Below are 55,518 nucleotides of genomic sequence, written 5' to 3'. Positions count from 1 at the left end.
TCTTCATTGGATAATATTTTTTTTTCATAAATGCTTCAACTTGCAATGAAAAGGATTATTGGTCTTTAACTTCATTGGCTAAATTTTTTTCATATATGTTAATTTTTCATCATTTTTTGTCCCCATTTTTTTAATGTTTTGGTTACATAAAAATTACCATAACATGTGGCACAAAATACCTATTTATGTACTTATTATTCTATTTTCCCCCCTCAAGTTGGGGATAAAAAAGACACAGAAACCCAGCTTGGACAAAGCACAATGTGGAAGAAAAAAATCATTCCTAACCATAAGGGAGTGATTAATTATGACCAAAACTCTCTGATTATAGGAGAAATTTGGCTAAAAAACTAGGATGATAGAAGAAAAGGAAACTCAATTCACGCCAATGCATTGAGAGATAATAGGAAAAAAAATGGAGAAGAAAAAAGATTTTCGACAAAACTAACCTTTAATACTTTTGATATTAATATCTCCCACAATATAAATAAGAATCACAAACCATTTGTTCTTTGATAAACTAAACTCAAATAATTTTTAATTTGTTACTTAATTTGAAATAAAAGTTTTGTTCTTAAATTTGTTATGACCTCTTTATTTTCTTTATTTAGTTTCTTAATGGTTGTCAACTCTAATGCGACTATCTCCTTACATATATTGATGAAATTGACATGAAATTTTCTCCTTATAAAACTAAACTTCAATACAAATCTATTTTTTTATATATAATTCTCCATATAAAGTCTCATTTTTATGGCATAAAACGCCTTAAAAGTTGAAGTTTTCTATTATTGTTGCTTGAACCATTCTTGTAGTCTGACTTTTGCAGCTTCAAATATCGAATTATCTTTGTACAAAACTTATATTACCAAAATTATTTTCGCATAAAAAAATAGACTCGAAGATATTTTCGTCAGTGTATAATTTTCAATACGAAATATTCAGTATAGAGGTGAGAACACCAATAAAACAATAGTTTATAGGACAGGAAGAAAGAAAAGACAAAATACAAACCTAAAGCTACTAGAGATGATATATTAAAAATTGATCACATTATCTTTGTAGGTTGATTGAGTCAACTCATACAACCTACTCTGAAATCATGTTGAATTTCTAGAAAAGGAAAATACTTTATTAACTTGGTGTAATTAGAGTACACGAGTATTTATTTTTAATATAGGAAACAAGTAGAATTCAATTATAATTAAACTACGAATAAATTAATTTTAATTACTTAAATAAATTTGAATGATAAAAGTATAAACTGAATGCACTTAGTGCATTTAGGTCATATTTAGATTACTTATAAACAGATAATAAATGTGTCCACTTCTGCAAAATCAGAAATTGGACGCGTAGTAGTTCATTGAATGTGGTTTTTTGTCTTGGCTAACGTCCGATAGGACAAAATCTCTCGGTGTATATCCCTCTTCGTCTCCGTGGTGCTGGTTCGGGTTTAGGGTTTTCAGCCGCTTCGGGAAGTTTCCGATCTAGGATTCAGGCACGATTCCGAACGGAAAATCGATTATTTTCGTCCAATTTTTACTTGGTCTGGAATTTATTCCCCAAGAGTCGATCGGGAAGACCTCAGAAATTTTACTGAAATCTCTGCTTATGGAATATCACTGAAGCATTTATGCATCAAAGGATCCGATTCTTGCCGCAGATGGGCCTGGGGGACATTCGCAGGGATTGCCTCAACGTGGGTCCTCACGTCAGCGACGACGATGAGGAGGACGAGGAGGATATAATTGAAAACTCTCTTGGCAGAACCCATCTGGGAGAAGAAGACGATATTATCGAAAGCTCCCTGGAAAGACCCCTGGATGGGGGCCTCCTGCCGCACATTGCTGACAACGGGGAAATGCTGGAGAATATGGTTGGAAGGCCCCATCGCCAAATGGTGGTCGTGGAGGATGGGGAAATGATTGAGAACACTCAGGGGAGGGACTTATTGTCGTACGGTGGAGATGAAGAAGCTTTAGAGCCCAGGGAAGGCATGGAGTTCGATTCGGAGGAGGCTGCTAAGATATTTTATAACTCTTACGCTAGGCGGATCGGATTTAGCATTCGTGTTAGTATTTATTGCCGGTCTAAGCGAGACGGTACTATTATTTCTCGCAGATTCGTGTGTTCCAAAGAGGGGTTCCGGCGAAAGAGAAATGCGAACAATGAGAGTAAGATGAAGCGGCCCCGTGCAATCACAAGGGAAGGTTGTAAGGCAATGATTTTGGTGAAGAAGCAGACAACGGGAAAATGGGTTCTAGCGAAATTTGAGAGGGACCACAATCATCCATTAGCGCCTCCTGGAAAGGTCCATTGCCTTCGATCTCATAAGGTGAGTTTCTTTCCTCTGTTTACCTCTGATATATTCTTCTATCTTGAAAGAAATGGATTTTCTTTGTAAAATCATTTCTGTGGCATCAAGAAATAGTACTCTAGGTTCAACACCTACTTGACTGTGGATGTTTTCTTCTTGTTGGGGCTCATTTTGATTTGGTTTATGCTAGCGGTGTTTTATATTTGTTTATCTACTCTCTTAAAGAGTTGAGCAAGTGTTGTGCCCTCTAGTTCCTGTTGCTTTATGAGTGAGAGTAGAGCTTTAAAATGTCGAAAAAAGTAGTTCTGAACTGCAATTATCTGAAAGATTAGAGAAATAAATTAGAAATAGAGGAAGTGCATTGATAGTTTAGCGAGCTTGCTTAACCCTTTGGAGCTCGAGGGTCGTTCTCTCGACTGCTACAAGGTGGAACCTGTAAGCATAAATTAAATCGTTTATAATTGTTTTCCACGAAGTTAACCTTCAGAGTTCGGAGGTATGTGAGTTGGTCAAAGGTTATTCTCTTACCTCAATCTGGGTGAAGGTTTGGTTCTTTGGTCATCTTATGAAAGTGGTTCACAATGTGGTTAACTTTTCACATCTTTCAGAAAGTGGCCTGGCTCAGGTTTTGTTGTGTTTAAGAAATATAAGTTGGGTATTTCATTTAGGTTCAGTTGTGCTTGGGATCAGCCTTGGAGATTTCTAACATAAAGGCAAGTTTTGGGCCACTTCTACCCGAGCCCTCCCTGAAATAAGGTTCTATTAGCTTTTTCTAACTCTGAGGAATGCCAGTAGAGCAGCTGAAGTTCCTCAATTGGTTTGAAACTTGGATGCAATTTTAGCAGCATCATCTTGACCTATTACCTTTGTTTGGGTGTTTTCTTGAAAGGTGAGACAATTAGCTAGTAGGCTTCACTCTCTCTCTCTCCAAAACATAATGTACAGGCATGAAAACACATGCTTAATTTGCTAAGGTTGATCAAATTGTAGTACCACTTGAAAAATCGGTCCATCTCATGAATCCACGTGAGGCATGAAAACACATGCTTAATTTGCTAAGGTTGATCAAATTGTAGTACCACTTGAAAAATCGGTCCATCTCATGAATCCACGTGGATAATATTCATAGATCCAAATGACCATCAAATGTAGGGGCCTCAACTCTTATGTGTTTCTAAATGTTGTCTTTGATTCCTTCATGATGCTGGGGGTAGGATGCATGATTCTTAGAAGGAGGGAATATGTGAGGATGAACACGAGGAAATTCCTCCTCTTCGATATCATAACCCCTGGGTGACTTAGCTTCTACAGGGCTTTCCCCTTTGGCTGACTGAATTTCTAGGGTAGTGAGCCTATCATTAATGGTGCCAAATTGTTCCAAAATTTGTTTGAGGGTATCATCTTTGGTGTCCATAACGGAGGATGATGCATTTCACGCATGATGCGACCACTACGTAAATGCAAGTACTATTGAGTTCCGCAAGTAACCCTAAACAAACTTTATGCTTGTTAAAGTGTCTTGCTTATGGTTTGTTTTGTGACTTAGTCATAATTCAAATTAACAAAGATGCAAGACAAGAGTGCACAGACTAATAAGGTAAAGGAAAGAATGAAACTAGAGTAGTGACGTAAGATCGCACTGATTGGCCAAGCTTCAAAATTAACAATGAGAATTGAAAGCACACAGGTAAAATAGGCACACAAAATAAACATGGTTCATTTTTTTTACTTTTTGCATGAATTTCGAGGTCTAGTTAATTGTGGCACAACAAATTACCGGCACAAAAATAAATAATAGTGCAATTTAAGACAAACTAAGTAATACCAAAAGGGGGTAGAATGATGTAACTTGGTAGGCTGGTTGGGGTGCACCGAAGTGACGTATGCAATGTAGATGGTGAGCTGAGGTTGGAGCTGGAATAGAAGCGGGAGCTAGAGCAAACAAACTGATGATGCATGTGTGAACAAACTGATTTTTTTATTAAACCCCTTTTTTCTTTCGCACGTGCAACTTATGTCTGACCTGCAAAAGGTGCACATGTTAGAGCTCCCGATTAATCAAAATGGTTTTGATTAATCGAAGCTCGACGAGAGGTGCAATCGGGGCGCGGGGATCTACTAGCCAACGGCACCGGGTGGCGGCGGTGGTGGCTCAAATGCCTTGATCTGTAGGGATGAAGCTTAGGAGGAAGATTTGCAATGGCTTGGGAGTCGGGAGGGGCATGGGTCTTCGCTAGCAACAGGGAGCGGTGACAACAATGATAGAGGGTGGTGATGGCGGTGATGGTTGTGACGGTGAGGTCGCCGACAATGAGGAAAGAAACGCGATAGAGCTTTTTTTTTTTTTTTTTTTTTTTTGACTTTGGCATTGTAGTCTCAAGGCTCCTACGAAGTGCAATCAGGGAACAAACGGTTGAAGCTTTGGGGGGTGGCGACAGGCGGCGATGTTCCAAAATGATTTCAGCTCTGGGATGTCTTCAATGATGGGTCTTCAGATAGGAACATTTGCTCTGATACCAACCTGATGCGGGACGTGCGTGATTTGATGATTTCAACGGCGAAATTAAGGAAGAAAAGAGGAGAAACAAAGAAAAGAAGAAGAAAGAGAAGATTAGAGAGGAAGAGAGAGATCAGGAAGGAAGAGTAATAGAGGGAATCATTTTATTCATCATCAATCTATGTCAACTGATTCAATTACAATCAATTAATAAAGGAAAAACTGAAATTCAAAATTCAAAAAGAGATAAATCATTAATTGATAAATCTCGTAAAATCAGGAAAAAAACAAAAAACAAACTAAAATAAATGAATTACAAAATATGGAATCACCCAACCACAATGTGGTGGGTCCTGGTAGGGTCCGAAGCCTCCGAGTGTAAACTCAAGTGACTGGGTGTCTCCACCACCCTCCCTCCCACATGAGGGCAGGGAGGGTGGAGTTTCCCTCTCCCATCAGCTATCCTTGCGGTGAGCCCCCTGCCTTCCCTCTGTTTCCTCCATCCTCCATGCAAAGGGCTAGAAGTTTGTCTTCACAAGTTACAGGATTGCTGATGCTAAAACTCTACCTATTTTTCAGTCGAAGAAATAAAACTGGCATAATATTGTCATTCAAAAGGAATAGAGAATCTACAACTGATGCATTCACCTTTTTGTGGACTAGTATGATTTGATCTAGTTTCATTTATAAACTGTTTGCTTGATCATGATTCTCTTTGATTCCATTTGACCTAGCTCCATTTAAGGTGTCTGTATGCTTCTTGATGCTCATATACACTCTCTTCCCCTCCTCCCTATATTGATTGATTTTGGTGCTTGCAACTCATTGCGTGCAGGGTGATAAGGATAAAACCATCCGGGAACTAACGCTGGAGCTGGATCGTGTGAATCATCGATGTGCTAGTTATCGCGCACATCTCCTAATGGTATTGAAAGATATCGAAGAACAACTGTCGAAGAAGGTTGATGACATTAGGCAGAGTATCAGAGCGATTGAATCCGGAGATCAATCAATGTTGCACTTCAAATAACCAGTCATTTGCAGGCCTGGGTGGCAATTGATTACATCCAGCAGAAGCCAGTTTCAATTTCCTAATGCAATTTAGATGTTCTGGTGTATGTGGATTCATCTTGTTCTGGGTTCCCTGGCGAGGGATGTTGTTGTTTGTATATGGGTTTTTTTTAAGGACAGAAATACATGATCGCGAGTGTACAAAAAATGGAAATTTCTGGGGTTGGAAGGAATTAGTTTAGCCCCGTTGTAATGGATTGCACAGTAATTGTTCATAGCAACGTTGAATTGTAGAAGCATCTTGCTAGTGTTTGGTGGATTTGCAGATCTCCCATCCGTTTTTATTCACATTCTTGCTTGATTCGATTGTGGAATGTACCAATCTGACTAGTAAACAGGTAATGGGTCTATATCATTTAGGTCTTTACTGCTGTTTCCAGATAAAAAAATATTTTTAATAGACTTTTATGTCATTTTCTAGTAAGGCATTATTTCCAACCATAAGTACTAACAGGGCCTTAAGTGTTCTCACTGGAGCAATCCCACGAGAGCTATTTCTCTTACCTTCACTGAAGAATTCCAGTTCCTGGAAATACCCACAAGACAACAGTAAAGAGCTCAGACACGACAACCAAACAAAATTCTCTATCTAAAAACATTTAAAATAAAAAAGAATATTTTAGTTTTCCATTAAGCTGCTCGGACCAATTTTGGGAATATATAAAAATCTAGTAAATTACAATTAGAGCTAACAATCAATAACTTGTAAGCAGACTTATCCATCTCATTAGTTTTTCCAATCACACGTTCTCTCTCTTAGTTCCTGCAATTGCAGACATCGACCATTTTTTGTACTCCAACAGGTCATCTTATTTCCTCCTATACCACCCACCACCCATGGTGCAGCTCTTCCCTGCTGCAACTGGTTCTTGGGGCTTGGCCCTGAGAGACATCATTTAAAAATCCCTTAACTGTTTGTTTTCACTGAGATCTGATCCCAGACACTTCTCTTTGTATCTGAATATAGGAAACCCAGAGCTTATCTCCTCCTCACATGTCTCTCTGATATGGATCCGGTGACTGTGCTGCCGAATTTCAGGTTCAACACATCTCATTTTGATCAAAATGCTGCTAGCATCCTTCCATAGACACAACTTGTAGAAGTAAACCTTTTACCTGAGATTTCACGAATATGATGGCAAAAGAAGAATAGAACTTGCAAGAGTATTAACAATAAGCTAGATAGAGCGACACAGATGGGAGTGAAAAATTGGACTTCTCTTTATAGGAAATTGATCAACTGGCAAAAAACTAACAGAAAAGACAGTATAGAACTGGTGAACAAAGCGGATAGAGTACAGTCTGATGATCTTTTGCTGAGTCGAGCTAAAAACTAGCAGAAAACAATGTTTAACAAATGAATATGTTTGTTAGACCTCTTTAGAAGCTTGGGTGATGAGGAAGGGAGTAGTGCAACCCAGACGGAGACAAAAAATACCTGGGTCATACTTAAAACACAGAAAGAACATCAGAACTGTGACAGCATCGACGGTGTCTTAATGTTTGTACATGGTCTCTACCTCCCTTGCCTCAAAGTCATGTAGAGGGAATTTGCACCGTTTTTGCAACTGGATGTAGCGATCCATGTCAAAGTTCTGTTTCTTAATCAGCTTCCTCTGTCTTGATAAGAACAGCCGCTGCATGAAATCTTGATATGAAGGATCCCTTGATGTAAAGAGGAAGTAAGCATATCCAAGGAGCAAGCCAGTAGAAGTGGTGAAAAAAGCGATTGGCTCCATAACATCCCATGAAAATTCCCAAAAGGTGAGCCGGAAGAATAGACCCACTTGGACGACAAAGGCGCCCAATCCGGTCCATAAGATCCGCCTAACCTGCTTGTGAGCTAGCATATCAATCTCTTCTTTTCTTTCTTTTAACCTTTTCATTTCTTCTACCCTTGGGTCATTCTCAGGTGCTAATGCCAGGGGGATTACTCTTCTCACCAGATCCACAACCTGATTAAAAATTCCAAATAAATTCAATCAGTGACACAATGCTTCAAATAATCCAAATTTAGTTATTGTAAACAATACAGGCCAAGCACAAACTGATACAATAATTAGTCTGCTGGAAATAAAAGTTAAAGATGTAAACAAAGGTGCAGTAGAGTGCCCTGCTTCATCATTTATGGAAGAAGGCATCCTTACTGCTTTTACATCTTGTCTTACATGGAATAACCTGATAAGATTTTTTGCTCTAAAAAAAAAAAAAAAGAAAAAAAAAAGAAAACTGGTAAGCTAGAAGAATCTCCATGTAAAACCTTTAGGGCCAACAGGCACATTGGAGTTTAAAAACATAACCAACAGCTTTGGATTGCCACAAAAGGTAGATTCAAATTGTCGAATAAAAACGGCCAGCTTATAAAAAACTGGTTCTTTGTATCAGATGTTGTACAAAGAGATCCTAATGGGCTAACTTTAAGTAAAGAGATGGCAGCTCATTAGAGGAATCAAGGAAATCAAAAGAGTCTGCCGGACTAGGTGAACTTAATCTGATGGCTTTGTTGATCCAAAAGAAGAAATAAATAATGGTGAAAGACCAAACAAAGAATACCGTGATCCATTCAAAAACTTGTTGTTCTATCACATCACACAAGATCCACCAGGCTTAAAACTCAAAAGAACTGAAAAGCAAGCAGAAAAATGGCGGGGCCATATTATCCTTCATTCTCTCATCCACTACAAGAGAAAACCACCCAATCCCGTTCAGAGGTCAACACTTGAACCCATGTTCTTGCTCGAATCCCTTTAATGAAAATGCCACAAGATAACAGGAAGGAAACGGAGGCCAAACCACCAAAGAATTTGAACCCATGTTCTTGCTCGAATCCCTTCGATGAAAATGCTAAAAGATAGCAGGAAAAAAACAAGAAAATAAGGATATGAGAAGCTGGTTTTCTCCGCCAGCGACTGAAACAGGGAACAAACGACAAAACCAAAAGAACATACGTAAAGATCAAAATGCCTCGAGCACAACAGCAAATTAGTCAATTAAACTAAAACGGATTCAAAGCAAAGCAACAGAACAACGAGTAAAAAAGAATCCATTTTTCTTCTGGAATCATCCAGGGATCCCCTTCTCCGACACAACAGCACAAGACATAATTGGTGGAGACAGGAAGGAAGAAAAGGCAGAAAGAAAAGAATCGTCGCCGGAAACCGAGACAGACATCTGTCCATGAATGAACGAAATTAAGAACAAACATGACCAATAAACAGAACAAGAAAGAATTGACGGAACTCGAATCGACTTAACAACGACAGGCCCCAAAATCATCTCCTGAGGTCGGAAACAATAGGACAAGGCACCGATCTGTTTCTCAGCGAATTAAAAAAAGGGCACAAAATTTCCCTTCGAGAACCCAACCGCCAATGTAAAAATTTGATACAACCCAATATACCTAACCAGAAAAAGGAACAAGAAAAACATCTAAAAAATGAAAGAAATCACATACTGAAAGGAAATAACTTACCTTATCCGGATGCAGATAAACCTTATCTCTGAAGAGAAGCACCACACCAGCCTCATCAAGGACCTTGGCAAATACCTCAGCTTCTGCAGCCGACTTCGCCACCCCCATATTCTCACATGTCTTGATGAGCTCGGGATAGCCAATCACCTCCTGGCCTTCCAGCTCCAGCCTCTTCTTTAACGCCCCCACATTCGCGAGACGCAACAGCTTCTTCGCCTCCGCGATGGAAAACTCTTCTTTCCCAGCACCCTCGTTGCCTACCCGATTCTGCTCCGGCTCTTCCTCTTTGGTAGCCAACCCAGAACAGAACGCACGCGTCGGATGGAGATACTTCTCCGTCGACCTAAAGCAAGACGAAGACGACGACCCATAACGCACAGATGACGTCAATGCACGGAAGAAAAACCGCGAGGATCTCCACATGATGGTTACAGATGTGCGAAAAGAATGGTTGCTAGAAAACCATTAAAGCAAAGAAGGGAATGAATGAAGGTTTGTGTTTCTGAACTCGAAGAAGGAGACGGAGAATTTCTTTTTTTCTTTTTCTTTTTTCTTTTTTCTTTTTTCTTTTTGTTTGTTTGTTTGTTCTGGTTCGAGGGAGGCTGGGGGGGAAGGGCGGACTGAGGCCTTCGGATTTGAAGGAACGAGAGACGCGGGGGGCAAAGAACCAGAACGGCCATTCAACGCGGATGCCGAAACGACCGTCGGGGTTTTAACGGTGACGGAGAGAGGAAACCGTGGAGAGCCGGCAACTACCTCTACATATAATTTTAATCTAAATACATAATTGAGTAATATTTTAAATTATAATAAACTTATAATTTTAAATAATTTTCATTAATTTATTATATTTCTATTTTAAAATAATTTTTCATTTTTACCGATAATATTTTTTTTCAAAAAAAAGAGGGGGGCTTTAGTATACGAGGGATAAGGGTATGGGAAGAGGTCATATCTAATAGTAATGTAGGGTTGGGGTGTCGTTCCGTCCAATCTTATATGCGGTAATTTTTTACACCTAACAGACCAGTCGTTGAGTTGTATTGGCTAGGCGTTTGACTCAAAACTTCGAAGTTAAACAAACTTCTCCAAGAGTAGTACTAGGATGGAAGTCCTATTAGCTAGACATTTGACTCCTATTAGCTAGAAGTTAAGCGGTACGCCACGTCCCGCGTTCGAATCCCGTGAGAGGCGGTCAAGAATGGGGGGGTGGGTGTCAGAGTGATTCCGTCTACTCTTGTAGGTGGTAGTTTTTCGTACCTAACAAATTGATCTTTTGGGTGTATTAGTTAGCCACTGTCAAGGAATCCAAATTTAGAGGCAAAAGGAGAAGGAATCCCCCAGTCCCTCATGAAGATGCCAACAATTGAACCTAGAGTTGTCGATTAGGGTAACAAAATATTCTTAGCTACTCCAATTCTCCTAATACATCAACAATTGATTAATTTGTAACACAACCCACAATACAAAAGTTAGTAAGACATTAGACATTTGGTTCTTATGTGATTTTGATTGGGATTTTCAATTTTGATCTTTTAACATGAGTTGGTGTCTACAATAATATTATAGTACGTTGCAGCCAGGTTGAGAGCACTTAAACCAATTCATCAAAAGTGGTTGTTGAGTCCTCAATCCATTCCCACCATCACAACCACCATCAATTAGTTATTACTCAGTTTATTTCTACAAGAGAGCTAACAACTTGTTTGTTGAGGTACATTGCTACCTACAACCTACTTTTCTCTTCAGCCTTAAGAACTTTTGTCCCGATTTTCTTTTAAAAAGAAAAAGAGAAAATTTTGGTTGGTCCACTTGTCGCCGCGGAATAAGAGAAAACTCAGTCTTATCGCCACGTCGCAATGACGGACACGTGGCGGGCGCCGCCCGCATCTTTTCCACTCGATTACGCGGAGACTCGTCGTCGCGCGACACGTCCGCGATTCTCGCACGTAACGCCTAATCTCCGTTACGACTTCCGTTAACCGTAACCGTTGCAAGCTATTCCAGGAACCGAACCGGACTGGACCGGCGGGAACTCGAGATCGGCCTCCAAGGAAGAAGACGACTCTGAGAAATAGCTTTTACGGCCAGCGAATCAATGAACGTAAACAAAAAAACCGCAACGAAACGAAAAATTTCAGTGGGTTTTGAGGGAAGAATTGGTGGATCAAAACCAAGATGACGGAACTTTTAGAAACAGGATCTAGGCTTCAAATTTCCGCGGACACTGGAGGGTTAATGTTACACCGACAGAGCAACTCTTCATCATGCGTCAGAGTCACCACCATACGTGTTCCGAAATCTTCAAATGGCCCTCCCTCCGTCCGTCATAAGGAAAGGGTGAGCGACAAGGACAGATGATGAATTGACGAAACGAATAAATAAATAAATGGGATATAGATATGGGTAACGTATTCCAAGAGGGCATAAATTCTTGTTCGAGAGGACAATAATAATAGAGTTTTTTTATTATGGTAAAAGAAAAAAAATTGTGACTTGATTAGCGTTATCCAATCAATGATATGCGCTCGGGACATGAGCGACAGAATGGAGCGTGGCCACGATGGATTCGCATCACTAGAGACAGTGAAGGCCAAGGGAGTCACGTTTTCCTGGAATTTTTAAATTTTATTTAATTTCATTGTGAAGTAAAAGAGATAGTCTTTTTAGGCAGGTGGTCCGAACGAGATAGTTGGCCAAACTGGTTTTTCCATGTAGAATTTTCAACGACCTTAGCCACTTTTGTCCTTGAGATTGTGTTGGGAACACTCTAGAGAAAAGAAAATAAAAAGAAGAGAAAGTGAAAGAGAAAGAACAGGGAAAAAACAGGGGTTTCTTTTCTTTTGTTTTTGTTTTGATGCCTATAGAAATTGAGAAACAAAATGAAGAGAAATATGGTTTAAATAAAAAATAAAAAAGAATAAAATTAATAATATTTTAAATTTTTGTTTCTATTTCTTTTCTTCTCCCCAAATTTTATTATTTTGTAAAAAAAATATTAACTAAAAAAGAAAGTAATTTTTTTATTTTCTTTCTCTCAATGATTCTGTGTTACCAGAAAATACATTTCTCTTACTTCTTTTCTTTTCTGTGGGTTCCAAACTAGATAAGACACTTTCTGATTGCCTTAAAAACTCATGCCCTAAAAAAAAATGGATTTTGCACTTCGGGGGCACCGAATTAGCAGATCTCCCAGTCCCAGGTGTAATTTAGTTTGTGGAAAACGCCAATTCCCTTTATTTTCTCCTTTACATGATTACTGGTCTGAGAATGCCGTTATTGAGGAAAGCAATGGAATGCGCAATTGCTTCCGATTGTACAACTACACTAAAGAATGAACCACCATAATGTTGTATAAGCGACTGAGATGTAATGTTTGCATGAAAGCAAAGGTTACCGTTTATGCCGATTATCAATTCCTATGTCTTGCTTTTGAGAGGGTCTTCATCATGCCCTTGGAGATTTTCCAGAACCAAAACCAGTTCATTAAAGCCAGCACTGGGGGCACAGTAAGTATGCTGTAGAAGCCTATGGGGAAAATCATTTTCACCTGCAGCAAGAAAAATATGCACTTGAGAGTAAACAGAACAAAAAAAAGTGAGTGGTCATTCCATGAAGCAATCTCACTGGCTTGATAAGAGCGCCAAAATGGTCATGCTGCTTGAGATAGTGGAAGAATGTCAGAAGCAAGGCACCTTTTAAATCATAAATTCATTTATTATATGAATCGACAATGGAACCTGAAATATATATATCGCTCAATAAAAAGTTTACAAGAAAAAACACTTCATTCTATGTGGCCAAAATAAATACGGACAGAAGTTCCAAATACCTGGTCAATATGGAAGTACATGTGGCCAAAAAAGTAGATGAAAAGTATGACTCTTGCAACCTAGAACCATCAGTCAATTTTGCGAGGAGTTACATACCAGACAGCAGATTAAAGAAGTTGTCAAGAGAAGCTGGTGCACAAATGTATAACTTTCAATTCAAGATTTTAAGATACAAATAGAAACACAATAAATATGGTTACCATAACAAGAGAAAAGAATAAGACATGCATGTGCTATGCATTACTAAGTCAGATTGCTGTCCCAAAAGTGTATCTACTTGTAGCTTAAGGTCCCACATCCACTTGCTTGATCCCGTTTTGGTAATTACTTTATGAGTAAACACTTCCATTTACTCAGTTTGATATAAAATTCTTGCAAATAAGGTGTTTTAAAGGGTAAAAAGCTTTGACAATTAAAATTCTTTCTTGTCAAATTGCAAATCTCCCATTAACATTGCACATACAATACACATAATCCTGACCATCATCATCAAATCCTTGTCTTAAGTACAGAAACCATATATTTCAGCAAATTCCTAATACCAGTATAGGAAGAGAGCATGGAAAGAGTAATTTCATACCAGCCATCCTAGGAACAAAACGATGCCATTGGCAACATATATTGTAGAACTTTTCAGTCCAGCAGTATCTAGATACCTGCATATTGATATTTCTGCTAAAAAATTAGCACTGAAAAAATGATTACTGCAAAATAAATGAACATTGAAGATGTTAAACAACTGACCATCTAAGATTCACAAAGGGAGTTGTGACCTCTGAAAATAGAACTATTAATATGTAAAACTGTCCTTGGCCACTTATGAGTGCGAGGAAGATTGCATACATGGAGAGTGCGTGATGTAGAATCTACACAGAGAAAGTATACCAGAATACCTCACAAAGTTATTGTTTGTGTAATTTTCAAAATCAAGAAACACTCAATTTTCTGATTTTATTAAGAAAAAAACAAAAAATCTCTTCATCAAGTCCAAAGTATTGAATATCACTGCTTACCTCTTACAAGTATTAGGTTTGAATAAATAAGAGCTAAGCTACATAGACTTGATTCAGTTGGTTTACCAACTCTTTTGCAGATGTTTCTCCTTTTTCCCCAATGATTAACTCAATGCAACAGAGATGCATCTCTTTACCAATTAAAATATAATCGAGGCCTACAATACTCACATACTCCTTTCCACCCAAAGCTGGAAAATGCCACAAGATCATTCCCAAGTCTGTCAGAAAATAACCTATTGAAACCTGTATGAGGTATACAAATTTGGTCAGAAATCTATTTATAGCGTCAGTATTATATAGAAATATATTCAAGTAAGCAAATATTCTTACTCCATGTTTCTGAAATAATGGTTCCAAAATATTAGCCGTTCAAAGAGATGATAATTCAAATATATCTCTGATTTCAGCTACCTTTTCGAATACGTGGAATAATCAAGTTCAATGTTGTCAAAGATATGTACAGACTATGGATAATTTGGCCATAAATTATATAAAAAAATAGATTTATAAATGTTAGGAAAAAATAATATTTTTGCATATATGAGATCTATAAAGAGTGGTTTATTCCTAAGAATTCTGCCTATGACTAGTTAAGAAAGTCCAAGCTGAATGGCAATTAGATAGGTCGTAGAATGTCAAGTGTTTGAAAGTTACTTCATTTAGAAAGTCTATGGATCAGCTTTAATAAGACACTCGGTTCAAGAAGGATATTGCAAATAAGGTGCTGAAGGTTTAATAACTTAGCTCTGCTTATTGTTGTTTAAGAAAAAGATCTGCCTCTACGGATACCTCCAACTAAGGACATTGAAGACCACATCCATTTGGTTCTAAGAGAAGTTTCCCAAAAAAAGCCACTAGGTATGCGCATGAAGAGCTTTGCAGGCTACCAAATGCGTACCTGGGGAAAGGTTCATACTTGAGAGCAAGTCCACAGTGCCCAAGGTTGTTGACTCCAAAAAAGGACTGAACATGGAGTATGTGACACAAATTCATGCCATCGGTAAAATAACAAATATCCTGTTCTTCATCTAAATGATATGCTGGACCAGCTTATGCATGCAAAAGTTTTCTTTATCCTTTTGTTTCTTGAAGTACTTTGCTTAAAGGAGGAGAACAGTTCATCATGCAGCAGGAGATGATCTTCCAGACACGAAGCTCCAAGAAGATCAGGTTTTAAAAAGTCAAAGATAGAGCTAGATCTTTAGCAAGTTTATGATTAATTTTCTTTGTGATGTAGCTTTCATATTGTTCAAGTCAAACTTCGCTCTTTAGCAGGGTACCATGTCTGAAAAAAAACAGAGGTAAATGTAGCTCACTCTAAATATGTGTGTGTGTGTGTGTGTGTGTTTTGGCAGCATTCTCGGTCTTGTTTAGTTATTGAAGTTCTAAAATAAGAATCCCTTTATGTCCTCCTAGCCATATGAGTACTACCAGACAGATTTTGCAGTTCCCCTTGGCTTGAAAAAGGGTCATCCTAAGTCAGGATATTCACAGCTTGACTTTAGCCCTAAACATAAGGATAAATGAAGAGAAGGCTCACCCTTCTGCTCCATCTTGCATTCAAATCCCTCCTGTTTAAAACCTCACAAGTTTTCAAGCCCTACGCATTGCCTAAATAGCATTTATTCTTTTTATTTTCGGACTGGATAAGGATCAACTATGAGTAGTGTCATCCCTTGCTCCATCCTGCATTCAAATCCCTCTCTTGTTTAAAACATCAAAGGTTTTCTGAGCCTCAGCATCCCGTAAGCTAACATTTCTTGTTACCATTTTCGGACGGCAAAGCTTCTTATTCAATCTGATTTTCCTTAACTTTGCAACTACCACAGCCTCAGAACAGCTTCACACTCTGAAATGTTACAGTAGAATCACGACAATTAAGTACTGTATCACTTAATTTGCATTAATATTGTTGAAGATAAGATTCAACAAATATTTTACCACACTTAGTTCCAACACTTTCTTCCTGATTTTTAGGGTTTTCAGTAATAAATTTCGCTAAAAATGTTCAGTGAACCTACCTCCAAAGAGAAGCAAAGAAGCACGAAATAACATAAAATCACTTACCGACAAGACAGAATTAGATAGAATTGAATTGCTATTTATCATGAGCTCATGGTCTGAATAACTCTGAAAAAGATCAGATAACCAGACAAGGTAAAATGAGGCACCAGCAGCAAATAGCGCATGGACTGTAGAAAAGCCCCTGCATGGCAGACAACGATCATGGATATACCTTTCCAAGCTTGCAAGCTAAATTTAAAAAATTTATACTTTTTGCTAAGAACCCCAGTGATTAACTTACCGGTTGTTCCACTCAACTTTTACTTCCTTGCTTAGATGTAGCATTTGAACTGTGAACTGATCAGAGCACTAACTACATATACCTTGACCAAGAAATGAAAAGGATAACTTTAATAATTGATAAGGACGTAACCTGAGAATATATGTGCACCTCACCACATGTAAATGGACTTACAAATTTGCACATTAAAATGCCGGCAACCACTGCTGAGGCATACACGACTGGTTCATTTTGATTGAACATGCCAGCCAATGAATTCATTCCAGCCAGAAAATGGGAAACCTAACTGCTCATTGAAATCATAGAGGAGATATAAACTTCACCAAGAGGTAGTACGCCTCATGTTCGTAGAATGAAGATGAATTGTTCATAGAATAAAGATTTTGTGTTCGATTTTGTATCCTCTAATAGCAGTAGTTGGAAATGAAGTCTCAAAGAACCTTTCCGCGGCTTATTTCAAAGGAAGTAAATCTAAGTTTATAGCATTACTAGTTTCTTTAATACAATTTCATCTTTTTGCGGCCTTTGTCTCTTAAGGGAATTAGACTTGGTAGTTACGTCACTGGGATGTGCTTTAACAAAATCAATAAATAATGATTTCTTTTTTTATTTAAATGCCGTTTATTTCAATATTTAAGCTCAATAAGAAGAAAAAAAAAGACGACCGAGTTCAGGAGAAAATTCGCGAAAAGAAATAACGAAATCAAGTTTTTGCTGGTCTCCACACGTAAATCGACAAACTGCAATCGAATTTAAGTAATAAGAAAGTCTAACTCTCTTTAAAGTTTTAATTCAAGTTTAAATCGTCTCGACACGTACAGATACGAAATCAAATTTTAAATCGAGCTTTAAAGCCAAGGCCCAAAGATAAACGTCAAAAGCAGTCGATTCACGAAGGAGGATTATATTTTTAGACGCCAAGGTTCAAGCAAAGAAGAAGCATCGGCACTTACCTCAAATCAGAACCGGCCAGAACAAACTTAAAAATCAGCAGGCGGACGAGACACCAGTTCGCTGATTCAAATAACGAACAGCTAAAAACATAATTCACCGTCCATTCCACGCAAACTTCCAATAGATAAACACGGAAGTACGAAAAAGAAGCTAACAAAGTCAAGGAACAGAACTAAAGTATAATTCCACTAACATTCCAGCGAAACAGAAAAGAAGAAAGTCCAACGCATACAAACAGCGTAAATCTACCAGAGCCTTAAAAAACGAACGAATCTTCCACACAAATCCACTAAACAAAAATGTTTAAAATGAAAACGTCAAATTTAAAACCGAAACACAAATACTAAAAAACGAAGTAAGCTACAGAGATAGATAACAACTTACACTAGAAAGTTCCACGCGATGTCCAAGAAGAACGCGCCTTCGCCTGTAAAATAGAATCAGAAATCAGAGAGAGCGATTGGCGGAGGATCGGTGCTTGTGCTTCTCAGTTCTCAGAACCTTTTCGAGTTCAAAGAAGAAAGCGAGCGAGAGGAATTCGGAGAACGGAGGTTCGGGATTAGTTTCGCGGCAGATGAGTCGCTCTTCAATATGCACAAATAAAGTAACCCGAAGTTCCGACTGCAAGAACCTCCCGCCAGACCAACTCCGGCCTACGGGTACTAGTTTCGGTGGCCCGTTAAATTTCCATCGTGCAGTCTATTGAAACGGAAGAGACCAGAGCGGGCCCCGCTGTTAGTTAGATTAGATTGAACTTGCGGTGGAGATTAAATGTGACTACGAAAAAGCGGATAAATTGGGGCCACATGTTAAGGACCGTTGAACCTGAGCCGTTTGATGAGGACGGGTGCAGTTATGGTGAGCATACTAGCATTCAATGACTGCGGCCCATAAATATCAAAGAGTGATTGGGGGGCCCACGAGTTTCCCAAAATAGTAGTAAACAAGAGTACTTTTTCTAACGGTAAGCGGATTTGATTCAATTTTTGTTTATTATTTATTGAGAAATTTTTTGCTTGAAAAAGGAATTTCACTGATAATAATTAACCAATTTTGGATGGAATTATTTCACTGAGAATTATTTTTACATAGAAATAAATTTTTGAGAATAAATTTAAATTTATTTTTTAAAATTATTTCACAAGAAAATATTTTCATCTAGAATCGATTCTTATTTAAATATATATTTTGAATTATTATAACAAAATAAAAATTAATTCTCGAAGACTATTTTGCCGATAATAGTCTTTACGGGGAAATAATTTTTTTGAAAATAGTTTTTATAGTGAAATAATTTCGCCGAGAATTATGTTTACCATGAAATAATTTTGGCAAGAAGTATTTTTTTATTTTTGTGTGAAAAAATTAAAATAATTATTGGAGAAATAATTCCACCAAGAATAATTTTCACGTCAAAATAATATCACTAAAAATAGTTTTAATAATGAAACAATTTTGTTGAAAGAGTTTTTTTATTATTTATATTTTGTATAAATTTCTTGTTTTCCTTTTAAAAATATTAATAAAAATAAAATACCCAAATTGGACAAAAATGAAATTTTATATTTATATGGTTGAATGTACAAAATATGTAAATATATATATATACAGAAATGTAAAAATAATATCAAAATTCCAAAAAAAAGTGCAAAAATACAAAAAAATGTTATGATGAAAGACCACGAGAAGAGGTATAACTGCCTGGTGCCATGAGAAGTTAATAAAGGGGGGGTTAGTGCACATGACTCATGACATGATCTTCATGTGCATTACGCAGTTTATGTCATGATGTCGTTAGGGGGCGCCGAAATTCATGTCATGTACATGAATATATATGAATCAAGAGTTCATGTCTCAAGAGTAGCGAGCGAAAAGTGTTTTTCGCCCGATTTTGAGAATCATCTACTTGATTCTCTCGCGCGGGCTCTCTCTGGCTCGACCGTCTCGCTCTTTTTTTTTTGCATTTCGCTCGTTTCGTTCCCGCAGCCCTCTGTAGTCTCTCGCTCTCTCATCTCCGCCGTCCCTCTCCGGTCTCCCTCTCTACTGCCTCCATCTCTCACTGCAAACGTTCTTTCGGCGTCCTTCTCTTTCTCGGACTCGTTCTCCCTCTGAACCTCCCGCTCGCTTCTCTCTCTCTCTTATCTCTCTGTCTCTTCTCCCTCTCTTCTCCCTTTCGACATTTCACTCCCTTCTCCCTCACGTTATCATTTTTTCCCCCAAAAGACCTTCCAATTTCTTGCGATTTCCCCTGTTTTAGTTTCGTTTTTCTTCGATTTTGACATTTGGACTTCTCGGCCTCCCTCTCTTCTCCCTCTCTGCGTTCTGTCGGAGCGCCGCCTCTATTGGCGTTGCCCGTCGCCGTCACTGTTGTCCGCTGGCTCGCCCCTGACGAAGACGACGACCCTGAGGAAGACGACGATAGTTTAAAACTATCGTCATTAATTTATAAATTTTATTTATAAAATAATTATTTTTATTTATTAAATACATTTATTTTATAATTACTATATTAAAAATAGTGATTTAATAGTCATAATTAAAATATTTTTAAAATAAATATTTGATAAATTATCTTGGCATAATTATCCAATTGCTATAGTTAATTAAACCAATGGTTTTAAATTTTGTGATAATATATTATTAATTAATAATACATAAAATATATTATATACAAATATATAGTGTGTTAAATTTATGATTAGATCAATTTTTTCTCTTAAATTATTCATTTTTAGGTTAAAGTATATCATATGTTATTAATAACTCCACGTATTACTTTCATTTTTTTTATTTATAATGTTATTAATAACTCCACGTTATTTATTTATTTTTTGTAATTAATCATGTTCGTATTTCATTGGCTCATATAATTACCATATTAATGCATAATAATATATCTAATTCAATTAATAAATATATTAATATATTTAATTATACATTAAATAATTTATTCGTGTATTAATAATAGTTGTTTTACCTAATTTGGAGTTTAAAGATTATATTGTAATTAAGTGTATTGTAAATGTTTAAAGATTATCTTGTTTTTTATGTTTTTCTCATGTTGGGGCACTAACACTGGAAACTGTTTTCCAGTGCACATGAAGTTGTCAACACTAACACCAAATACGAAGATGATCTTCATGTACATGACTGACATGAACTTGATCTTCAAAAATCCATTTGGGTCACTAACCCCGATCATCTTGAGTCATCTGGCTCCCTCATTTGTGCAAGTTTTTGATTTGTCTTCTCCATTTGGGTTACATTGGTGGCTCCAAAACTCCAAGACCCATCCCTTTCTCATAACTAACTAGTACACCCATCACATGATCAATTGTTCATATGTTCATGTTAAAGTTGTATATAGTAATTAATAGTTTGTTTAAAATTTTAATTATAAAATAATTAATATGAAATATTAATGATTACACGTTCGTCAAGACAGAGCTAGAGAGAAACTAGTAAATATAATTAGTAGAAGCTAGTCTTAATGATGATCCTGTTTTCTTTAACTTCATCTCTAAGGGTATGTTTGGAACCTCTAGAAAATAAAAGAAAATAAAAAAATAAGAATTTGATTATTATTATTTAAAAAAACAGTTAATAAAAATAAGATAATAATCAAATTCTTATTTTCAATAACTATTTTTGGGAATAATTATGATCAAATTTTTATTTTTATTTTATTTTTCATGGGATTCCAAAGATACCCTCTGTTTGTCCAAAATTTTCGCACTAAATATTTGAACATCAATACTAAACGTGAATATACGATAGAATGATCTAAATACCCTTCTCTGATTTTGAGAGTATACCTTAAAGCACGGAGGGAGGAGATTGACAATGGCGACTTGGCGTGGGAGACGAAGACATTCCGGCAAACATAAAAAGGACATAGAAATAGGCTCTGAGTTTTGGAATTTCAGGACAGACGGAGACTGCTCATGCCCTCCGACGCAGAGAGCAGGTGGGAGGGACTCTTTGGACACTTGTAAGTCGTAACGATTCGTTGTCGATGTAGATTGATGACGGAGAGAGAGAGAGAGAGAGAACGGAGAAACAGCCAAAGTTTGGAACTGCTGCGGCTGGAAAAAACTTGCCTTTAAACGTCGCAAAACGCGGATTTGAGGGAGCACGTGTACTGTTTGATGTTCCTTGAAGCAGAGAAGAAAAGGAGAACTGTTCAGAGGCAATGACTGTTGTGTTCCCAGTTCACAAACCGGGTCCTGGGGCATGGAGAATGAGTTGCAAAACTCCGATCTTCCGAGTTGCCATGAGAGTACGTGTACTGTTTGATGAAATGCCTCAATGGCATTCCAGCCAGCGGAGAACGGAGGAACAGTTTCAAAATTCGAGAGTTCAAGCTGCGGTATTGACTCTCTGGACCCCGGAGACCCGAGAACGAGTGACCGAGCTCCGACCTTCCGAGTTCCCATAAGATTATTAAATAAGAGGAATGAAAAAAAGCCGGTGTAGTTAAAAAAGTGGGAGAAGGGACCACCCTTCACGTGGAGAAGAGTTGCAGAGCCGGACATGGCAAAAGACGTTCAACTTTCCACGCGATTTGAAACGGTTGTCGTGCCATGATTCTGCGTGCGATGGCGAAGTCGGAGAAGCAATCACTGGGTAAAAGCCATTGCAGGGGCTCGTAGGCCGTAGGGGGGAGGAGGGCGGCAAAGCCGAGAAGGGACTGAGGGAGATCGAGATTTGATCCGAGAACCGGGGCATTGATACGAAGATGGGATCGAGAACCGGGGAAGCAGAGGCAGGACTCTCCGACACTGGAAAAGGTTCGAAAGCAAAATGTCAAACGCTACGTTGCATTTTTATTCTTGGGAAGTGGGTTTGACAGGGGACTGCGCTTAGTCCTCAGCCTTGGCCTGCTTCTGCAGCTGCTGCACGTGAGGATGGATTGATGGAAGTAGAGAGACACAGTTGAAAAGATTAATGAAAGAAATCTGCTTCGTTCTTTTCTTTTCACTTCTCCATGCAAGAACAGAGCAAACATCTCAAAGCTAGAGTTGTTCCTGAGGAGTGGTTTAAACTGGATTTATTTCTCATAAAATTATTCAATTCAATTAGAGGCATTGATAAATAAGGCATTTGGGTTTTCAAATGCTCACTCAAGTTCAGCCAACTATATTTATCAAAATTTTAATTAATAATAATAATAATTTTAAATTTTAATTTAATTTATTATATTTTCAGCAATAGTATGATCTTCATTTGATCATTGAAAAATAGTAAAAATAAAAAAATCCCAATAATACTTAGTTTGAAAGACAAAAGTGAATTGGGAAGAACAGCTTTTTGTTTTCATGTAATCTTCTTCTTTGGAACCATATGGGTGGGACTGAGAGAAGATTGAGGTGTTTGCCTACATAAAGGTTCATTGCCTTTTGTCCTTGAACAATTTGTAGAAAATCTATTGAACAAGGCTCCAAGAATAGAGGTCACTTATTCATCAATCATGGAAATGAAGGCATGGATCTCAATGTCACAACCCTTATGTCTCCTAGTGTTTTAGTGTTTTTTCATGCACAAGGATGCAATTATGCTTGTGACCCATCAAATCTTCTATAGTATTGGGACAATGCTTTTAATTTATTAAAAAAAAGTAGAAAAAGTTGTTTTCTTACCCATTAAGAGATCATTTGTGCCCATTTTACCTATAACAAATTTTCCCATTAGAAAATTTTCCTATCGGGAAAATATTCTCTATAACTGGGCTTTTATCGCTCAGGATCAAATTTAAGAGTAATTTAAGAAATAAGTGAATTCTAAACGGTTTTTTTTGTATGGAATATCGATATCTTCTTCATTTGAATGACTTAATTATTAATACTAGACAAGTAGCTTTCTTTTACCTTAGTAGAAGATAATTTTAATTCACTGATCATTTTATTTGGTTTTAATTTTTTTTAAGTTCTAAAAAATGTTCAAATGTGAATATTAAATTTTTTATCATAAGATCTCATATCATATGTGCTCTCATGGATTTTATTTTCCAATGGCATTGTTGCAATTTCCCAAATCAGAATGCATGGAAATTTCAACCCTAAAAAATCCGTGTCGGAACCTGAATAGAGCGAGTCCAACGAGTTAGCACGCTGGACTCGGACTCGATGCTCTTTCAGGTACGGGTCACATGGTTAGGTCAACCCTAAGTATCCCTGTCAGAACATGGAGAGATGAAGTCCAACGGATTAACTCATTTGACTCGGTTTTTACGGTGAGTTGGACGAGTTTTTGTTCTTTTTACTGAATCTAACCTTGATAAAGCTGAAATGGCGGAGATGGTGGGGGAAGAAGGAGGGAAGTGGGAGGGTAAAATTGCACTTTCATTTATATATTTCTTTTTTTATTTTTTTCCTTGGAACCTCGAGAGAGACGATAATAAAATGGAGGCGGAGAGCCGAAAAGCAAAGGCCAAAATTTTCCTCTCTTCCCGACACTGCTCCCTCGAGCGTTCCAATTCTGCTCTTCCCTTGTCGAATCGCGTCAAACGCTCGACGACGAAGACGTCGAAACGTTACAGAAAATCGCTCGCTCGCTCGCTCCTGTTTCTGTGATTCTCTCTCTGGGAAACCTTTTCGCTTCTCGAACTCGAAAGGGGGGAACAGATTTGAAAAGGAAGAAAACAAAGGCTACGCAGCAGCCCCTACAGCTGCGCTGCCTGGGGGTTCGTGTTCTGGGCAGGGGAGAAGTGAGTGGTTGGGGTTGTTTGGTTTGTGGGGTGGAGGGTGGGGGGCGGGGGATGGGGGGCGAAGATAGAAAAGGGTATCGGACGGGTTCGTCCATGTCTTAGTCTTTTCGCCGTTATCTGCTTGGAAGAAGCCCCTTCAAATCCGATGCGAAACACCATTCCTAAAACATCCAACACCGCCCACACCCACCGTCTGTTCTTCTTCTTCTCCTTCTCTTACTTTTCTCAGCGGTCACATGGCAGCTTGTCTCCTGACTAACGCTTCTGGTAATAATAGTAATAGTAGTAATAACTTTGTGAGAGCGGCTCAGGAAGGGAAGATGGCTAGGAAGCGACCGGCGTCTGAGCTCGATTTTGGGTCGAATGGCGGCGGAGAGAGGTTTTCGCGGAGTCGGGCTGCCATAGGGGGCGACCCTTTTGCGGGAATTGGTCAGTCCTCGTCTTCGGCTGGGGCCGCCCCGTTTTTCAGTGCTGGCTCTGGGGGTCATGACCTGGGTTTTGCTTTCGAGGTCGACTCACGCGTGGTGGCGACGGGTCACCCGCAGGCTGCTGCTCAGCCTCCGGAACCGCCTGCTGTTTGCGGCTTCTCCGGGCTGCCGTTATTTCCTGCCGAGAGAGAGCGGACGCAAGGTGCCCCCGTGGTCGCCACCGCCGCTGTCGATGACTCCTCGGCGACTGCGTGGATCGACGGTATCATACGAGACCTTAACAGCAGCGCCTCCGACGTCTCCATCCCGCAGCTGGTGCAGAACGTGCGAGAGATCAACCATCCGTGCAACGCGACACTGGCTTCCGTTTTAGAGTACAGGCTTCGGTTCTTGACTTCGCCGGAGCCCGTCCCGCAACATCTCGCTGGGGACTGGAGGAGGGAACTGCAACAAATTGTTGGCCATAGCGGCGGCCTGTTTTCGCAGCATCTGCAGCGCCACCACTCCCATCCCGCCTCTTCAGCTTCACCAGGACTGAAGCTCTATCTCGACTCCGGCGTCGAGAATCCTTTCTCAAGTACTCTCTCCGACCGACTCTTGAACTGGCAGCAATCCTCCCATGAAGAGAACCGTCCTCGTCTTCCTCCTTCCACCAATCGTCCTACCCCCACTAACCCTAATTCTACTGCCTCTACTTCGATATCCACTACAGCTACTATTAAACAACATTCATCAGCACAGCAACAGCAGCAGCAACAACAACAACGGCAGGCCTTTTCTCATCAGCAAAAGCAGGCGAAAGAGAAGAGAGAGGAGCTAGCGAAGCAGAAGAGAGACGAGGAGGGTCTCCATCTTTTATCTCTGCTATTACACTGCGCCGAGGCCGTCTCCACTGATAACTTAGAAGAAGCGAATAAGCTTCTGCTAGAAATCGCAGAGCTATCGACGCCGTTCGGGACGTCGGCGCAGCGGGTAGCGGCCTATTTCTCTGAAGCCATGTCAGCCCGACTGGTGAGCTCCTGCCTTGGCATCTACTCCCCTCTCCCTTTTAGTCCCCACCACGCGCAGAAGCTTGTTTCTGCCTTCCAGGTCTTCAATGGCATCAGCCCTTTCATCAAGTTCTCCCACTTCACGGCCAACCAGGCGATTCAGGAGGCTTTCGAGAGGGAAGAAAGAGTCCACATCATCGATCTAGACATCATGCAAGGGCTGCAGTGGCCAGGACTGTTTCACATTCTGGCGTCCAGACCGGGCGGCCCTCCGGCGGTGACGCTGACGGGAGTGGGGACTTCGGTGGAGGCGCTGGAGGCGACGGGAAAGCGGCTGACAGACTTCGCCGAGACCTTGGGGTTGCCCTTCGAGTTCCATGGAGTGGCGGAGAAGGTCGGGAATTTGGATCCCGAGAGGCTCCACGTGGGGAAGAGGGAGGCCGTCGCTGTTCACTGGCTCCACCATTCGTTGTACGACGTCACCGGCTCTGATGCCAACACCCTCTGGCTCTTGCAGCGGTGAGTCATCACGCGAACCAGTTTCCCTCTGTACCCCACTAATTCTTTTAATTTCTATCCTGAGCGAGATCAGTAAAAGCACTGTTGATCGGTATCAGATCAATTTTGACTCCTGCATGGCCGGAAAAATCCGATTTTCGATGATTTTACACCTCATTTTTCATTACGTTTACTGTTAGGAGATCTGATATTCTGTTCATTGTTCCACGCCAATGAACCTATAAACTCGAACTGATCGTTTGGAGTTCAGGATTTTCAAAACTCGTATTGCATTAATTGCCGCCCCCTTGGATCACTTGCTGTGTATGCCGTTCAAGAGCTAGGGTTTTCTGTGATTAGAATTTAAGAACATGGGTTTGAATCTTCGTTCGTGAAGAATGCATGGAAACAGTGTAAGTTTTAATGGGTTGTGACTGATTAAAGGGATCCATCGATGCAGGCTATCGCCGAAGGTTGTGACTATGGTGGAGCAGGATCTGAGCCACGCGGGATCGTTTCTGGCTCGGTTCGTGGAGGCTATCCATTACTATTGTGCGCTGTTCGACTCGCTGGGCGCCAGCTACTCGGAGGACAGCCATGAGCGTCACGTAGTGGAGCAACAACTCCTCTCGAGGGAGATCAAGAACTTGCTGGCGGTGGGCGGCCCGGCCAGAAGCGGCGAGGTCAAGTTCGAGAACTGGCGCGAGAAGCTGGAGCAGTCCGGCTTCCGCAGCATTTCCCTCGCCGGCAACGCCGCCACTCAAGCCACGCTCCTCCTAGGCATGTTCCCCTCCGACGGTTACACCCTCGTCGAGGAGAAGGGCACCCTCAAGCTCGGCTGGAAGGATCTCTGCCTCCTCACTGCTTCCGCCTGGAGGCCCCTTTCCAGGTAGCCTCACTCGTCTCCACCATGAACAAGACCTGATAGTCTTCTTCGTCATTATCATCTTCTTCGTCTCCCCTCATTAATTCCATAAATGTATACATCTTCTGCTGCAAGGGGACAGGGAAAAACCAGTGGTATGTAAATGTGGGTAGGTGGAGCAATTAATTGCAAATGAAATGAAATGGGTTTCTTGAGTACTCTCTTATCCTCTCCACCTTCCCTCTTCTGAATCTCATCAGCTTTTCTGTATGAAGTTGAAAGCTTTTTCTACCCTGCCCGGGAAGAAGTTCATCAGAGCTTGTCTTTTTGGTTGTCTTGACAATCCGGGCATTTCTGGGCGATGGATTTGTTGTGGTAAAAGTGAAGAATAAACGAAAGCAGGCCAGACTCCAACGAAAATGGAAGGATCAGTCGAGGCCTGTCTTTCTCTGGTAAAGAATTAGTTAGCGATGGCAATGGAACAGATTAAATCGGGATCCATACCGTCTTAACTAAATTTGCATAATTGGTCTCTTAGTGATTACTGATTAATGACCAATACAGAAGAGTATAGCCTAAAAGAGGCTTCCATGATTAACGGGTCATTCAACGGTTTCGGGTTAGTCCCACATAGGCAACGGATTAAAAAAGATACAGAAAGTAAAGACTATAAATAAGTAGTCCGAACGAATTAGAAACATACTTACCTGGACGGGGTCTATTGATGATCACGAAGGCCAATGGCCTAAGGCTGTTGCCTCCATTGCACGTTGGATGAGAACAATATTACCATCTCCCCATGTGGGAGAGTGGACGTCAAAATTTGTGACAGTTGGGGTACGCGTTCGCGCGGCCCCTATCAAATTAATTACTAATAATTTCAATGCGAGTTTAAAAAGGATTATTAAAATATGTAATTAAAATTAATTACAAATTAACCCAAAATTATTCAAAACAAATTTATCCTTATATTTTATTGATAAATTATAATCCTCCAATTAATTTAAACATTAAATATATAAAATTTCTTTTCCTGAAAAAATAGAATTTTTTAACCAAATTTATCATATGATCCAACTAATTAAAGGGCTATAAGTTACCTATTTGACTCTAATAAATGTAATAATGGAATTTTTTCTTATTTATTGATAAAATACATTTCTTCATATAATTGCCGAGTAAAATAAATGCAAAAAAATCATTTTAGTAGAAATAGAAGTCATGGTTTTAAGTTAAAAAATCTTTTTTTTTATTTCTCAATGCTATTTAAGTTATTTATTATTTATTCAAAGTTAATAATTTTTTATAAGGTTAATTAAGTCATTTCGAATTTTAATCTATAATAAACCTCTCAAACTTCTTTTCCTAATCACATTAAAAAATTTAAATCTATAATTTTTTTTTGGGTTCAATTTGAATGGAGGCCCGACACAACCCTTAAAAGTCCAAATGGACGGCCATTGTCTTCGGTTTTGCAAAATGAGGAATCGGTTATTAAAGACTTAGTCCCACATAGACAATGAGGAAGATGAGACTTGGAGTGAAGGCGCTATAAAATACAAGACTGGAAGATGGGAAAGCATACTTACCTGGACGGGGTGTATCGGTGAACAAGAAGGCCGATGGCCTAGGGTAGCTGCCTCCATTGCACTTGGGAGGAGAGTTGCCTTACCATCTCCCCAAGTGGGAGAGTGGACGTCAAAATTTGTGCAAGCTGGGGTACGCGTTCGCGCGGCCCCTACCAACACCTTCAAATTTTAATCTAACATCTGAACAGTTCAATGCGACTTTCCTTAATTCGGATGACAACCCACATTGTTGTTTGTGTTGACGTAGAGAATGGACCATAAGGAGGCTAAATTTGAAGGACTTATGTATTCTATTAGCATGGCTACGGACCTATGGGGCCGTTACTCCAGTTGGGGCTGAACCCTCCAGGGCTCGGTGGTGTCTCCTGCACCAACTGCGGAGCCCTCAGAGCTAGCCGGTTGCTTTGCATGTGCACGTCCGTCTGGTGCCTCGGGCTGTCGTTGTGCGCCTCGCCCCCGTCCCCCACGTACTGTTGTATCACCAGCACCGACACCGTCGCCGCGAAATCTGACGACGATAGCAAGTCTCCGATGGCCCCCAGCTCCGGGCACTCGCTCCAGTCTGTGAGCCCCGCCGTGAGAGGGGATATCATCCTCTGCCCCCTTCCCACGATGTAAAGGTCGTTGATGCTGTCGAGTTCTCTAATGGCCCCCACGGTTTCCTCCCCGTTGTTCACCACCTTCTCCATGTACAGGATCGACTCGTCGCTCGCGTTCTTGAGCCTGAAATCGTTGATGAAATCGTCGTCGAGCTGTCGCTCCCTCTCCATGTCTGTGACCACGGTGAGGATCTTGGTCTCGTCGGCATGGATCATGGGTTCGACGACGTTGTCTCCGGGGATGAATCTGATGATGGTGAGGCTGATTCCCTGGTGTTCTACCATCCGACCTGCGTAGGAGAGGGCCTCTCTGTCGTCGGGGCCGCCGAAGTAGAGCATCACCACGTGGTGAGACACGTGGCTGGCGGCTGCGCGGTTTGTGCCGCCGAGGCCGCGGTCGACGAGGACGGCGACGGAGCAGGGGGCGTTGGCAAGGACGTTCTGGTTCACGCTGCGGAAAGCTGGGTTCACAGCCTCCATGCCGCCGTCGACCGTTTGCTCCTTGTGGAAAGGGAGGATGATGAGAGCCACTCGCTTGTCCTCCGCCAGGTTGCATATGTCTTCGTGCATGCTCGAGTAGGGAGAGATGGCCGTGAGGGGCAGCACCGACACCCCGCTTGCGCTCTGCTCGTAGTGCTCGAAAGCGTTGATGATGTGATCGGAGTGTGCCTGGGCACGGTTTACCGCCGGGAGGTTGGAGCGACGGGTGTTGTGGACGATGAGCATGGCGGAGGCGCGGCCGGTGAGCTCGACCAGGTGGAGGGCGTGGACGAAGATCGGGGACCTCTTCGTGGGGTGGGTGGCTTCCAGCAGGTTGATGATAGTGGGTATATTTCGGGGGCCATGGATGCAGGCCAGTAGCCGGAGCTCCCCGTCCGGCTTCGACCGCTGGATCGTCCGGCGCTTGTAGGGGACCAGTCGCCTCGCCGGCTTATATAGCGCCGTGACTGATGGCGTTATCAGCGTCGTCAACAGTACAGACATCAAGACCATCACAGCAAACGACTCGTCGTCCAACACCTGAACCATGGAAATCGATCAGGACCGCATGAAAACAATGAATTTGCACAAAACAGAAACAAATAGCGAATACCTTTTGATCTCTCCCAACATTGAGGACGATTATCTCAATGAGGCCCTTGGTATTCATCAGGATTCCCAGGGATAAGCCCTCCCGAGCAGACATTTTGTAGAAGGAAGCCAGAATCATGGTGCCCAGCACCTTGCCGCCGCTTGCCAAGAGAATGACCAGCACCAGAAGCCCCCACCCGTCGGTAATGCCATGAATGCTGCCGACGTTGGTTCGAAGCCCACTGATGGCAAAGAACAATGGCAGTAACAGACCCGAGACGAAGTCCTCCAGCTTCTCGACGAGGATTGCGCCGAGGGGGCCGTTCGGGATGACCAGACCGAAGACGAACGCTCCGAAGATGGAGTGGATCCCGATGGCGTCGGTGACGAGGCCGCTCACCATCACCCCGGTGAGAATGACGCAGAGGTAGAGTTCGCTGACGGTCTCCCCGTCGGGGGTGCGGCGGACTAGCCACATGACGCCGGGGCGGACTACGAAGAGGCAAAATAGGACGAAACCGCTACCGCTGAGGATGACCCAGAGGGACGATACGGTGCTGCTGTTCTCGGCCATGGCTATGGCCAAGGCTAGGAGAATCCAGGCGCACATGTCGTTGATTAGAGCGGCGGACATTGCGAGGCGGCCGATGTCGGTGTTGAGGAGCTTGAGATCGGCGAGGATGCGGGCGAGGACGGGGAAGGCAGTGACTGAGAGGGCCACGCAGAGGAAGAGCAGGAACGTCCCCTGGTCGACCATTTTCCCTTTGGTCATGAAGCTCTTAAGAACGAAGGAGGTGACGATGCTGATTATGAAGGGGAGAGCCATCCCTGAAACCGCCAGCACCACCGATTTCTTCCCCGTTCGCTTGATCACCGTTATGTCCATTTCTAGTCCTATCAGAAAAAGGAAGTAGATCAAGCCTACGTTCGCCATTGTCTCCAGCACCATGATGCTTCGTAGAGGGAAAAGAGCTTCTTCGTATGGCTTGTACCTGCCGAGCACTGACGGACCCAGAAGTATACCACCCTACACGTACCAATCCACACCAGAGTTAAATTTTATACGTTTCTCATGGTATCATTTCCATTTCGAACAAAAGAACAAGAAGAAGAAAAGGAGGGGAGGAGTAAAATTACGATTATCTCGGCGACGACTTTAGGCTGACGGAGAGGCCGGAGGAGGAAGACCAGAGTGCGGGTGGTGAGAATGACGAGCGTTACTTGCAAGATAAAGAGCGGGAGTGAGTAATCCAAAGGGTTGTCCCCCTGCCAGATCCCGTTCGTGGTGATCATCGTCGGTGAATAGCAGACGATGTTCGCTTCCACAACCGACGTATTCCCCGGCATAGTGCCCATCTTCTCTTCTATCCCTAAAAAAAACTCCCGTCTGAATTTGATACACACGAAGAACAAGAAAAAGAAGACAGAAAATCCAGTTTACATGGACTCGCATAAACCTAATAAAGAAAGAGGTGATCCAAGGGGAGGAAGAAAGAAGAAATGCAGCTGAGATTCAATTCGAAATCGTTCTGCTTCTTTTTTTTCTTTTATGTACAGATTAGGCCGGTTGACGGGGTTAATGTCTGATCTTAATGGTGAACCGAGTAAACCGTCATTCTCAGTAGTTAATCAGGATAAAAATAGGCTGCTTTCCTCACTTACCCATTTTATCTCCCTGCAAGAATGGAAACTCTTCTGCGTGTATTCTCTCTTCCACCACTTAATGGACGTCTGCAGAACCGGACAAGGCTCGACATGCTCAGAACTAACGAAAAAGGAGAAAACCAGATTTCTTAGCTTCACGACCTCGTATCTGGTATTACAAATACAGTATAACTAATGGAAAATTTGATCGTTGCAGTTTTGGATTATAATGCCTTCTTGTGGTTTCTTCTTCGCAAACAGTATGAATTTGTGGATGAACATGTGATATTAAAATTTACAAAGGAATTAAAGGAAGCGAAGAATGTAAAATTCTTGAGAGCGTCGGAGGAATATTTGCATGTAAATAGACACTTCACTCCTAAATTCTTGATAAGGATCCTGCAAGGAATCCAGACTCGGTCTGATCTGAATCCAATAGTTCCCTCACCTGACGGTCTTTCACAGGCTTTCCCGTTTCAGTTGCAGGAAGAGGGTCAAAGTCAAAGATAACTGGTCAGAGAGAAAGTTACCTCACCCGCGGCGTCGGCTTTGTCAACATTGCTTTCAGCTTTGTTCTCGTTTTGGAATTTTCGTGCAAACGTGGGCTTCTACGTGTGACCATTTTCCAACTTCTCTGCTTTTCAACTGCTAAAGGTGGCGCCCGGGGTCTCTCTGCGTCATTTTTCTGTCGAGGAAGAAGAGCTCTGTCGAAGATGTTGAAGAAACTATTGAGGAAGCCTAAGAAAACCCCTTCAACTATATCTTCCTTGGAGAAGCTCAACGAGGTCGGAGAGTCCCTAGTCACTTTTCTCTCGTTATATTCAGTTGCTAGAAGCCTGGATTTTTTTATTTTTTTTTCTTTTTTGTCTTGACGAATGACAAATATGAGAGCTTTTATTATTGAAAAATTCATCAAAGGATTTCAATGGTAGAATACAGTTTGCTTCTCTGAAGGTCGAACTTTTCAATTTCTTGATGTTCAACTGATATGTCTTATGTTTTTGCGATTTGTCTGGCTATCATTATTTTCAGCTCTTTTACAAGATGGGGCTAGTGGGATTTTTTTTTTTTTTTCTGGAACGTGTTTGAGTTATTGATTTAGTCATTTTTATCTAGGAGAACGGAAGGAAGCTTTTGGTGTTTCTTTATTATTGTGCTATGAAGTATTTGGGGAAGATTAGACCTGCCATATTGTGCTTATTTTTACTTCAGTAGAATTCACGAAGTTGATTAACAGAATGTTGTATTGGAGATCTTAGCATGGAGCTATGACTGTTCTGATAACGGGGCCTGTATTGGTCTGACATAAGGGCTCTTGTGCAGTATAGAGTTGTGTGAACTGAGTTTTTTAGAAATTTTCTTGTGGCAAACAGACTCTGGAATTGCTGGAGAAGAAAGAATTTTTTTATCGAAAGAAGATTACTTCAGAAACTGAGAAGGCCAAGGACTTCACGAAATTGAAGAATAAAAAGGGTAAGTGATTTCTCCATTACATTTCTGCTTGGCATGTTTGTTTCTATCCTGTTACTTTAGTTCCTGATTTCGTTAGTGTTTGCTCTGCATCAGGCAAAATGTTTACCTATTGAACCATGATAATGCATCATATAGAAGTAGAATCCCAGTTTGGATTACCAATTATTTATCATCAGGACTGTAACTTGGCTCAATTTCTTAAACCTTGTATGCTTTTTGTTTGCAGCTGCCATTCAGTGTTTGAAGAGAAAAAAACTATATGAAGCGCAAGTGGAGCAGCTGGGAAACTTTCAGCTGCGAGTCCATGATCAGGTTTCAGTTGTGCTAATCAAGGATTTCTTAGTTTGCTTACATATCTTTAGTTGGAAATTCTATGATATTGTAGTATTGGGGATTCAGTTTTATCAAAAGGTCTTTATTACCTATTCCACTCACGTCTTCGTATTGTCTATGTTTAGATGATTACACTTGAGGGAGCAAAAGCAACAAAGGAAACAGTAGATGCACTGAGGGTGGGAGCATCTACTATGAATTCCATTCAACTTTGTTTGTAAGCCATTTACCACTCAAAACTCTCTCTTATTATTTCTGCTCTAATGACAAAAAATAGATCAATGTTTTAATTTTTAAAATCAATAATCATGATTGAGTTTAGATTTATAATCTTAGTCAATCCACTGATGTCCTAATTTCTTTCTGTGAATTGTATACAATATTTCTTGTTGATATTTACAAAAACTAGTTTCTTTGTTGCTTTCCTGAATCCCTTTAGGCATCCTACACTTTTACTGATTATAGAGTACTCAAAAGCCAATGGAACTTCAACTTGTGTCCTGTGGCCTGTGGAGTCACTGGACCCTGAAACCTGAGTTTGGAACTTGAAATCCATAAAATTCCCTAATGATCTCTTAAAAACAATGAAAAAGACAAAAATCAGATTGGTGACTTGCCCTCAAGAAATTTTTTGATCTTGGTAGTCAAGATCTTGTTACCTAGCTATGGTCAAATCAAACCTAGTCTGCTGCAGTAACTTTTTATGTAAACTTATCAAATGGCTTCGTTTTCAATTTAAATAAAAGTGTGAACTCAATCCTTGCACATGGAGCAGATAAGAACTGCATTTTTTATTGTTTTAGATTCCAGTTAAAGAGAGAGCAGGATTACATTTTCTATATCAAAATTGCAGCTCAGGAAACTGATGCTCCCAGTGACTTCTTTGCAGGGACGTGGATAAAATTGATAAAACCATGGAAGAAGTAACTAAATATGAAGAACACATTAAGCAGATACAGGAGAACCTTGCTGCTCCAACAGGCAATGCACGTGATATTGATGAGGTGTGTTATCAGTTTCCGCATCATCATTCTGCATATGAGCAAAAGATCGATGATTATGTTTGATTGATTTGAGTTGAGGAATTGCTTTAACAAAGAGAAATGAGTGACAATCCTTTGGAAGTCACATAGTCACCAAAGAGGTGAAAATCTTTCATGCAACTAGTGACAACTGGGTATTTTGAGTCTTGAAAAGAGCTCTCAGACAGCAGAGGATATTAAGTTTTCAACTTAATCAGAAAACAGGTCAAAATTGCTAAGAGCAATGTGTACTATATACCTCAAAGATAGTACCACTTCATTATCTTTGGTGGCTATGTGATTTCCACAGGAATGTCACACATTTCTTTTTATTAAAGCATTGAGCACTATACACTATACCTCAAAGATAGTACCACTGCATTATCTTTGATGCTATGTGACTTCCACAGGATTGTCACACATTTGTCTTTATTAAAGCATTGTGCTCTATACACTTTACCTCAAAGATAGTAGCACTTCATTATCTTCTCATCATCCATCAGATAGGCAGTCAGCTTGAGAGTTAATTTTCATTTGGGTTGACCTACGTGGACAAGTAGTTCAATTTGCTTCTTACCATTTCAAAGAAACAAAATCATGAAACATAAACTTATTTGCTATGGTGTAATATATAAACTCCTTCTTATTTGGGTTTGGAGCAGGATGAACTAGAAGCTGAACTTGAAGAACTCGAGGAAGCTGAACTTGAAGAACTTGAGGAAGTTGAACCGGAAGAACAGCCAGTACACCCCACAATGACTGTTCCAGCAACTGTATCTCACATAAAAACAAGAGACAAATCAGTAGCAAGTGCTAGTATGGATGAACTAGCTACACTTCAGGCTGAAATGGCACTTTAACTAAATGGCTGAATGCGTTCTGTATATATATATATATATCCCTTGCCCATCCTTACCCATCCTTAACCTTTTCTCTTTCAGTCACCTGTTTGAGAACAAACAACAACATCTAAAGGAACTGACAGGGGACATGGGACTAGGTTTCCACTTGTTGTACAGCTACAAAGGATGGGTTGGCTATTTTGTACAATCGTTTCTATTTGCCTCATTAGAGAGACTTACTAGCATTTCTACATCCACAATTAAATAACTGATTTTACCTTTGATTTCAAGCTATCCTAATTTGCAGAGTTATTAAGCTTGTCGGAGTTGTTAGAACACCACCAGAGTTTCTGGGTCGTGCCTGATTTTACCAGTTACAGGAAAGGTCTCTAAATTGTAGAACAACTGAAATTGGGGACTCTTATTTGATAACAAGAATTCTCATAACTGCCCGCTCTAAGCTTGGGTAGTCAACTCGCCCATTTAAGGTTGGCAAAGGGAGTTCCATGCACCCGATTCAAGCCGGATTCTTTGGAGCCCAAGTCAGTTTCATTGGTAGCGAGCTATGTGAGTTCAGGATCGCATATCAAACGCATATGCCCTTTCTCTTTAGTAACTAGGAAGAGAAGACAGAGGGAGAGAAGAGGCACACTATAACTTCCTCTTGAGGAAGCAGAGCTCTTGTAGTAATTAGCTGTGCTGGTTATGATAAATTGGTAGTAGAGGCTTTAATTTTAAAGAAAACTGAATGAGTTAATAAGTAAATTACTTGACTAAATATCACTCAATCACATATGACCTCAATATATTTCATGTTTCAGTTTTTTTTGGTCTTTTTTCAACATAATCTTGTTTTTGCTGGAGTTCCTTGAACGCAAGTTTCATTTCATATACTCTGAAGTTATATCTGGGTGCAGACCCTCTAAAAAGGGCGTGCAAAAGATATTACTAATGCCCTCAAGAGTTCCGTATAGACATGATTGATTCCATTAATGTTAATTCAACCACATGAATATGCACACAGATTACACATACATTTTTTATACCCAATACTCAGCATAAAAAGAGTTTTGGCAATCCTATGGAGCTCCAGCTGTTGGCGGTGGAATATCACTAACAGGAGGTATACAATCTACTTTGTAACGCATGCTCTGCAAAACAGGGAGTACATAAATTAGGTTTCAAGAATCACATTTATGCAAGAGGTATATGCTTATATAGCATGTACTTGTGAAATTCCTATTTATGTAGCCTGCCTTTGAGATCTAGAATAAAGCTCATTATCAACTCTTCAACACCATTCTAAAACAAAAACATGTGGTGTATTTTTAAAATTATAATTATAAACCTGACTTAGTCGCAGTCTCAGCCCAAGGTGACGAGATCCGGTTAAACCTGGATCAACTGGAAATCAAAGATGATATCATCTGATGTCATAAATACTTGAAAAAAAAGCTTATCAAGGGATAGCGTGGGGAAGAGGCCAGGGTGGGTGTAATATAAATCAGATTTTGCTTGGGGGATATGGCTGCACACTCCTTGTATCAGCCAATATGTATCAGATTTCAGGGTGTCTAATATGTATCATGCCCCACCTTTCTACAACACAGGAGAAATCCCCCATCCTTGCAATGAAAAGAAGGGTGTATAAAGAGAGGAAGGGGAGGGGGGCCACCGCCCCTCTCCTCTGTGTTATGTTGTGTAGGTTAATTAACACCCTACACTCTGTGTTAAGTTGCAGGTCTATGATATATTGACTGTTGTGCCATTAAGGATAGTTTGGGGATTTCACACTTATAATCCGATTGCCCTAATTTTTCCTTTATATTTGGGGGCGTTGTTGTTAGGGTTTGATCATCACCGAGAAGGAGCTGGAGTTGCAGCCCGAGAGATGTTAGAGAAAAACACCTGTAAGTGTGTGCGATTTCTCTTGTAAATTATTTCATCTTTATAGTGGATTACAGTAGCGACGGAAGACAGGACGTAGTCTCACCTTGAAGCAAACCTGTATAAATCTTGTTGCATTTTCGTGTTTGTTTTTCCTTTCTTCCGTGATTATTATTATTGTTTTCGTTAGTTTGACATTAGGGCATCTAATTCCTAACACTTGGGCATCCGAAGGCTCCTTTGTCGGCGGTGCCAACAGAGAGGGGACAGTGGCAGTCAACCCCCACCCTTCTTTCTGTATACCACAAGGAAATGACCCAGTTGACTAGGCCAGGTCAGCTGGTTAATTTCCCAAAAAAAAAAAAAAAAACAGCCTGATCAGCTGGGTTTTGACCCATTTCCAAGTTTCTAAAGCATTTGACCCGGTAGAGAGAGACTGGATCCGATTGACCCCAGATCAACCAGCAACAAAAGTCCAACTTACACTACTGAGAGAGAGAGAGAGAGAGAGAGAGAGAGGTTTCAGTCATACAGCAATGAGAACTGTTGACAAAAGCATTAAGGAAAGAAAAATTATCTAATTAAATTATTAACATACCTTTCTGAAGAATGTTGAATAGGTATTGTCCCAAATGAGCTTGTAGCATCCCGTCATACAAGCACAGAAGTTTCCCTGCTAAGAGCCAATAGATCACAAAGTTACTTATGACGACTCTTCAATAACTCTCCCATTATAAACGAGATGGTCCAATAGCTGAACCATCATGAAATCTTCAACTCTACCTGGCTGGATTCATATCGCCGGTAGGGTAGAATCAGCTGCAGATTAAAATTAACAAGATGAACTTAATGTTATATCTATTATATGAAATCACAAATTAGAAAAAAAAAACTAGCTCGACTGAAATGCAAAATCAATAGGAACTTGGCTCCCGTATTGCAAATTTTGGTCAAATACTCTTATCTAATGACTTACAGTAATTTCACCAGAAGGATCCATATACTCCATCCGGAAACCAATATCCTATCCATAACAGATGGCTTTTATCAGCAAAATATGACCTGTATATCTTACACACACATACAGTAGTCTGAGATAAAGCAATGCACAAAGTACACATACTTATCAATCTTTTTACAGATGAGGTCCTCATCAAACTTTCCACAAAGAATTTTTCACTGTAATTAATTAGTCAAATATATGCACTTCCAGTTGCCTGAGATAGAGGAATGCAAAAAATCATGCAAGCTTAACAATCTTTACACAGATGAGGTGCTAATTGAACTTTCCACAATTTTTTTATGGTCATCAATTAGTCTAATGCCTGATATTCAGATTACACGTACCAATTAGCTATTTAAAATTGACCAAGACACAGAGAAAGAAACTTTTTGTCATTCACACATGAAGATTTCATAACTCAACCAGTTGCTTAGAATGCATGTTTTCTGAAAAGAAAACAAAAAAGACCCAATTTGGATTAGTCACATTTAAAGTTCTTCAATTCTCCAAATTGAAAGACAACATGAAGACGGAGATTAACTTACAAATAATGGATTAACAAAGTACAGTAGTACTAAATTCATGGTTCAAGCTCTATATCGTATATTAACAACTGACTGCAACCTTAAGAGACATAGCTTTGGTCATCAATATAAAAAGCTATTGAATGTCGGTATTAAGAAGACATGTCAGAACACATGGTAGAAAGGTACAAGAAAACTACCAAAGTCATTTTCCCTTGTACTAAAGAGAAATCCCAAGCAATATATGAATTCACAGATTCCACTGTCAAAAACACCTGAAAAACAAGGGGATTCAGAGAATGTCTCAAAGAATCAAGAAAGAAAGTCTTCTAGTAGTGAAAAATTCAAAAATGAGGCTAAAGAATATAGAAACAAGAAAACTTGGTTACTGAGAATCAGACACAGTTTTTCACTTTACTCTACCACTTTGAGCCTAAGTGTCAACAGAAATTTCCAAAAATTTGCTAGAACACATACCTCAAAAGTATTCCCAGCAGGAATTACTGCTTCTTTGTAATCATCCTTTTTACTGTAAAAGAAAAAATAGCAATAAGGAAAAAAGAATACAAAAAACAAAACAAAAACTGAAGTATGACACTCATCTCTTTGAAAATAAAACCATTGTCTATGGTCTCAGACAACTCACAGATATTGGAGGAAATTTCAAGAAAATGTTAGTTTTAAACCAGTACATAGGAGACTTGCCTCAATTCTGCAGCACCAGCATCTTCAGCTGAAATAAAGAAGGGTGAGTTTGCAAACACCTCACTGTAGAACACAAATTAGCTTATCAGCCATGTGTTGCTCAAACAGCAATCAGTAGTAGATTATAATGTGTCAGAGAGTATCCTTTCATTATTGTACCAGTAGCATGTGATTCCAGCCATGACGGTTACAGTTACCATACATGAAACAATTAATCGAACAAAAATTGGCACATGCTAAATGAGTTTTCACAGATTAGGTGAATTTTATTGTTTGAGAAATAATTCAAACGACTAAAATGTAAAGTTAATGGCTAGAGTTTTAAGAATGAGTTGGCTCGTAAAGTTCACTAACCAACCCTGCACGACAAAATGATAAAAGACAGTTTCAGTTCCACTGACCAATTGAACATCTTCTGTTTGGAAAGTGATCTTTTTGTTTAATATCAGAGATCACTGAAAAGAGCAGGAAAAGATTGGATTTAAAATGATCATTGCAGAACAAAACAAGTTTTTTTTCTTGAATAAAACAAAAAGAGTTAAAAGCAGCATACAAAAATAAATGTATCAGGCATTGAGCTTAAGAAAGAAGAGATAAAAGTGTATGCAGATAGAAGCAGATGAAATAAACATAACCAATACCCTATGAATTTGAGAAATCTTTCGAACTCAGCTGTATACACATCGACTGCTCTTTCCAGAACGGGTAAAGTTTGCTTCTCCCTGCTCAATAAAAACATGTTAACAAGTAAGGTCTGAGCCCATGACCAAGAAGCTGAGGCCCAAGACAAAATGTAAAACTGCACAATGCAAAACCATATGACAATGCATTGAACTAATCAATCAAGATATCTCACAGCTTTTTTCTCTCAAAACGCCCCCAAGAAAGATGAAAAAGGAGCCGAATTGAAAGGACCATGCTTGTAAGGCTATATAATGATGGGCCATAGCGTTGTCGCTGTTCTTCCATGGGCCTAAAGTAAGATAACATCATCATGACAAGTTACAACATGTTAGATACAAAAGTACAGCTAGTGATAACTCACACATACCCTTGGTCATCATTTATTTGTTTTATGAAGTCCAGTAAAACCTGAAATAAGGATGGAAAGTCATGAGTATAATTAACTGGAAAGAACGATATTTCAAAGAGAACTTGTATATAAAAAAGTAGCATAACAAAGTATAACAAAGTGACGCTTATCCAAGTTTTGATGACATTTGAGCCAAATTCCTTAATACACCTATAGATACTGGCTCTAGCTGGTGCTCGCAGTAACTTAAAATAACGTTTTGGGAATAAAAAATTGTTGGTTATCCAAATCAGAGGTTTTTCTCCTAAAACTTAAGCAACAAACAACTATTAAAGGAAATTTATTAAAACAAATCATTAGATTCAAACACTCAATGCCATTTATCGTATCTCTCATCCACCTTAAAAAAAAGCAGCAGTCTCTAAATTTGATAATAAACAACAATTTAAAAAAACTCTTTTAAACTGGACTGAAATTCCTACCACCTTGCCTTGTATTCCTCTAAGCACACACATACATATATGAGAAACATTAATGCCTGTTTATCAGTCAAACCACCCAAAAGAATCCCACTATCAATTGGGGAGGCCTAAAATGTCGCAAATTGAATCAATCTTCTCCATTCATTGAGATTTTAAATATCAACATAAAATTGGACATTTTACCAGAAAAAATTGGGTAATAAGATGAAAGGATGGTCAAATTGATGAAATTGTTCAATCAAGGCATTTTAACTACAGGCGATTCCTAATAGGTCTCAACGTTATCCAACACTTTAATTAAATGAGACAACAAAAACTGTTTGGCTCCTTACTAGAGCCCTCCATCAAGGAGAAGCACGCAAATTGTATACAAGCCACTAAAGGTGTGAACTCATAAAAACAACAAAATCCCATTCTCTCCAAACTTGATCTTTTCCTATGCACTGATAGTTGGATCTATCCCAATGATGCTGCTCAAGTTTTGGGTAAAGATCATATCAGATCATTGGTCTATCCTTCTTGACTCCAAATCAAGCAATTGGGGTCATAAGCCTTTCAGATTTGAAAATTGTTGGCTCGAAGATAAATCATGTAATAGTCTCATGGAGTCATGGTGAAAAGAAATGAAGATTGGGGCCCAACTGGAGGAGTGGTTGCAAAGAAGGTTTTGTGAAAATGAAGTTAAAGCAGTGGGCAAAGCTAAATCAAGCCTCCCTCCTTCCCAAAATGGAAGCATTGCAGTTGCAAATTGACACCCTTGACCACTTGGAGGAAGGTAGAACTCTTTCATTTTCCAAATATTGTGAGCGTATTGCTGTTTCAAATTCTTTGAAAAATCTCATTAATCTTGATCGAATGAAATGGAAGCAACGAGCCCGGTTTTGTTGGCTAAAAAAGGACACACGTTTCTTCCAATCAGTAGCTTCAGCTCGAAGGCGGTCAAACAGATTAACTCTATCCAAATTAATGAGAGTTAACTTCTAATAGACAGTCTATTACAAATGAAATTTTGAGTTTCTTTTCAGCTTTACACACTAACGAATATCATAACTGTCCCTTTCTTCACTCTTCCTTTGAAAAGATTCAATCTTGCTCAAATAGAATGGTTGGAAAGACCTTTTTTCTCGTAAAGAACTCGATGCAGTGATGCAAATGCCTTAGGATAAGGCTCCGAGGCCAGATGGGTTTAATGGAGAATTTTTCAGAGCGTCATGATGCTTTATGGTGGAAGATATTATTCAAATGATGATGATTTTCATACTCATGGCATCACTCATAGAAATCTGGGTTCCACTTTTATTGCCTTATTACCAAAGAAGAATTCTATGGAAAGGTTTCTGACCTAATACCTATCAGTTTAATTTCGGAAGTTTACAAGATGATTTTCTGTGTCCTTGCAGCCAAGCTTAGAGCTGTTGTGCCCCAAATAATCTGCAAGGAGCAAAGTTCTTTTATATAAAAGGGAGTTATCTTTTATGCGGCAATGAGTGCCCATGAAGCTATTGATTGTTTTAGAAAGGATTCCAAGCCTAGAACAATGCTAAAAATTGATTTTGGAAAGAAATTGATAGAGTTGGTTGGGGATATCTTGATTGGGTATTATATCAAATTGGTTTTGGAGCAAAATGGCGAAATTGGATGTGAAGTTGCTTATCTGCAACAACCTTCTCAATCCTCATAAATGGTTCCACATGCGGTTTCTTTAAAAGCTCAAGAGGCATATGCCAGGGTAATCCTCTATCTCCATCTCTCTTTGATTGGATCTCCCCTATTTTTTATGATGATCAGCTTGGATACACCTATTATCTAATTTGCAGACGATATAGTTATTTGGAGAACTTTCAATCATATTCTTCGTATTAAAGCTTTACTTCATATTTATGAGATTATGTCTGGTCAGAAAATTAATTGGCAGAAATCTACTCTATTTATATTCAATATGGAAGACCATGAATTAAATTTTCTGGCCTCTTGGTTGGATTGTAGTCCTGCTTCTCTGCCCAGCACATATCTTGATTTGCCTCTATTTCATAGAAGAATTGATAAAGGTTTATAGGAACCAGTTATTGAAAAACTTCAATCCCATATATCATCATGGAAAGGAAGACTTTTCTCTAAGGCAGGTAGACTGGTTTTACTTAAATCTTGTTTAGGTATTCCAAATTATCTTCTCCCATTCATGCATTGTCCCATTAGTGTTGCAAAAAAAAAATTGAACAGAAGATGAGGAATTTTCTTTGGAAAGGTGTTTCTAACCATTTCAAACACCATTTTGTTAGCTGGAATGATGTTTGCAAAGCGAAAAACTGTTGGGGGATTGGTATTTGAAAGATTACTAGTATGAATAAGGCTCTTCTTACTGAGTGGTGTTGGCGAATGAATACTTGCTCTGGGCTTCCTTGGATTCCTTTAGTGAAGCTCAAATTGGGTGTTACTGATTCTCCATGTATTTTTGGAAAGTGCATTCCTAGAATAATTTATTACTTATCTTCCCTATGGAAATATATTCACAAAAACTTCCTCTTGCTCACATCCAAAACCCGGATTCATGCTGGTGCTGATCATTCTATCTGGACTGATTTGTTGCTAGGGGACTCTTCTTTTGATAGTAAACATCCTTGGTAGTTCAGATTAGCTCAGCAAAAGAATGATTCGATCTCAGATATTTGTTTTGCTGGATCTTTGATAATGTTGATTGAAGGGGGATTTTATTTATTTTTGCAATGGTGCTGAGTTATATTAAAAGGCTCGAAAGAGCAAGATTACAAGGGGAGGTGAATCGTCATTGAAGGGGATATTTTAACATGACTTAAATGATCTGGAAGCTCTAGAAATCAGTAGTCTTATTCAACAACTGGGGACGACTTACTTCAAGATTACACAACTGGATTCACTTAGTTGGAGCCCTGATGCTGATGGTATTACTGTTTCATCTTGTTAAAATCTGATTGAATTGTCTCCCTCATTAGCACGTCCAGCTGCTGCTGTCTGGTCTCTTCTGGTCCTCCAAAATCAAAATTTTCTTATGGAGAGCCATGCATGGAAGAATGCTTACCCATGACAATCTGGTTCACCGAGATCATAATATTCCTAATCTGATTGTCCCTCTATGCTGCTGAAGAATCCAGTAATCATCTGCTCATTCATTGCCACTATTCTTGGAGACTTTGGAATTTCATTTTTCAGCTGTTCGAGATTCACAAGTGTTCCAGCCTCAATTACTGATTTCATATCCTTTAGTTTCGATTTTTATCTCCCAACTCTTGGGAAGATAAAGATGAAAGTTTGTTTCGTCTATATTCCTTGGATCATTTGGAATGATCATAACAATAGGATTTTCCAATAGAGATCTTCTCCTTGGAATCATCTTGGGAAGAATGCTCTTTCTCAAATTATTATCTGGCTGAAATCTCTAGATTTCTTCAAGGATATTTCTGGTGATTCTTTGAGAACTTCGTGGGCTCATGTTGCGGAACTTTATAGCTCTAGTCCACCAAAAATGGCTGAATGGAAGCCTCCTGAATTTGGTATTATCAAGCTCAATTTTGATGGTTCTTCTTGATGTTGGACGATTAATCAGAAGCTAAAGTCCCTAATAGAGTTGATTGAATGGACTGGAAAGAGAGAAAAAAGAAGAATTTAGAAAAAGAAGTGAGAGGAAGAACTGAGAAGAAGAAGAAGAAGAAAAAGAAGAATTGAGAAGGGGAAGAAGGAGAACAGGAAAGGAGAAAAGAGAGAACAGTAGAGAGAAATTTTATTCATTCATCTTAAAAAACTGATTCCACCATTCTGTTACAATCCATTTAATAACCAAGTTTTAAATTTAAAATTCAAAATCAGATAAAATCCATAACTGAATAAATCTGTAACAGATTCGTGAAATCAGGAAAAATAAAATAAAATAAATTATAAAAATGAATAATCTCAATGGATCCCATTGGAGCTTGATGGTCATACAAGTAGCCCCATCACTTCTGTTGGAAATCCAGGTCCTTCAGGTATTGGAGGAATATCAGATATTCATCCATTCAGATTCTAGCATCCTATGCAGGTCCTATTGGTGATTCAGATTCAACAACAGCTAAATTGCTGGGTTTTCGTATCTTCCGGAGTTGTTTTCAAGGGCCTCTCCACATTAAAGGGGATTCTAAAAGCTTCAGCTGGTGTTTGGGGAAAAAATCTCCCTCTTGGTGTCATTTTTTGTAATTGGCATCATGTTCCTAGATCAGTTAATAATTTAGCTGATTCTTTTGCTAAAGAGAGGATTTTCCTTCAATCTCTCATTGTAAGGGATTCCCACATTTGACTTTTCTTGTTTTTGCCTTTTGGCTCTTAATACATTCGCCTTTCCACACAGACAAAAAAAAAAAAAAAAAAAAAAGACGTGAACACAATATAATCAGATACCACCACTAAAATATCATTTAAAACCTGAAATTTCAGTACGACAATATACCATTTGAGCTAGGTTCTGCAGCGCAGGTTGCACCATGAGCAAAATGATGGTGCCAATATAAGTAGTAAAATCTGTCCTAACCACAAGTTCATTTACAATCTTCTCCTCAAAGTTGGCAATGATATTTATTTTGGTACAGGAATAAAACTCAAATAGAAGACCAACCAATGCATAGAGAAAGAAAATTTTGGCAACTGCACCCACAACATTTTTACATCCCTTTTGACATGACTCCACCTTAAATGTTTTGACTACACAATTCTTTATGTACCAAATCTCCTCATAAGCATATAACAACAATGCAACAAAAAACTAATTACACGTGCTGAATCTCCGGCTATAAATAGAAAAAACCCATAACATAGCTGATAGAAATTAAACTGCATGACAAAATCAACGCGTTAACTTTAGAGGAATCTACTAGTCAAACCTGTATATAAGAGAGAGGAGAGCGACAGAAAATGCAAAGATCTCTCACAACCAACAGTTTCAGGTTTCCTTTTGAGCCGGCACCAAAGGTTAACATAAGGGTGCTGAATCTGAGGTTCAACCTAATCAAATTTGGGAATTTCCTATCCCTAATACAAGTCACTATAAACAACAGATTGGAAATATGAATTTCTTGAGATCATCAAAATCGATATCAGAATGGCTACATATTGCACTTTTAGACATGTTAACCAGCCCGAAATTATGTAGACAATATTCTAAAACATCTACATTCCTTTTTCCAGATCAAACCAAAAGATCTATTTTTCAGCACCATCCATATAAGGTGTCAAATAACAGCTGCAAGTACCAAATGCTTTTAGTTGATATTTTGCCAATTTTTATCAAAAAATGTTCTTTATTTCATACAAATTGGAACAGCTGAGTGGGACTTTCTTTTCTTTTGACTGGTGGATGGATGAGACTTGGGAACATGGAATGTCCATATAAAGAGAAGTTCAGTAGCGGAAATTGTGTTATCTAATGTTAGATTGTATATATCAATCTAACAAGTCATGTTGTCCACTCAGTAGCCGATCAATCCAAAACTAATAATCACTGATATAACCGTGTATGTGCTCTACAAGTGGAGATGTACTCAATACATACTCAACACCAAACTGTATAATTTTTTAATAGACTTGAAAGCAAAGGGATGTTTCCTTAGATGAGGGGAGAAAGTACATTTGTTAGCTCCATTCAACTTGCCAGCACCCCCCCTGTGGATGCTGCTTTAAAATATGTTTACATTCTTAAAAGGACAAAAAAAAAAAAAAAAAGATACAAGTAATGAAAGTGAAATTAATGTCTATCTCCCAAATCAGTAAGGTCCCTCCCAGGAAAGACTGTCGGAGAGTTGATCACGGGATATTTTTCTATATTATGAATAGATTAGTTGTTTGTACTGGAAAATACAAAAAGAACAGATGCAAACATATGATTAGGAGCTTAAAAATTAAAGACATACCTGAGGAACTCCAACCAAGTACTTCACCAGTGTCTTATAGACACCAGCTGCAGAGCCAAGCTGAGCCAACTGTCTTCGTCTGGAGACACAACAAACGAGAGCACTAAGTCTTTCAAACTTCTCGCTACCAGTAAAATGCCAAAGGCCAACCTTCTAAGCGTAGGTATCTCACCTTTCCATTTGTTGTCTCCACAGTAAACCATACCTTTCACGAATACTACCTCCAGAGCTCATGAGAGCATCAACCTCAGTTTGCCTACTCCTTTCTGAACGCTCTCTTTGTTGTCTAATGAGTGAACCACGAAAATCTTGGGGCATATAGGACATAACTGCAAATTACAGATCCCCTGATCAATTGCCAAAAGTATCTTAGAAATGGCTCGGTATAACTGATTCACCAATTACCAGAAAATCCAGAGGCAAAAATTCAGAATACGAAACGAGATCCTCGAGCAGCTTAAGGGTTGGAAAACCTAATTGCCTGCTGCTATTAACAGTCTTAAGCATGCTCCTAGATTCAACCAAATTCTTTAGTGGAATTAATTAAAATATGTCAGACAGTTTATCAAAAAATCAAGGGCAAACAGGTTAGAAGAACAAAGATGTAGAAGTTTTTATGAGTCTTGAACTATTTATAAGTCAGGGTAATAGGATAGAAATCCCATACCTGTTTGGCTCCCTCAGGAAGAATAAGAAGCACCTTAAGCAATTTACACAAGGGAGAAAAGAAGCATCAACATCCACTTTCCTCAATAAGGAGCCCTACTTTGGAACAAATTCTGGTTAAAAGATTTAAAAGCTTAGAGTCTGCATTTATTTGGCTTATTTTGGGATTTTTATGTATATTATAGTTGGACTTACTTGCCGGTAGTGTCATGTTTTGTAGGAATTTGTTTGGGCCTCTTTTAGGCTAACTACAGCACATCAGGTTTGCCTTCCGACCTTAGGTGTAAGTTATTATCATGTTTCCTCTTGGTAGTTGATTTTAAGGGTCAGTGACTTATAAGCCTCGTGAATCTCATATAAGATCACTTTTATGAAGAATAACTTCTTTTCACCGTGCTATAAAGTTGAGCATTTATGAATAAGTATTACAAAAGATTTTTCTAAAGCCTCATAAGCAACATGCTTCTAGAAGTAATGTCCAAATCAAGTGGACTCCCCACCTACAACCTTCCTTTTCTCCCTTGTCTACCAAGTCTTGCCTCCAAAATCAAGGTCACCAAAAGACAATCCACAAAGGAGTTAGTCATACTTTTGCTTAGCACTTTTTTTTTATGTTTTCAGATGTAACTAGAAAGTGATTCTGCTAAGAAGGGGTTCCTAAGTGAGAAAAAGTATATACAAGGAGAATACAATACAATCACAAATTCAAAACAAAATAGAGGGAAAAAAGGAAGATGCAACAAGAATCCAAGGCTTTCTCTAGGTGGTTCTCACATTAAAAAGGTTGCAGGGAAAACCCGCTTTAGCAAGGGAATCAGCTAATCTAATAGCACTTCTCAAAGCATTGGTCCAAGTAATGCTCGAATAGCTACAAATGTCAACTAGAAATTATTTGAGTGTGGCACTTAAGGGAGTTTTATTATGAGGTTTTGATGCCACTTGGACAACTATGAGAAAGTTAGCATGGCAGAAAGTCTAGGTGAAGGAATCAAATTAATTAAACCAATGAACCAAGCTCTCCTAGCACATGGCTCTAGCAAAATGGGACTGAAAGTTGACCTTGTGGAGAATTTTCATTGCCTCAAAATATAGAGGCTTTAACAACACATGCCCCACCCTGATCTCACCTCTTCCCATGCATCAAGCATTTAGGAAGTACCGTGAAAGCTTAAGCTTTTGTGTTCTCTTGGAATTAGGTTTCATGAGCTTTGAGGACTAAAATTAGACTCTGGAGGGACATGTGGGTGCAAAATAATCGCTTGGGAGGTCCTTCCCACTACTGACATGTTGCAATCCCCTTGGAAAATAATCCCCTAGAGGTCAAAAACCATTATTTTGGCCAAGTTAGATAAGCCATCCTTTTTTTCCCCGAATGGCATGAGAATCTCATTAGAGGGAAAAAACAAATGCCATGCCTAAAACATGATGTGCATCCAAAGATACGACATCAGAAAAGAAACCAGAAAGAAACACTACAATCTGAGCAAACTAACTAAGAACAAAAGGATAAATGAGCGGGTTGTATCAGTGGTGACAATGTTGGCAAGATGAACCCCTCCCTCAGCTAAAGCTTCAACGGCCATGTTAGTCGAGCAAGGAATGTGATGCCAAATTTGTTAAGTTGGGTCCAAGGCCCATCCCAAAATGACTAGCCAACTTAGGAAACCTCTTTCCCAGCTAATAAACTCAAGATCTTTGTACTCAGTAATCCATGTGAGATTATTCCTTAACACTCTCCCTCACATGTAGGCCCTCTTTTGTGGCTCTACAAGTGGATAGTTTAGGTGTAGGCCCTCTTTTGTGACTCTACAAGTGAATAGTTTAGGTGTAGGCCCTCGTTTGTGGCTCTACAAGTGGATAATTTAGGTGTAGGCCCTTTTTTGTGGCTCTACGAGTGGATAGTTTAGGTGTAGGCCCTCTTTTGGGGCTCTAAAAGTGGATAGTTTAGGTGTAGGCCCACATATGAGTACCTGCTCTGATACCATTTGAAGTTGGGTCCAAGGCCCATCCCAAAATAACTAGCCAATGGATAGGACAGTAAGAGATACATGTAAATAATTGCTCAAAATATTAAAGCTTTAATTACTCAACATATTAAAGCTTTAATTACTCAACAAAAGATTTATTTTGAAATAAACTGGTATAAAATATTCGTTTAGTACAGGATTTGATCTCCTGCACCTGCAAAACCTAAAAATCGCCTATAAAACACAAATATACAGTAACTCCCTTAACAATTACAGCAGGAAATAAGAAGCATAGTCATACACTTCAGTAAATCAAGCTTTTGAAATTTGAAAAAAACAAATTTAACTTAAGAAAAAATATAGAAAACTAATGACAATGAGCTATAAACAGTTTACATTGATTTTAAAATTGTTAACTTAAAGAAAAAACCTGAATAAGAGATGAAATTTACTTAAAAACAAACCTGTACTAAAAATATTATCAGCATTCTTGGCCTGGAAGGACTCCAACGTCTTCAATGTGCTTAATAGTTTCACTTGCAGTTCCCCTAGCACATTGGTAATTTCAATGTCTTCAGGTGTTGATTGTTCCTGAAGCTGCATGAACACATTAACTTGGTCAGGTGATAAAAAAAATGTGCAATATGAACTTTTTTTTGTGTTAAGTATGAAAATGTGAGAGACAATTCACAACTGAAAAAAAAAAATACGAATTGATTTTCAAGAGCAAACATCTAGTTACAAAATCCTCACTATAATTGGAGCACTTTAAAAAATGCAAGATCACCAAGCATGGCATGTCCATTAATGACTTTAAAAGATTTGGTAAGATAATACCATACCGATCTTGGCCAATGAGATCTCTCAAGTAGATATAATATCTCTTCAATGTGTTCCCTGTTCTTCCATAGATTCTCATCCATTTTGTGGGGAGGAGGAGACTCTACTTCAAGCAACAACATTTCTTCGCCTACAAAAAGAAAAGTAAGTTTGAAATGACTACATAGTAAAGATTATACCCTATTACAGCCCAGGTCTGGTCTTTAACCAGATAACTTAAAGACCAACAACCAAGGAGGTGAAAATATGGCTTTCGTGCATTTTAATGTGCTTTATCAATGGCCCTTTCATATCATGTACTTCTTCTTTATTCATTTCTCGCTAGTAAACAAAAGCAATAATTTCGCAAAAATAAATAAATAAATAAATTTTTATTTTAAAAGAGTACAAGGTTCAATGTAGAAATTTCAGTTAAAACTTTAGGGTTCTCCACCTCTTAAACATTCTAGACAAACAGATAAACTCAAATTATCTTTGACCATTCCTGGCCAGTATAACAGGTCGTAAATGACTACCAGTGAGATTAACTAGTTTGACGGCAAAAGAATAGCTTTGGGATCTATTAGTGTTCCACAAAAACTAACTCCTTGATGGAGCAAACAGTACTAAAAATTATCACGTAAGGAGATACAGACGACTTAGAGGAGCATCTAATCACCATTACTAACTGACCATATAGGTATACATCTCTTTAAAGAAATAGAATAACTACCCATAATGTTGAATGACATCCTCAACGAGCAAAATAATAAAAGCCCGATCAAACCCACAAATTTTCACCATCTTAAAACACAAGGTCCACAAATAAAAAGCCTGAGTCAAATTTACACCGAATCAACCACAAAACAACAAAAATAAAACAAATCAGTTAGCAGGATAACAGGAAATAAAGGAAACGAAACACTACCAGAGGTAGCCGATAATTGTCTAAGTAGATCCTCCGACATGCCCCGAAGCTCAGACGACAGCCTGGAGACATCATCAGGCAGAGGAGGAAAAGGATATTTATCATAATATCGTGCCAAATATTCCCTCGTTATTGGGACCAAACCCTCCGTTGAAGCCATAATCGAGCAGACGAAAGATCTTCCTCAAATTTGAAATTATCACTCCTAATCGGAAGTTTTGTCGAAGAATGTGTAGCGATATGTGAGAGGAAACGGGTAGGAGGAAAGGGAATGAGCTGGTTTCGTAAACGGCAGATCGACGGAAGGTTTTGACAGTTTATACGCATTTGGATGGGAGATGGCGTCTCGGAGGTAAAGTACGGCTCGTCTGAGAGCCAGTTATACGTACGCCGCAGGGGGGAGAGTTGACTATGGGATGCGCGAGACTGCGCGCTGGCGAGTGGGGCCAGAGGTAGTTTTTTGTTTCACCCCTTTTTTATGTCAAAATTACTGTCACCCCCCAGCATGGGTGTTAATTTTATATTTTTTTACTTAGATTAATTTCATTAGGCTAATGTGAAAAGGAGGAGGGCAAGGGTAGGTGGTGGGCCAGGGGTGGCTTCAAACCGAGCCGGCTTACGAGCGGCTCGAGTTCGACTCAGTTCAATTTGATATCTATCGAGCTCGAGCTCGAAATCGGCTCGTTTACCTTAACGAGTCGAGCTCGACCGAAGCCAGGTTCAGTTCGTCGGCTCGCGAGCCGACTCGAGGTGAGTCAAATCGGTATCGGGATTGGGAGGGGGAGAGCGTGAGTGGGATTGAGAGCGAGGGGGGAAAAAAATTTCCTCCCGTCGGTTGTTGTCGCCGCCTCTACCACCGTCACAACTGTTCGCCGGCCGCCTCTACCGCCGTCGCAGTTGCTCGTCGGCCGCCTCTGTGGCCGTCCGTTCGATTTCTTCCTCTTCTCGTCATCGCCTCTGTTTCCGTCACCGTTGCTTCCATCGCCGCTGCCTCCGTCGCAACCGTCATCCCCGACGACAGGTCCTCCTCGGCGCCATAACCCCCTTCCCTCCGTGTCGTCTCAGCAGAAAACCATAATCTAAGTTTAGGGGAGAATATAATCTCCCCCCTTCCCCCACGTGAAGATGATCTTGCACGTGCGAGAGATCATAAAGTAAAAAAAAAAAAAAAAACTTTTTCCTCTCGAAAAAATTAAAAAAATATAGAAATAAGTTTCTATAAACTATTAGTGTCTCATGTTTTTATAAATATTTTTCTAATTGAAATTTTTTATTAAAAATCATATAATTTTCTAAGTAAGATTTTCATACCAAGATGGGCTAGAAAACTGTATAAAAATACTTTTAGCATGAAGCAATTTTCTTTGCAATTTTGTGTTTGATATTTTAATTTTTATTTATTTCCTTATAAGAGACAATAAAAGGTCCATTTAACTTTCCTAAAAAAAATTTAAAATATTTCTTGTAATTTTCTAATAAGTCACTAATAGTAACAAGATTTTATTTAAAGGTTTTTTGGGAATATGTATCATAGGGAAAATATTTTTAGTTTTTCCTAAAATATAAATTTTCATCTAGGGGCACTAAGGAGACCATACTAAATTATGGCCAAATTCAAAAATTACAAAACAAGCTAGACAACAATTGGAGTAAAAAAAATTAATATTGGTAAATTTTAATCCATTATTGAATTTCAATCTTGAACCTCCCCTATCATTATATTTTTTTAAAATGTATGCATAATTTTATATATAATTTATTCAAAGCCACACCTACGTGCAAGATCATAAACAAGGGAAAAAAAACTCTTTGTCCCTTCCTCGTGGCTCTTAAAAAAATTGAAAAGATATTTTAGTAGAAATACGTTTCTAGAGACTATTAGTGGTTTTTTCAATAAATGTTGAAAAGACATTTTTAGTATAAAATATAGGGACTATTAGTGCCTCATGTTTTTTCAAAATATTTTTCTAATTATAAATTCTTTTTAAAAAATCATATAATTTCCTAAGTAAGATTTTCTTGCCAAAATGGGTTAGAAAACCATATAGAAAAAATTTGAATAAGTATTTGATAGTTGATGATATAATACTTTGAGCATGAGGCAATTTTCATAGCAATTTTGTGTTTGACATTTTATGTGATTAAAAATTTATTGATAAGTATAATAATATATTAGATTAATTATTGATTTTTATTTATTTATTTGGAAAAGGCAATAAGAGGTACATTTAACTTTCCTAAGAAAAATTTAAAATATTTATTGTAATTTTCTAGTAAGTCTCAAATAGTAATAGGATTTTATTTAAAGGATTTATAGTTTTTATTTGGGTGATTGTAAATTGATAGTGATATTTCATTTAATTTTGTTGTGTTTGATTATTGTATGAGGTTTATTTATAATGTTATGCGGTGTATGGAGTTTTAGACTATTTTATGGAGTGTATAAACAATTTCATGGAGTGTTTATGGAATGTATAAACAATTTTATGGAGTGTTTATGCAGGTATTATGTATACTAATTATGTCCAATTTTAAGTAGTGGTCATGCCGAATTTTATACAAGTATTATATATATAGATTATGGTCAATTTTAAGTAGAGGTTATGCCCAATTTTATGCACGTATTATATATATATATATAGGTTATGCCCAATTTTATGTAAAATGTATGCATAATTTTATATACATTTTATTCGATATATATTTTTTAAAAAGTTTTAAATGTATGTTGAGGCTCGATCTCAGCTTGAACTCGTTGGGCTCGAGCTCGATAACAATTTTAGGCTCGAGATAAGGTTTTTTTTTATTTAAATAAAGTTCGGCTCCAACATAAGCAGGTTCAGGCTCGGCTCGACTCGATGCCACCCCTAGTAGTGGCCTCTCTCCCTCTCCTATTTAAAATAAATAAATAAATAAATAAATAGAGGTACAAAAAACATTACTTATGAAATCATTAAGTTATGAATTTTAAAAATATAAAATAAAATAAAATTAGTAGAACAAAACTGTAAATATTTTACGTGTAAAAATATTTCAATGGGACATGTTTTGGGTTGTGTACAAAGAAAATAACTAAAAGATTAATTAAAGATCGATGCTTTTATGCAACTAATTATAACTAATTATAATTTTCTACGAATTTTCTAAAATAAGGTTGAAGTAATCTACTTTTGAAAAAAAAATATAAATAACAAGTTTTTTAAAAATATCGACAATTGTTACAAAAAGAAGGTGGGAGTCAAGAGGACCCTCCTCGATGACCCATTGCAAGTAAGGGGGGACTCACCCATGACCTCTTTTTTGTGCAGTCGGGTGAAACATTTCTTAGGGTTGAAAAGTTTACTCAATTATCTTAGGGTTGAAAAGTTTACTCAATTATCTGTTATTCACTTTTACTTATAAATATTTTGGGCGGAGACGTCTTGTATCTAATGTAATAAGAACTAAAATAAAATAGAATATGAAAAAAATGGTTCGATTATTAAAACTATAAAATTTATAAGCTAAATAAGCTATCGACGTCTCTTATGCATTAACAGGAGAAGAAAGCCTCCATAGATAGATTGGTTGGTTCGATTATGTGGGTTTGTTTGACCATTTATTTTCCGGATTATCTAAATTGGTTGGGTTAGTAGTTTTTTTTACTTTCCTTCAAGTTTTAAAATTTTAGGATTAAATAGGAAGCTAGCCCGGGCTGAACCGGTTCAACTTATGATCCGGTCCAATTAATAAAATTAAGTAAAATAATTGCTAGTTTGGGTGTGCTCATTGTCCTTTTCCATTCTACATACAGTGTCATTTTCGTAAATATATGGCAAAAGGGCTATCTAAAATTGGGCAGCTTCTCGAACGACGAATCTTGCCTCTTCCAACAGATGCAGTCATCTCGCGCGTCATGCAATGTCGTCCGTCCACGGTGCGAAGTTACCCGCGGGGCCCATTGACATGTGGGTCCGTCTCTATCTGATGCAAGATCTGAGAAATGAACGGTTCCCGTGGGTTTTAAGCGCATCTATGGTACTCGCGATCCTCCCTCTGCCACTCAAGGGAGGGAATAAAGGGCGC

At 38.9% G+C, this 55,518-nt stretch overlaps 7 protein-coding genes and 2 non-coding genes across 11 annotated transcripts; 5 read left to right on the top strand and 4 right to left on the bottom strand.

Moving 5' to 3' along the window:
- Nucleotides 1-1,412: 1,412 nt before the first annotated feature.
- On the top strand, nt 1,413-6,139 carry LOC137941354 (protein FAR1-RELATED SEQUENCE 5-like). Its single transcript, XM_068786723.1, has 2 exons — nt 1,413-2,338; nt 5,653-6,139. The coding sequence occupies exons 1-2, from the start codon at nt 1,637-1,639 to the stop codon at nt 5,845-5,847; spliced, it is 897 nt and encodes a 298-aa protein (XP_068642824.1). The 5' UTR covers nt 1,413-1,636; the 3' UTR covers nt 5,848-6,139.
- A 383-nt stretch (nt 6,140-6,522) lies between these two features.
- On the bottom strand, nt 6,523-9,980 carry LOC137942405 (calcium uniporter protein 6, mitochondrial-like). Its single transcript, XM_068788035.1, has 2 exons — nt 9,361-9,980; nt 6,523-7,843 (listed from the first exon to the last, which is right to left on the bottom strand). Exons 1-2 carry the CDS (start codon nt 9,781-9,783, stop codon nt 7,385-7,387), a joined length of 882 nt encoding a protein of 293 aa, XP_068644136.1. The 5' UTR covers nt 9,784-9,980; the 3' UTR covers nt 6,523-7,384.
- Nucleotides 9,981-12,555: 2,575 nt separating this feature from the next.
- On the bottom strand, nt 12,556-17,592 carry LOC137942389 (uncharacterized). The gene is given in 10 exon segments (XM_068788014.1): nt 12,556-12,910; nt 13,193-13,252; nt 13,774-13,849; nt 13,938-14,059; nt 14,378-14,452; nt 16,277-16,415; nt 16,515-16,551; nt 16,554-16,596; nt 16,689-16,800; nt 17,468-17,592. Coding segments are annotated over 9 exon segments (777 nt in total). The 5' UTR covers nt 16,776-16,800; nt 17,468-17,592; the 3' UTR covers nt 12,556-12,772.
- Nucleotides 17,593-24,260: 6,668 nt separating this feature from the next.
- LOC137940043 (protein SCARECROW-like) lies at nt 24,261-27,357 on the top strand. Its single transcript, XM_068784956.1, has 2 exons — nt 24,261-26,110; nt 26,550-27,357. The coding sequence occupies exons 1-2, from the start codon at nt 24,411-24,413 to the stop codon at nt 26,980-26,982; spliced, it is 2,133 nt and encodes a 710-aa protein (XP_068641057.1). The 5' UTR covers nt 24,261-24,410; the 3' UTR covers nt 26,983-27,357.
- Nucleotides 27,358-27,653: 296 nt separating this feature from the next.
- Nucleotides 27,654-27,814, top strand: LOC137943272 (U1 spliceosomal RNA). Its single transcript, XR_011110613.1, has one exon. It is a non-coding gene; the product is annotated as a U1 spliceosomal RNA (small nuclear RNA).
- A 721-nt stretch (nt 27,815-28,535) lies between these two features.
- Nucleotides 28,536-28,696, top strand: LOC137943269 (U1 spliceosomal RNA). Its single transcript, XR_011110611.1, has one exon. It is a non-coding gene; the product is annotated as a U1 spliceosomal RNA (small nuclear RNA).
- Nucleotides 28,697-28,845: 149 nt separating this feature from the next.
- On the bottom strand, nt 28,846-31,560 carry LOC137939211 (cation/H(+) antiporter 15-like). Its single transcript, XM_068784439.1, has 3 exons — nt 31,351-31,560; nt 30,236-31,240; nt 28,846-30,162 (listed from the first exon to the last, which is right to left on the bottom strand). The coding sequence occupies exons 1-3, from the start codon at nt 31,558-31,560 to the stop codon at nt 28,846-28,848; spliced, it is 2,532 nt and encodes an 843-aa protein (XP_068640540.1).
- A 964-nt stretch (nt 31,561-32,524) lies between these two features.
- LOC137942679 (vacuolar protein sorting-associated protein 32 homolog 1-like) lies at nt 32,525-35,775 on the top strand. Its single transcript, XM_068788411.1, has 6 exons — nt 32,525-32,642; nt 33,231-33,330; nt 33,557-33,642; nt 33,789-33,880; nt 34,553-34,667; nt 35,348-35,775. The coding sequence occupies exons 1-6, from the start codon at nt 32,571-32,573 to the stop codon at nt 35,543-35,545; spliced, it is 663 nt and encodes a 220-aa protein (XP_068644512.1). The 5' UTR covers nt 32,525-32,570; the 3' UTR covers nt 35,546-35,775.
- Nucleotides 35,776-36,428: 653 nt separating this feature from the next.
- LOC137940025 (uncharacterized) lies at nt 36,429-51,811 on the bottom strand. 3 transcript variants are annotated; one of them, XM_068784928.1, is made up of 15 exons: nt 51,454-51,811; nt 50,549-50,676; nt 50,171-50,303; nt 47,246-47,402; nt 47,074-47,152; nt 40,698-40,738; nt 40,503-40,619; nt 40,288-40,368; nt 39,647-39,709; nt 39,419-39,470; nt 39,142-39,216; nt 38,391-38,438; nt 38,198-38,233; nt 38,013-38,087; nt 36,429-36,678 (listed from the first exon to the last, which is right to left on the bottom strand). In XM_068784928.1, exons 1-15 carry the CDS (start codon nt 51,611-51,613, stop codon nt 36,607-36,609), a joined length of 1,317 nt encoding a protein of 438 aa, XP_068641029.1. In that variant the 5' UTR covers nt 51,614-51,811; the 3' UTR covers nt 36,429-36,606. The 3 variants fall into 3 exon arrangements, with proteins under 3 accessions (XP_068641029.1, XP_068641036.1, XP_068641044.1); XM_068784935.1 differs by lacking the exon at nt 39,142-39,216; XM_068784943.1 differs by lacking the exons at nt 36,429-36,678; nt 38,013-38,087; nt 38,198-38,233 and having other exon boundaries at nt 38,427-38,476.
- Nucleotides 51,812-55,518: the final 3,707 nt, after the last annotated feature.

The sequence above is a fragment of the Aristolochia californica genome, unplaced genomic scaffold (genome assembly GCF_029961685.1).
Source record: "Aristolochia californica isolate CCGP_79_NKW_82.1479 unplaced genomic scaffold, dmAriCali1.0.hap1 SCAF_10, whole genome shotgun sequence".
Taxonomy (NCBI): domain Eukaryota; kingdom Viridiplantae; phylum Streptophyta; class Magnoliopsida; order Piperales; family Aristolochiaceae; genus Aristolochia; species Aristolochia californica.
Note: the sequence above shows the minus strand (reverse complement) of the source record. Positions and strands in the feature narration are given on the sequence as shown.

What these genes read in the sequence shown, in the direction of transcription:
- LOC137941354 (XM_068786723.1), top strand. Translation starts at nt 1,637, where the DNA reads ATGCATCAAAGGATCCGATTCTTGCCGCAGATGGGCCTGGGGGACATT. An exon ending in ATTGCCTTCGATCTCATAAG is followed by an intron (nt 2,339 to 5,652) that starts GTGAGTTTCTTT and finishes CATTGCGTGCAG; the next exon opens with GGTGATAAGGATAAAACCAT.
- LOC137942405 (XM_068788035.1), bottom strand. Translation starts at nt 9,783, where the DNA reads ATGTGGAGATCCTCGCGGTTTTTCTTCCGTGCATTGACGTCATCTGTG. An exon ending in TTTATCTGCATCCGGATAAG is followed by an intron (nt 7,844 to 9,360) that starts GTAAGTTATTTC and finishes ATTTTTAATCAG; the next exon opens with GTTGTGGATCTGGTGAGAAG.
- LOC137940043 (XM_068784956.1), top strand. Translation starts at nt 24,411, where the DNA reads ATGGCAGCTTGTCTCCTGACTAACGCTTCTGGTAATAATAGTAATAGT. An exon ending in ACCCTCTGGCTCTTGCAGCG is followed by an intron (nt 26,111 to 26,549) that starts GTGAGTCATCAC and finishes CCATCGATGCAG; the next exon opens with GCTATCGCCGAAGGTTGTGA.
- LOC137939211 (XM_068784439.1), bottom strand. Translation starts at nt 31,560, where the DNA reads ATGCCGGGGAATACGTCGGTTGTGGAAGCGAACATCGTCTGCTATTCA. An exon ending in AAGTCGTCGCCGAGATAATC is followed by an intron (nt 31,241 to 31,350) that starts GTAATTTTACTC and finishes TGGTACGTGTAG; the next exon opens with GGTGGTATACTTCTGGGTCC. An exon ending in ATGTTGGGAGAGATCAAAAG is followed by an intron (nt 30,163 to 30,235) that starts GTATTCGCTATT and finishes TCCATGGTTCAG; the next exon opens with GTGTTGGACGACGAGTCGTT.
- LOC137942679 (XM_068788411.1), top strand. Translation starts at nt 32,571, where the DNA reads ATGTTGAAGAAACTATTGAGGAAGCCTAAGAAAACCCCTTCAACTATA. An exon ending in CCTTGGAGAAGCTCAACGAG is followed by an intron (nt 32,643 to 33,230) that starts GTCGGAGAGTCC and finishes TGTGGCAAACAG; the next exon opens with ACTCTGGAATTGCTGGAGAA. An exon ending in AATTCCATTCAACTTTGTTT is followed by an intron (nt 33,881 to 34,552) that starts GTAAGCCATTTA and finishes ACTTCTTTGCAG; the next exon opens with GGACGTGGATAAAATTGATA.
- LOC137940025 (XM_068784928.1), bottom strand. Translation starts at nt 51,613, where the DNA reads ATGGCTTCAACGGAGGGTTTGGTCCCAATAACGAGGGAATATTTGGCA. An exon ending in TGATAATATTTTTAGTACAG is followed by an intron (nt 47,403 to 50,170) that starts GTTTGTTTTTAA and finishes TGTAATTTGCAG; the next exon opens with TTATGTCCTATATGCCCCAA. An exon ending in ATCCTTCTGGTGAAATTACT is followed by an intron (nt 38,234 to 38,390) that starts GTAAGTCATTAG and finishes TTTAATCTGCAG; the next exon opens with CTGATTCTACCCTACCGGCG.